This window comes from Oncorhynchus clarkii, chromosome 25 (genome assembly GCF_045791955.1).
Source record: "Oncorhynchus clarkii lewisi isolate Uvic-CL-2024 chromosome 25, UVic_Ocla_1.0, whole genome shotgun sequence".
Lineage (NCBI taxonomy): Eukaryota > Metazoa > Chordata > Actinopteri > Salmoniformes > Salmonidae > Oncorhynchus > Oncorhynchus clarkii.
The window spans coordinates 23,962,898-24,034,986 of NC_092171.1; the positions used below are offsets into that span (position 1 = coordinate 23,962,898).

At 42.7% G+C, this 72,089-nt stretch overlaps 3 protein-coding genes and 1 pseudogene across 3 annotated transcripts; 2 read left to right on the plus strand and 2 right to left on the minus strand.

Moving 5' to 3' along the window:
- The first annotated feature begins 375 nt into the window (after positions 1–375).
- Positions 376–2,696, plus strand: LOC139383732 (protein YIPF7-like). The gene is made up of 6 exons (XM_071128291.1): positions 376–458; positions 989–1,112; positions 1,357–1,493; positions 1,667–1,812; positions 1,963–2,144; positions 2,282–2,696. The coding sequence occupies exons 2-6, from the start codon at positions 991–993 to the stop codon at positions 2,442–2,444; spliced, it is 750 nt and encodes a 249-aa protein (XP_070984392.1). The 5' UTR covers positions 376–458; positions 989–990; the 3' UTR covers positions 2,445–2,696.
- Positions 2,697–9,910: 7,214 nt separating this feature from the next.
- Positions 9,911–15,519, plus strand: LOC139383995 (UTP25 small subunit processor component). The gene is made up of 12 exons (XM_071128626.1): positions 9,911–10,097; positions 10,257–10,296; positions 10,393–10,570; positions 10,730–10,978; positions 11,150–11,238; positions 11,371–11,796; positions 11,976–12,192; positions 12,384–12,586; positions 13,098–13,280; positions 13,418–13,527; positions 14,230–14,475; positions 14,602–15,519. The coding sequence occupies exons 1-12, from the start codon at positions 9,997–9,999 to the stop codon at positions 14,861–14,863; spliced, it is 2,304 nt and encodes a 767-aa protein (XP_070984727.1). The 5' UTR covers positions 9,911–9,996; the 3' UTR covers positions 14,864–15,519.
- A 1,508-nt stretch (positions 15,520–17,027) lies between these two features.
- Positions 17,028–22,530, minus strand: LOC139383767 (ornithine decarboxylase 1-like). The gene is made up of 10 exons (XM_071128333.1): positions 22,375–22,530; positions 20,965–21,114; positions 20,489–20,617; positions 20,187–20,360; positions 19,902–20,074; positions 19,573–19,789; positions 19,168–19,414; positions 18,940–19,055; positions 18,607–18,821; positions 17,028–18,479 (listed from the first exon to the last, which is right to left on the minus strand). The coding sequence occupies exons 3-10, from the start codon at positions 20,579–20,581 to the stop codon at positions 18,347–18,349; spliced, it is 1,368 nt and encodes a 455-aa protein (XP_070984434.1). The 5' UTR covers positions 20,582–20,617; positions 20,965–21,114; positions 22,375–22,530; the 3' UTR covers positions 17,028–18,346.
- Positions 22,531–45,555: 23,025 nt separating this feature from the next.
- LOC139383516 (nucleolar protein 10-like) lies at positions 45,556–57,688 on the minus strand (annotated as a pseudogene).
- Between the last annotated feature and the right edge of the window lie 14,401 nt (positions 57,689–72,089).

Below are 72,089 nucleotides of genomic sequence, written 5' to 3' on the forward strand. Positions count from 1 at the left end.
ACTCCTCCATCTTTGAGGACATGTATTGCCATTGTTAGAGCGGTCACTTAAGTATCTTGTCAATATAATATATAATCTTTGACTTGACCCATGTTGCGCCAGCAACATTCGGGTTACTCTGTTCGAAAATGTTTCAAAATGAGAGTTCTGTCAACTGTGGAAATTGTTAATTCTGTTCTGTAGCACCGAGTATCCAAAACCATTGCATTTCTGCGAATGGATGTAATGTGCATTATACCTATTACCAAACCTAGCTGAATGAAAAAGAAAAAAAGAGAGTAATTAAGAAATAAATTAAATAGAAAGTGGGCTACTTAGTCTGCTTCTCAGGGTTTGTCATTCCCCCAGTTTAAATATAGTAAACTATTTATAGTACATCCCCACATAGGCGTCAACTTTTCTTCCCAAACTCTCCCCTGAAGACACAATAAGAGGTCTTGCTGAGAATTTACCTCAAGGTTTGAAATCAGAATTTAGCGATAAGGCTCTGTGTGGGGTGTGATTGTACTTTAATGAAGTGAATAGACTCTGGTTGATTTCACAGGCATGCATATTTCTGTTGGATGTTTCTTATGCATGTCTATTTAGTATTGCTACTAGGCCACTGGTGCTGTGACTGTAAACAGACTTTCAATGGGCTAGTTCAGGCCTCCAGATCCAATCAAGTATGTGCTGATGAGACCTCATTCTATTGAGATAAGCAATCCCAGTTACAAAATATGATCTTGCCTTAGCAGTTAGAAGGAAATCTTAAGGATATCTGGCTTGCTTTTTCTGCTGTAGTGTGAGTATGCTGTTGACCAAAGGATAAAGCGCAATAGCTATTTGTATTATCATTTGTAGTTTATATAATGGTGATTTGGTTGACAACTAGTTTTGTGATATGTGAAACTCAAAATGAGCACCACTCCTCAAAAGGCTAGCCCCTCACTTCATTCTATTGTTACAGTCATGATCTTTATCTTAATCATTTCTGCCTACTCTATAGCAATGGGGGACTTTCAGCAATTTGAACAGGACTTCTACCAGTCAGGGTATTACATCGATGACCAGGGACAGGTGGCCTACGACTATGGCGATGGCTATGACCATAACCCAGAGTATGAGGATGAGTAAGTATATGGGGTAAACTCTGCATTCCTAAACTCTTCATTCAACTTTTGAACTGGGATTGGGAAGATTTGAATGTGTCAGTAAGTCTAACTCATAATATATCATTTTGTTCTCTGAAGGTCAATTACATTATGTCATGATAGAAAGGGAGATGTACAATGGGGGCACATCCCTCACATCTTCCCCTACTTTTTTGAAAGGAAAGTAGATACATTTATCCAGTAAGCCAGTTTTGTTTCTTAGTGGCATAGATGTGTCCATGCCTGGTGTGTTCACCCCCTCTACGGGCCAGGCCTTCCAGCCTTCAAAGCCTGCTGGGACATATCTATACACAGCTGGAACAGACGGATCATTTGAAGAGGAGCCTCCGTTGCTGGAGGGTAAGACCTGAGTCACTAGTACTGCTCTAAACTGCTGGTCTATTCAACACATTGTTTTATCTCCAGATGAAATCTTTAACAGAACTCAAATTAAATAAGTAACATATTTCTATGTGAAAGTGTATATGAGTCTTCATATACACTTTTTATTCCTCTGTTTTGTATTTGTGCAGAGCTTGGCATTAATTTTGAACACATATGGCAGAAGACGTTGACAGTGCTGAACCCTATGATGCCAGCAGATGGCAGCATCATGAATGAGACCGACCTGACGGGCCCTATTCTGTTCTGTATCGCTCTGGGTGCCACTTTACTTATGGTGAGGAACCTCCGGAGAAGCTCATGTCCGTGTGTGTGTGCTGCACGTTTTCACAGCCCAAGTCATCATGAGACACTATTCAAATAAAAAGCATTTGTAGCTATGTAAATGTGCAGGTACTGTACTGAAAGCATTTACTCTTTTATGTAGGCAGGCAAATCCCACTTTGGCTATGTCTATGGGATCAGTGCCATCGGCTGCATGGCGATGTACACCCTGTTGACCATGCTGAGTTCCCTGACTGTGTCCTATGGCTGTGTAGCCAGCGTTCTGGGCTACTGCCTCCTACCCATGGTGGCACTATCTGCATTCGCAGTCATCTTTTCCCTACAGTGAGTAGGCCTATCCAGTCCAGAAAAAAATAAAAAGGTTGCCTAAATAATATTGTGTAAAACAACTAAGTTTGGCTCATCTTGATTTATTTTCTGTCATGTCCTTTTTTAAAATCTGACTTTTGATTTCCGTCCAGAGGGATCATTGGAACTGTCCTGGCCTTGCTGGTGATTGTCTGGTGCAGTTTCTCAGCTTCCAAGATCTTCATCTCCACCCTGGCTATGGAGGGCCAGCAGCTGTTGGTAGCGTACCCCTGTGCCCTGCTTTATGGAGTCTTTGCCTTGCTAACAGTGTTCTAAAGGCCACTACTGTCGCTGACTGTCAACAGAGATCCCATTTCTGAGGCACTACGTATCCCATATGGGTATCAGTGCTGTATATGGGTGTGAAAATAACATTGAGTTATATAGAGTTGTATTCCTTTCTTTTTTGAAATGGGGACTTGGTTTTTTCATGGGGGTTACTTTACATTGTGAAAAATGTAATCTGGGTGTGTGATTGGTTGACATTTGTGCATTGGAATGTGCCAATAAATGTCATTTGAAACATTACATTGTGTCAAAAGGCAACACTGACATACATTTGAATTATGGAACCAACAAAGACCATGTTTAAAAACTAAATCAAGTTGAATAGCTTCTCTAAAAAAGTGTTTTTTACAGTAATCCAGTGTTTTTTTTAAAACAACATACTTTTGGTTATGTAGTGTATGTTTAACTCAATGTATGTGAACACCTACCTGCTAGCTGAACATCTAATTTCAAAATCATGGGCATTAATATGGAGTCGGTAGTCGATCGCCCATTTTCTGCTATAACAGCCTCCACTCTTCTGGGAAGGCTTTCCACTAGATGGAACATTTCTGCTGGGACTTTGTTGTGTGGTTGGGCACTGACATCGGGCGATTAGGCCTGGCTCGCAGTCAGCGTTCCAATTCATCCCAAAGGCGTTCAATGAGGTTGAGGTCAGGGTTTTGTGCAGGCCAGTCAAGTTTTTCCACACTGATCTCGAAAAAAACATTTCCATATGGACCTCGCTTTGTGCACAGGGACATTGCCATGCTGAAACAGGAAAGGGCCTTCCCCAAACTGTTACCACAAAGTTGAAAGCACAGAATCATCAAGAATGTCATTGTATGCTGTAGCGTTAAGATTTCCCTTCACTGGAACTAAGGGGCCTAGCCCGAACCATGAAAAACAGCCCCAGACCATTATTCCTCCTTCAACAAACTTTACAGTTGGCACTGCCATTTGGGCAGGTAGCGTTCTCCTGGCATCCGCCAAACCCAGATGTGTCCATCGGACTGCCAGATGGTGAAGCATGATTCATCACTCCAGAGAACTGCTCCAGAGTTCAATGGCGGCTTGCTTTACACCGGTCCAGCCGACAGTTGGCATTCCGCATGGTGATCTTAGGCTTGTTTGCAGCTGCTCAGCCATGGAAACCCATTTCACAAAGTTCCAATGAACAGTTCTTGTGCTGAAGTTGCTTCCAGACACAGTTTGGAAATCAGTAGTGAGTGTTGCAAACGAGGACAGGCGATTTTAACAAATGCTGATGCTCCATATACTCAACTAGTCTAAAGAAGGCCAGTTTTATTGCTTCTTTAATCAGACAACAGTTTTCAGCTGTGCTAACATAAATGCAGAACTTGGATTAGCTAAGAACATGCCATTGGAACATAGGAGTGATGGTTGCTGATAATGGGCCTCTGTGTGCCTATGTAGATATTCCATAAAAATATATGCAGTTTCCAGCTACAATAGTCATTTACAACATGAACAATGTCTACACTGTATTTGTGTTATTTTAATGGACAAAAAAATGGGATTTTCTTTCAAAAACAAGGACATTTCTAAGTGACCCCAAAAAATGTAACGGTAGTGTATATCCCCCCAATAGAATCCCCATACATTAACGATGACAGCTTCTCCATCCTAGAGGGAGAGATCAACCATTTCCAGGCCCAGGGACATGTACTAATCTGTGGCTACCTAAATGCCAGAACTGGACAAGAACCTGACACTCTCAGCACACAGGGGGACAAACACCTACCTGGAGGAGACAGTATACCCTTCCAAATATGCCCCCCTAGACAAAACTATGACAAAACAACCAACAAAAATGGGTCACAACTCCTGCAGCTCCTTCGCAAGCTGGGTTAGTATATTGTCAATGGTAGGCTTTGAGGAGACTCCTATGGTAGGTACTCCTACAGCTTAAATAAAATAAATAAAGGTAAATAAAGTCCCTTGGCTGTAGATTACTGACCTCAACCCAGACTCTCTCAGAGCGTTCACTGTCAGCCCACTAACACCCCGACCAGATCACAGCAAAATCACATTCTACCTGAACAGAGCAATACTCAATCATGAGGCATCAAAGCCAAAGGAACTGCACAATATTAAGAAATGCTACAGATGGAAGGAAAGTAGGGTAGAAACCTTCAAAAAATAAATTAGGCAACAGCAAATTCAAACCCTTTTAGACAACTTCCTGGACAAAACATTGCACTGTAATATAGTGAAGGCCTGGCCTCCCGGGTGGCGCAGTACTGGCCTCCCGGGTGGCACAGCACCAGCTGTGCCATCAGAGTCCCTGGGTTCGCGCCCAGGCTCTGTCGTAAACGGCCGCGACCGGGAGGTCCGTGGGGCGACGCACAATTGGCCTAGCGTCGTCCGGGTTAGGGAGGGCTTGGTCGGTAGGGATGTCCTTGTCTCATCGCGCACCAGCGACTCCTGTGGCGGGCCGGGCGCAGTGCGCGCTAACCAAGGCTGCCAGGTGCACGGTGGGTTCGCGCCCAGGCTCTGTCGTAACCGGCCGCGACCGGGAGGTCCGTGGGGCGACGCACAATTGGCCTAGCGTCGTCGGGGTTAGGGAAGGCGGCTGGCTTCCGGGTTGGATGCGCGCTGTGTTAAGAAGCAGTGCGGCTGGTTGGGTTGTGTATCGGAGGACGCATGACTTTCAACCTTCGTCTCTCCCGAGCCCGTACGGGAGTTGTAGCATTGAGACAAGATAGTAGCTACTACAACAATTGGATACCACGAAATTGGGGGAAAAAAATATTATTTATTTTTTTTAAATAGTGAAGGCCTAAACAGTTTATTCCACCTTTCAGCTTCCCTATCAAATCTAAACATGTCAAGATGACAACCTAAGAAAATGAAAAACAATGAAAAATGGTTTGATGAAGAATGCAAAAACCTAAGAAAGAAATTGAGAAACCTATCCAACCAATAACATAGAGACCCAGAAAATCTGAGTTTACACCTTCAGTATGGTGAATCACTAAAACAATACAGAAATAACCTATGGAATAAGAAGGAACAGCATGTCAGAAATCAGCTCAATGTAATTAAAGAATCCATAGAATCTAACCACTTCTGGGAAAATTGGAACATGCTAAACAAACAACACAAAGAGTAATCTATCCAAAATGGAGATGTATGGATAAACCACTTCTCCAATCTTTTTGAGAAGAACAAACAGAAAAAACATATACATGATCAAAAACACATTTTAGAATAAACTAGTAAAGACTACCAGAACCCACTGGATTCTCCAATTACATTGAATGAACTACAGGACAAAAAACAAAGCCTCCAACCCAAAAAGGCCTGTGGTGTTGATGGTATCCTAAATGAAATAATAAAATATACAGACCACAAATTCCAATTGGCTATACCTAAACTCTTTAACACTATCCTTAGCTCTGGCATCTTCCCCAATATTGGAACCAAGGACTGATCACTCCAATCCACAAAAGTGGAGACAAATTTGACCCCAATAACTACCGTGGATATGCGTCAACAGCAACCTTAGGAAAATCCTCTGCAATATCATTAACAGCAGACTCATACATTTCCTCAGTGAAAACAATGTACTGAGCAAATGTCAAATTGGCTTTTTACCAAATTACCGTACGACAGACCACGTATTCACCCTGCACACCCTAATTGACAAACAAACCAAAACAAAGGCAAAGTCTTCTCATGCTTTGTTGATTTCAAAATATATTTTGACTCAATTTGGCATGAGGGTCTGCTAAACAAATTGATGGAAATTGGTGTTGGATGAAAAACTTACGAAATTATAAAATAGATGTAACAAACAACATGCGTGTGGTTAAAATGGGCAAAAAACACACATTTCTTTCAACAGGGCCTTGGGGTGAGACAGGAATGCAGCTTAAGCCCCACCCTCAAATTGGCGAGGGCACTAGAACACGGGCGGCAGGTAGCCTAGTGGTTGGAGCGTTGAGCCAGTAACTGAAAGGTTGCTGGATCAAATTCCCGAGCTGACAAGGTAAAAATCTGTCGTTCTGCCCCTGAACAAGGCAGTTAAACCAATGTTCCCCAGTAGGCCGTCATTGTAAATAAGAATTTGTTCTTAACTGATTTGCCTAGTTATTAAATAAAGGTAAAATTTAAAAAACAGTCTGTAGCACCCAGCCTCACCCTACTAGAATCTGAAGTCTACTGTTTGCTGATGATCTGGCACTTCTGTCCCTGACCAAGGAGGGCCTACAGCACCTAGATCTTCTGCACAGATTATGTCACACCTGGGCCCTGACAGTAAATCTCAGTAAAACAAAAATAATTGTGTTCCAGAAAAGGTCCAGTTGCCAGGACCACAAATACAAATTCCGTCTAGACACTATTGCCCTAAAGCACACAAAAAAACTATACATACCTCTGCCTAAACATTAGCTCCACAGGTAACTTCCACAAAGCTGTGAATGTTCTGAGAGACAAGGCAAGAGGGCCCTTCTATGCCATCAAAAGGAACATAAAATTTGACATACCAATTAGGATCTGGCTAAAAATACTGGAATCAGTTATATAACCCATTGCCCTTTATGGTTGTGAGGTCTGGGGCCCACTCACCAACCAGGACTTCACTAAATGGGACAAACACCAAATTGAGACTCTGCATGCAGAATTCTGCTAAAATATCCTCCATGTACAACGCAAAACACCAAATAATGCATGCAGAGCAGAATTAGGCCTATACCCTCTAATTATGAAATTCCAAAAAGGAGACGTTAAATTCTACAACCATCTTAAATGAATCGATTCCCAAAACTTCCATAACAAAGCCCTCACCTACAGAGAGATAAACCTGGAGAAGAGTCCCTTAAGCAAGCTGGTCCTGGGGCTCTGTTCACAAACACAAACAGACCCCACAGAGCCCCAGGACAGCAACACAATTTGACCCAACCAAATCATGAGAAAACTAAAATAGAATTACTTGACACATTGGAAAGAATTAACAAAAAAAACTGAGCAAACTAGAATGCTATTTGGCCCTAAATAGAGAGTACACAGTGGCAGAATACCTGACCACTGTGACTGACCCAAAATGAAGGAAAGCTGTGACTATGTGCAGTGAGCATAGCCTTGCTATTGAGAAAGGTCTCCGTAGGCAGACCTGGCTCTCAAGAGAAGACAGGCGACTAAGCTGCACTTCCTAACTTCCTGCCAAGTGTATGACCATATTAGAGACACATATTTCCCTTAGATTACACAGACCCACCAAAAAATCTATTTTGATCAACTCCAATATCTGTTGGGTGAAATACCACAGTGTGCAATCACAGCAGCAAGATTTGTGACCTGTTGCCACAAGAAAAGGGCAAGCAGTGAAGAACAAACACCATTGTAAATACAACCCATATTTATGTTGACTTATTTTCATTTTTTTTTACCTTAACTATATGCACATCGTTACAACAAGAAGCAGTGGTTTAGCGATTTTAGCATGTAAATCTTGGTGGGGCAAAAAAAAGAAAGTGGTATATATGCCAGCAAAGCCACTACACAACACAACACTAAACAATACATGAATTGCAATATAATGGTGACAAACGGTGCCCACAAACTGTTAGGGTCTACATAAAGCTGTCCCAACAGCAAAATCCCAACAGCAGTCCCAACACCTTTCCACAGCTATGCCTGGCTATCAGAGAAGCCTTGTCTGGCAGTGAAACAGTTGATTCAGCCTCATTTACTGCCTTTAAAAGAACATATGGCTGACTAACAAATTTGGTTTCGACTTACATCTGAGATGTTCAAACTATGGCATAAGTGGACGACAAGCGGATAAGAGACAATCTGTCATTTCGATTAAGACAATGAGTGAGCTAGGATGGACGTAGTCAATTTACAGTGGCAAAAAAAAGCATGTGAACCCTTTGGAATTTCCTGGATTTTTGCATAAATTGTCCATAAAATTTGATCGGATCTTCGTCTAAGTCACAACATTTGACAAACACATTTTAAATTGATTTTTTATTTTGAACTTGTGTAATGTTTACTGTTCATTTTTTGTTTATTAACTATTTCACTTGTTCTGGCAATGTAAACATATGTTTTCCATGCCAATAAAGCCCCTTTGTAATGAACATGATGGGAGACAGAGAGCTGGTTTCAAGCGCAGGGTGCAGCAGGTGTTTATTGGTAAAGGACCACAGGAGGAGGCAGGTAGCTGGGTCCAGGGGCAGGCAGAAGGTCATACACAGGGGGTCCAAAAGGGCAACAGTAAAGGCAGAGAAAAGGCTAGTAACATCCTCCAGGAGATCAGGCAATTGGTTGATAACAGGAAATCCAATAGGCTAAAGTACAGTCAGGAAATAGGCAAAAGGCATCATACACAGGCGGATTAAATTACAATACAATCCAGTGCTCCAAATAGAAGTGTGTCACAAAACAAACAATACTTCACAATTATGGGGTGCAAAGAACTGAACTAACTAGTGTGTGATAATGACATACAGGTGTGTGAACAGGTGATCAGAATTCAGATGATTGGGATCAGGACCGTGAGCTGCGTTCAGGGGATCTACGTGTTTGAGAGTATGAGTTGGAAGCAAACGTTACACCCTTGAATTGAGTGGGGTCAAAGCCAGGGTTTGCCATATATTAGCAACAGCGACCCTGGAGCAAGGGTCCCCGAGCCGACAGATTTTTTACTTTGTCGACTCAGGATTGAACGACCTTTCAGTTCCTGCCCCAACACTCTAACCGTTTTGGCCACCTGCTGCCCGACTCTATTGTTCTTTTCCTCATTGACACGTAAAAGTCCAAAATGGTCTGAGTAAACAAACTGGACACTAAAATGGTTAACAATGAATTAAGTTCTTCCATGGTAACAGCTAAAACAAGCAAACCTTCAACTGATATCCCCATAATTAATTAATTGTTCAAATATGGCCTGTTCAACCCGCTTTCATCCAGAAGGCGAGGTCAGTACAGGTGCATAAAAGCTGGGATAGAGATATTGAAAAACAGCTTATATCTCAAGGTCATCAGATTGTTAAACAGCCACCACAAGCACAGAAAGGTGTCTGAATTCCTACAGACTTAATATCATTGGCCACTTTAATAAATGGAACGAGTCACTTTAATAATGCCACTTTAAGAATGCTTACATATCTCTCATTATTCATCTCATATGTATATACTGTATACTGTATCCTTCACTATCTATTCTTTACTATCTATTGCATCTTAGCCGCTCTGTCACTGCTCATGCATACATTTTATACTTATATATTCTCATCCCATTCCTTTACTAGATTGTGTGTATTAGGTTTTGTTGTGGAATTTGTTAGATATATTAGCTTTTGTTGTGGAATTTGTTAGATATTACCTGTTACATACTGCTGCACTGTCGGATCTAGAAGCATAAGCATTTCGCTACACTACCAATACAATTTGATTTGACTGCAGTGGATTGTCACTTTAATTTGAATACCGGAAGTGACGATTTTGATCTGCGAAAAAACCCAAACACACGTGTGTCCCGACCAAGCTAAAGTTATCTAGCTATCTAGTGACTGAACCGTCAACAATGGGGAAGAGAAAACAGAAGAATCAGATCTTTAATAATTTATCAAAAAAGCAGAAGAAACATCTGAAAGAATTTGGAGAGGAGCATCCATTCCATGATATGTACGCAACAATTGAAATTCACTGTGACTTGTATTCCTCAATTAGCTATACTATAGCTAACGTAACTAGCTAGCAAACAGCTAACCATGCTAATCACTTGACCCTGCATAGAATAAAGTACATGTTTATAAATCAGATGTTTTAAATTATTTATTCTAGAGTCACAGAAAAGGCAGAGAAAACACAAATATTGGATCTGGTAAGTCTAACGTTATTGTCTCGTCGACTAACTAGCTTATCTGACTTTCAATTGCTAGTTAGCGTTTTTTGTAAATGTGTTTTCTCTTTTCTACAGCCAGACAGCCCAGTACAGTCCTGTGCTGAAAGTGACGAGGACGACGAGCCAGAGCACAAGTCAGCATACCAGAAGTTGTTGTCTACTCTCAGCAGCCCTGCAGACCACGAAAGCGAAGATGAGAGTGTAGATGATGATGATGAAGATGAGGAAGAGGTAGAAGAGCATCTCAGTGAAGGCAAGTTAAAGTGTCAAAGTGCACACTGATTGAAGCATAGTTTTGCTTGCAGATATATTGAGTATTGGTTATGTCATGATTGTCTTTAGAACAGTCATGGATGGAGTGACATTACAAATCAGATCGGAATTTAGAATTTTCTATGCTCCTTGATTTTAGAAGGAAGTGATGGAGATGATGAGGAATGTCAAGACGCAGGAAATAATTTGACTGTGACACCAGAAGAGGCAGATGAGGGGGAAGCAGGACCAAATGAAGGGGGTGAGGATGCTATGGAGAATGAAACAGCAGGAGGAGTGGAGTTTGAGGACAAGGAACATGAGTCTCAGTTCTGTCTGGAGAACAACTTCTCTGGAGAAGGAGAACAGGAGGGTGCAGAGAGCACTGCTAAACAAGAGGATGAGGAAGGTAAGCAAACAATGGGAGAAATTTAGTCCTACTTCATTTAATCTTCCATCATTCTGGTTTTGTATCCACTATCCAGCTCTGGAATTATTCATAGCTCAGTGCCGCAACCAACCCCTGAAGGTGAGTTTGGAGTGAAAAGGCAATGCTTCAGTGTGTTTCCCATCTTTTTAGACTCCTTTAAGCTGCACCTTGACACAGAGATTAGTGAGGAGGACGTAAAACGGATCACTGCTCGCACTAAGGCCAAGGCTCAGGTCAAGGTACGCCCACATTTGTCTGAGCTTAATTACATTTTTATGTGTTCTTGTTTATTCAAGTTTTACGACCAACATTGTGTAACCTCTCGTCATGTCCACCTTCACCACCCCATTCCCCACACAAATCACACACAGTGGCCAAGCCTGGGCACCCTCCTCTGCTCCTCCCCTCTGGAGAAGTTTGGTCCCGCCGGCCAGGAGAAAGACAAAAGGCCTCTGGCGCTCCACAAAGCCCTGGAAACTAACTGGACGTCTCTGAACCAGACCTCCAACTCTAAGGGAGCCGTGGAGGAGGTCAGTCCACTGCAGCTGGAGCTGCTGTCTCTAATGGGTTCCTACAGGGACGTGTACTTCCCAGAGAGCTCACCACTCACCGAGGGCTGGCAGGTCCGCAGTGCCTACTGCCTCCACGCACTCAACCACGTGCTGAAGGCCAACTCTGGCGTTCTGGGTCATAATGCCCAGACAAGGGAGAACCAAGCCGCAGACAAGGCCGGAGGGAACAAGGCCGGAGTTGAGCCACAGGATGAGCCCCGGGACCAAGGCCTGACCCGACCCAAGGTAAAGGCACCTGTTTACTTGTGTACTTTGTCCTAAGTCCCTATCCAGAGTAGCACCAATGTGTGCTGATTAGTAGTCCAGCTCGGTTGAAGAGACTGAATGTTGTTTACACATCTGGTTAGTCTACCCCTTTCACCACCAAGATATTGTAATCAGTTCCCTCATGCATCTGTGTACAGGTTCTGATCCTGGTGCCGTTCCGAGATGGAGCGCTGCGGGTGGTCCAGACCCTCATCAACCTCCTGGAGACCAAGGGCAGGAAGATGGATGTCAGCAACAAGAAGAGGTTCAAGGATGAATTTGGAGAGGAACCAGTGAACACGCCACCCAACCTCTTCAGACCAGACGACTACACCGCCATTTTCTCTGGCAATATCGACGATCACTTCAGGATAGGTCAGCAAGCAAATAGGATGTGCATTACGCTGCAGGCAAACGCAATGAGAATGTTTGTTGTCGTGTTTATATTTCCCTAAAATACCTTTTTTTAGACATTCATTCACAATAGATTGCACTCCACATAGATTGCGCTCATTTCCTCTATCTCTGGCCATTATCGACCTTTGACCCCACCCTCTTCAAACCAGGAGTTTCCATCTTGAGGAGAAGCATTCGGCTCTATGCACCCTTCTACTCCTCTGACATCATCATAGCGTCTCCGCTGGGCCTGCGTACAGTGCTGGGGGTGGATGGCGAGGCCAAGCGGGACTACGACTTCTTGTCCTCCATCGAGATACTGGTGGTGGACCAGGCCGACGTCTTCCTCATGCAGAACTGGGAGCACCTACTGGTAGGGTTACCTGCTAGTGTGGTTAGATAGGGTTACCTACTGGCAGGGTTAGGCTGGATTGATCAATAGTAGCCTAGAGTTGGGCGCGGCAGGTAGCCTAGTGGTTAGAGCGTTGGACTTGTAACCGAAAGGTTGCAAGATCGAATCCCCGAGCTGACAAGGTAAACATTTGTCGTTCTGCCCCCGAACAAGGCAGTTAACCCACTGTTCCTAGGCCATCATTGAAAATAAGAATGTGTTCTTAACCGACTTGCTTAGTTAAATAAAGGTTAAAAAATTTTAAGAAGTCTCCTCCATATTTCGTCAAGTTCTGTTATACGGACAAAAAGCCAAAAATATCCACTTCTACTATTGTAAATAATGTGTATAATTCAGGGAAGTGTCACTATGGCATTATACAGGCTGCCCTTTTGGTATTTTAGTGAATTACCTTCCTGTGTAAAGGGACCTTCTACACCACAGAACATTGCACAGTGTTGCTTTAACCACAAGCAAATGTGCTTTCTTCCAGCATGTGATGAAGCATCTGAACCTGCAGCCCTTGGACCCCCATGGGGTGGACTTCTCCAGGGTGCGCATGTGGAACCTGAACAACTGGGCCAAGTACTATCGCCAGACACTGATGTTCAGCTCTATCCAGGACCCACAGATCAACAACATCATCTCTAAGCACTGCTTCAACTACCGCGGCCAGGTCAGTGTGCACTTAGCCTGTGTGGCCTCTTCAATCCACCGTCTGTACGATTTCAACTAATGAGTTATACGCCATGCCATTAGAAACATTGTTAATTGAGTATTATGAAAGTCATGTTTTCCACATTCTTTTTCCAGGTTGCCACCAAGAATATGCCTATAACAGGCTCTATCTGCCAGGTTCTGGTTCAGCTCCCTCATGTCTTCCAGATGATCAACTCTAACAGCTTCATGGACCAGGATGCAAGGTAAAGACACACAATGTACTCTTCAGCAGTATCCTATGATGGTATATAATCTGGGCAGGAAATTAGGGTTGGGCTGATTAAATTGTTGTTTAAATTGAATATTGTGATATTTTACTTTGACGATATATTGTGAAGTGCAAGACTATACTCTGTTTGAACTTCAGTTAGGCTTTATCAATATGTTGAAAATGAAATCTAAATGAATTAAGCCTTATTTTTTCACCCTACAAATTTTTTAAAAATGAGAATGCAACTATGATATTGTAAATAAGAACAAAAAAGCACCGTCTGGAATTATCTAGTCATTAACGGCGCAAACAGATTATATTGGATATCGCGATATTTGGAGTAGCATACTGTATTTTAGAGGTCTACCGAGCCCAACCCTACAGCAAATAAAGAAAAAGTAAAGTCTGATTTGCAACAGACAGCCCCGGTGTAAGACATAGCGAATACTAGAGGGCACTGCACTAATACATTCCAAGTCAAGATCAACCCTACTCTGCAAGTGGCAAATTTTAATACCACAAGATCAGATCGGACTACAGAGGGAAATTCATGGTTTATATATTATAGTGAAGTTTAATTGTAAACAATTGGAAGTCATTGACTACCTCCTATTGTGCTTAAATGTTATACTGACATCTTAAAATCAATCAATGAATAAACCTTTTCTTAATTTAACCCCATTTTCCCTGGCAGGTTCCAATTCTTTGTGGACAAGGTCCTGCCCCAGTACAGGGACTCAGTCATGTCCCACACGCTCATCTATGTTCCCTCATACTTCGACTACGTCCGACTGCGCAACTACATGAAGAAGGAGGAGATCAACTTTGCCAGTATATGCGAGTACTCGACCAAGTCAGAGGTGTCCCGTGCCAGGCACTTTTTCCAGAAGGGAGATAAACAGTTTATTCTCTTCACCGAACGCTTCCACTTCTACAAGAGGTAAAAGTGGTGCTCCGTTTTTAAATGTCAGGCAATTTTTGTTGTCTGTAAACAGGAAGTTGTCCAACTGTGTATAATAGTGTTGCATTGAACTTTCCCATTGAATAATTGTCAACCTCCTATCAGATACACCATCAAGGGAATCAAGAACCTGATCTTCTATGGGCTGCCCTCATACCCTCACTTCTACAGTGAGGTGTGCAACATGCTGCAGGCAGGGGGCCAAGGAGAGGAGGCTAGCTGGACTTGCACAGCCCTCTACTCACGCTATGACGCCCAGCGCCTCGCTGCCATCACTGGGGCCCAAAGGGCCGCTCAGATGCTGCAGTCCCAGAAGCCCGCACACCTGTTCGTCACGGGCGAGGAGAAGGGCCCTATGGGCCCCTAACACAGACGGAAAGTGACTGATATCTGTAGGTAGGAAGAGGGAACTTCCTTTCAACAGCCACTTTGGTTTTACGATCATGAAAATGTATTGACTTTAGTCAGACATGCTGTTGAAAAGAATATCAGCTTTCCCCCCCCCCCCCCGTTTTCTCCCCAATTCCGTGGTATCCAATTATTTAGTAGCTACTATCTTGTCTCATCGCTACAACTCCCGTACGGGCTCAGGAGAGACGAATGTTGAAAGTCATGCGTCCTCCGATACACAACCCAACCAAGCCGCACTGCTTCTTAACACAGCGCGCATCCAACCCGGAAGCCAGCCGTACCAATGTGTCGGAGGAAACACTGTGCACCTGGCAACCTTGGTTAGCGCGCACTGCGCCCGGCCCACCACAGGAGTCGCTGGTGCGCGATGAGACATGAATATCCCTATCGACCAACCCCTCCCTAACCCAGACGATGCTAGGCCAATTGTTCGTCGCCCCACGGACCTCCCGGTCGCAGCCGGTTACGACAGAGCCTGGACGCGAACCCAGAGTCTCTGGTGGCACCGTTGGCGCTGCAGTACAGCGCCCTTAACCACTGCGCCACCCCGAACAGTGATTTTTATGAATACACCCAAAGTTTCAAGTATGGTATTAAAGCGATGTTACTTGAGATTAAGTGTCTTCAACATTTTTTACTCAAACGAGTCTATGAAATTGTGAGTCTATTACCAGCATTCAAATGTTTTATTTGTCATGTTAGCATATTGCTTTTAAATACTTTAAGTGATACAGATGTGCACCTTTGCTTTGATAATTTAGTTATGTTAATTTTTCTATGATCAGTCAGGTTCTCAACTTAATGTTGAGAGTAAAATGCACAAGATATAATTTTAAAATGTGGTTGTGCATCAACAGTTTTTCACTTATTTCAGTCACTGGGTCACTCAATTAGCCATATCTGCAAACAATTTTTTTGATTGCTAGTTAGTCTAGCCAGTTATCTAAACTTTGTAATTATGACCGAATACCAACTGGGCACGCGTCCAGCGGCCCTGACCTCCAGTGGGCCCCCATTGATTTTGTTAGTCATGCTCACTCAGATCATATTAACATAGCACAAGTCACTGGAAAAATGTGTCGAAGTGCAAGAAATTTGCTTTAACACCAAGAAAAAAAAAATCTGCCCCATGGCAAAATTTGTAGAATTGGGGGGGAAAGTGTAGAATTGCAGGAAATGTACTTCAAAACATTCTCTGCTGGGGGCCAGTAAAATGTTTTGCCGGCTAGGTGCCCCAAAAGGCAAGGGTTGGCCCTGGCAATAATGTAACTTTTTGGGTTACCCGACCTTTAGTTCATCATTCTCATCAAGCAATTCTAAGAAGTATTACGGCAGATCTATTCTATTTGTGTGCTATTTATATGCTTCCCATTCTTAAGTAGCATTTTCTACTTTCGGTTTTGTACACCATCTTTAAACAGCTGAAAATATATTTCACAGCGGTATAGATGGTACAATAATTCTCTACACAATGACTGCTTGTTTTGTCACAAACTGAAATTAGGCAAATGCTGAGCCATTTCTTCAGCGCAATAAGAGTTTAGTATAACTACATGGATTGATTCCACAAACCAGTTGACTGACTATGTGTGGATATGGATACTACACCTGCGAGCAACTGCTGCCCCTCATAAGTTCAGAATTGTGTGTATATATATATATATCCACACACCGAACAAAAATATAACATGTACAGTGTTGGTCCCATGTTTAATGAGCTAAAATAAAAGATCCCAGAAATGTTCCATATGCACAAGAAGCTTATGTCTCCAATTATGTGCACACACGTTTGCATTTCTCCTTTGCTGAGATAATCCTGACAGGTGTGGCATATCAAGGTGATTAAACAGCATGATCATTACGCTGGTGACAAAAGGTTACTAAAATGTCTCAAGTTGAGGGAGTGTGCAATAGGAATGTCAACCAGAGCTGTTGCCAGAGGACTGAATGTAAATTTCTCTACCATAAGCTGCTTCCAACGCCATTTTAGAGAATTTGGCAGTACCTCCAACCGGCCTCACAACCGCAGACCCCATGTATGGCGTGGTGGGGGAGCGTTTTGCTGAAGTCAACGTTGTGAACAGAGTGCCAACAGGGTTATGGTATGGGCAGGCATAAGCTACAAACAATTGCATTTTATTAATGGCAATTTGAATGCACACATACCGTAACCAAGGCCCATTGTGCTATTCATCCGTCACCATAATGCACGGGCCCATGCAAGGATCTGTACACAATTCTTGGAAGCTGAACACGTCCCAGTTCTTCCACCATGGCCTGCATACTCAGACGTCACCCATTGAGAATGTTTGGTATGCTCTGGATCGACAGCATGTTGCAGTTCCGGCCAATATCCAACATCTTTGCACAGCCATTGAAGAATGGGACATTCCACAATCAACAGCCTGAGCAACTCCATGCGAAGGAGATATGCTACATGAGGTAAATGGTCACACCAGATACTGGTTTTCTAATCCACACACACCACTTTAAGGGAATGTGACCAACAGATGCACATCTGTATTCCCAGTCGTGAAATCCATAGATTAGGGCCTAATTAAATGCATTTCAATTGGCTGATTTACTTATTAGGAACTGAAATTGTTGCATTTATATTTTTGTTCAATATAGTTAGTGAATCACTACTGTAGTAATATCCTCAAGGTGTGTTATGCCTTTTCCCCCCAGGAAGGACCACAACGTTATTCAGCTCTGCACCTACATTTTATTTATAATAAAAAATTAATACAAAATTGAGTTTCCATAGGAAAGCAATACAAATGTGCAATCCCATCTCTTTCATATCCATTTAAAAAAAAGCATCTTAAACATTAATAATTATCATTAACTGGTGTACTACCCAGCAAAAAAAACCAAAAAACTTTAAATACAGAAAAGGAGAGGGAGGGACAGTCTGCATGTTGAGTCCCTACACTGAAAGTGGTCGGTGGGAAAGAGGATTCAGAGAAAATTAAATATCTGTAGCAACCAGCACTCAAACAGCCCTTTTCGAGTCATGAGATGTGGTAGTGGAGTCAACTGAAATGGCGCCTTCTAGGAGCTGGAGAGAAAAAACACCTACGACACCGCCATGTAACATTTACATTGTCATTTTACAAGTGCTCTCATTCAGAGCGACTTAACTCAGTGCAAATTAAGGCACCCTGTGGCCCCTACAATAAATGAACATTCAACCTTGGTATTATAGGCATCAGCCAATCAGACCCCCGTAACAATAGGACAGCTCGGGATTAGATCTGTCTTTCATACAGAAAAGAAAGATATGTGCACCAACATGCCCCTCATTCTCCAGTCAAGTAACCGGCCTTTCAACAGTATGAGTAAAAAAAAAACAGAATAGGAAATTAAAAACAGGCTACTGGGCCCATAGAGTGGCAGTGTGGTGGTGGGTATGTATGAGATTATGTTGGTGTTATGATTAGAGCACACGGGTCTGGCAAGGCTCAGTGGGCAGCTCCAGGCTGCTCTCATGGCCACAGCTGGATGTCACACAGGACAACTCCTCCAAAGGAACAGGCATCCCCTGGGCACAGATCTGCTGCATGCACTGCCTACACAGGACAAGAGCGATTTAGAATCAAGGTTGAGGATTGATGAAACACCACTGTATGGAAACATTCAGCCACAATCACATTCAATTGGTGTCCATATAATTCTACTACATTTCCAATAACTTACCAAGCTGTGCGGGACATAGTGTAATAGATGTCTGGCTTCTGGAAGCCGTTGAAGGTAGAGGACGCAGCCACGGTGTAGGCACCCATGTTCTCAAACAGCAGCCACTCTCCCACCTGCATGTCAGGCAAGTTGCACATCTCAGCGATGCGGTCCAGGCCATCGCAGGTTGGTCCCCAGATGCTGCAGTGGTACATACGTTCATCTGGTTTTGGCTTCTGTAGGAGGATGAAGAGAGCAAGGACTAAACAATGGAACTTATTTTACTGGTTTTATAAAATGCGATTATTGTGTGAGAGTTGTTGAAATGAAGTGCGTGAGTGTCAATCATCGTACCTTGTGCAGGATAGGCAGGGGGTGAGCATGGTCATATAGAATACAGTTGAAGGAGCCGTAGACCCCATCGTTCACATAGTACATCAGAGTCCGGTCACTAGTCCAATCATCATCCTCTGTAGGGGCAGAGAGGAATGAAACTTTGCTAACTAAGTTACGTGATGCAATGTTATTTTGCACATCAGGCAGTAGCCGCAAGTTTGAGGATTGAGTCGAGTTTGCTCTTACCGTCAGAGGCAGACTGCTCGTTCATGATAACCTTCTTGGCAATGATGTTAACAGCTAGGGTGTAGGCAGAGGCCACGTAGTAGCGGCCTGGTTCGGCTATGATCCGGATCCCAGAGTCGGCAGGAAAATACTTGTCCAGCGCTGGGTTGATAACGGCTGTGATCTCCTCAAACTTGAGCTTGGTGTCCTCGGACCCAGGGAAACCGCCTCCAATGTCCAGGAGGGTCATGTTGAATCCCACCTCGGACTGAAGAAACAAACCAACAGAGATGAGTTAGGCCTACCGCTGAGGGCCAACTGCGTCCCTTCACTGGAAACTAACCAAAACCAAACTTACCAGACTAAGGGTCCATTTATAAAATGTATCAATTCGGGTGGTAAGTTAAAGCAGAAAAGGCAACTCACCCCCATGTCGAAGACACAGCGTGCATCAGAGATGGCCTGGCTGTAGGTGTCTGGGTCAGTGCAGCCGCTGCCCACGTGGAAGCTGACCCCGATAACATCCAGGCCCAGCTCCTTAGCCCGCTCCAGGAGACCCCGACAGGCCTTCAGGGTGGCACCAAACTTCACACTCAGCCGGCACACTGCCTTGGAATCATCTGTGGCAATGCGCAGTACAAGTCTGGACAAGGAGAGATAAGTAAGAGGTGTACTTTTCTAGAGTAGCCAAATAAGTCCCTGACAATTCCAAGTGTTTTCAGCGTGGCTAAAGAATGGGGGTGGAGGTCTCTTACTTGGCATCGTCGTGGTACCGAGCAACCTTCATGAGCTCCACATCACTGTCGAAGGTCATCATCTGCACTCCGTGGGCAGAGGCATACTTGATCTGGGACACCTGCTTGCAGGGATTGGCGTAGATGATCCTGTTAGCATCCACACCCAGAGACTGAACGATCTGGATCTCAGTCTGATGGGACAAAGACAGACTGGGTCAGTACAGGAAACACATTCACAGGGCAGCAGGGTTTGGAGGGGATCAAGGTAATTTCAAGTCAGGAGCGGTTTAGAAAGAGACAAACCTTGCTTGCACAGTCAAAGCCAGCGTTCAAGGAGGCCAGGGTCGTGACAACAGCCCGGCTGTCGTTGCATTTGACAGCATAGAAGGGCGTGACACGAGGCATGGCACGCGCCCATCGCATGTGCTTCTTCAGCACGTCACCCAAGTCGCACACGTAGAAGGCATCCTTATCATCCTGGAGGGTCAAAGACATGGATGCAAGCAAATAAGAAATACATCTTACACTGACAAATGCCTCGTCATCAAATCACACTTCGCACACCAAATGCAGCAAAATCAGAGACAACAGGAGGTGGTTCTTACAGACATGGAAGTCTCGTTGATTTTCTGCTCAACAATGTCACGGGCACAGAAACCCTCCTCCAGGAAGGCAAAATCAGGAGCAGAAGTGTTCATGGTCGAAGAAAATATTTAAAGATTGTCACAAAAGAACTGTGGAAAAGGGAGATCAGAGTTAAAATCATAGCACAGACCCAAAAACACTTGTTTCCCAATGTTAGCTAGTTTATCAGTGGGCTAGTTGTTAAAGGAATAGCCTATCAATGTTGACTCAGTGACTTACACACTTTACAAGGACAATTCCCTGATAGTAAAATATTTGTACAAGATGGCACATTGTCATCTGGAACATGCCTAAATTAGTAGCATTACTCCCAGAGATACAGAACACCAACCACAACCAACCCCAGCTGCTAATAGGTCTGTACTGTAACATCTATTTTAGAAGATATTGTGACATGCATGTTGGAAAAAACAATGGATTGGAAAGCAACCCTTACTTGGACAAGAAAGAGATGCAATTTGGCAAAGTAGTTTAATCAGGTGCAGAGCAGCCAGGGTGGTTCACCAGTGAAGTTGAAGCCTTTCAGGTAAGACTCTAGGCCGGGGCCTGCAGAGCAGCCAGTGTGCGCTTTCCTAAAGCGATTATTCTGCAAACAGAAAGTTCAAATGTGTGAAAATGCAGCAGCATTAAAACAGGACAGTGTCTATGCTGTTAGGGTTTTCAATGGATATTTCCATAATTCACTCAACCAGCCCGTTAGCAGTTTAGATAATCATATAGTCTAGTATGACTGAGAATCAATTACTGTTGGCATCGCAAGTGTTATCAGTGAGTATTAATGGCCAATATACTTGCTTTTTTACACTATCGGACAATCTGAAGGATGTTTTTTTGTTTAACAACCACACCCTCGAGAAGGCCGACTACAGGGCAATCCTTTATCCGGGTCTCAAATGGATACAACGTCTCTCGACAAGTCTCTACTAACCAGCAAGTGAGAACCCGCCTTTATGACAAGGACACGGCTAAAGTATCCAAATAGCAGAGCGAGTGGCTAACTCGTTAAGTGGCATGAAAAGGAACCAATCAGGAAAGACTGACGCAAAACAAACGCTTCTTGGCTGAACCAATTAGTATTTTATCCGCTTGGCGCGCCATTATAATGGGCGCATTCGACATTGCAGACGACTTTAAAGGCGAGTCGAGACTGGCCGGTCTCCAAATCACCCTGCTTCATAAATAATCACTCCTCAATAGAACTTCTAGATATGTTAGTCTGTCACAATTTGCCCATGATACATCACGGTTTTGATGCTTTCGAACACGGCCCAAAATTCGTGATTCATTCATTCACGCCATGCCAACATGGCCACACGAGCTTCGTCAATGTCGCCTAATGTTACCGGTATACATTTCATAAAATACATGTTAGCAAACTAGTTAAATACATTGTGTGGGGACTGGGAGTTGTTCACGGATGTAACAAAAACGTTCACCGAGTTTCTTTGCCAATCTCATTCCCGCGGTCCAAACCAACCCCAGGTTCGCCAAAGTACACACGGCGTATCTTAACCTGCTCCAAACCCATCACTTCCATTAAACCAAAAACATATTAGAAGATAGAGATACGTAACGCTAACTAACGGTGCACGATGTGGCATATCATTTTCGCTCTGGGAGACCTGTACTGTTACACAGTTCAATGTAACGTTACAGGTCTCCATGAGCAAAGAGGCTAAATATGGCATAACCATAATATTACTTTAGCTAAACACAACTTCACACGATCTGACTAAGCCAACGTGGATATCGCAATGCATGGATGAATTCGATAGTCTACCTAGCTAACCTGTTTAAAATAAATTAATTTGTGAAAATGTAGAATCAATTATTGAATTAGGTTTACCTTAAAAAGCATTTACAAAGAGTGTGTCCATTAGACCAGAATCCTGGAAAATATGACTCGGTTTTTCCTCGTCAGCCGAGTCTGTCACGAAACTGTGTAGCGCTCTCTAACTGATTTACAACTGGAAAGTCGAAGCCAACGTTTCGATACGACCGTATTTATAGAGGTGCCGTCTCCAGGGCAACACGCCAGCTAAAACCGGCCTTTTGTAGACGTAGGAACCGGTTTAGTCTTGTCACCGGCTCCATGTGCTCTAGGAGGAAGTAGGACTCCGTAGCTCGAAAGCGTCTCTTCGTTCTTCTTCTTTGGTATCATGGCATTCGCACATTCGCACGCCACCTACTGTGTGGTAGTGTGTGGTCAATCACGTTACGTTTTTACTTTTGTAAAAGGAAAAAAGTTGCACCACCAACTAACCCTACACCTATATACAACTATTTAATATTTCAAAAATCATCACTCCATTCCAATACTTTGACCCTAACTGACCCTACACCAGGCCGAAGGCCTGGGAGGACAGAAGTCTTTCTTTAAACACATCTTGTATCTCTTCTGCAGTAACCCTTACAAGAAAATATAGCAGTTTTGAAACTGCAGTTAAAATGCAGTAACTGCAGTCGACTGTGGCATTTTGGACTCAGTAATTGCAGAATAAATTCAGTGTACTGCACTGAAGTCTGCAGTTACATTGCAAAATTACTGCAGTAAAAAAAAATACTGTTCTTTTGGAGGCAGCATTTGCAGCATACTGGAGTTATACTGCACTAATTAAGCAATGAGGCACGGGGGGTGAGGTATATGGCCAATATTTTTATTTTTTATTTTTTTATTTTATTTTTTTACCTTTATTTAACCAGGCAAGTCAGTTAAGAACAAATTCTTATTTTCAATGACGGCCTGGGAACAGTGGGTTAACTGCCTGTTCAGGGGCAGAACGACAGATTTGTACCTTGTCAGCTAAGGGCTGTTCTTTTGCACGCAGAGTGCCTGGACACAGTCCTGAGCCGTGGTATATTGGCCATATATCACAAACCCAGATGAGCATTATTTCTATTATAAACTGGTTACGAACTTAATTAGAGCAAGGTCTGATATACCATGACCTTCAGCAGTTATAAACTGGGTGGTTCAAGCCCTGAATGCTGATTGGCTAACAGACATGGTATATCAGACCGTAAACCACGGGTATGACAAAACATTTAGTTTTACTGCTCTAGTTAAGTTCGTGACCAGTTTATAATAGAAATACAGCTCCTCTGAGTTTGTGATATATGGCCAATATACCACGGCTAAGGGCTGTGTCCAGGCACTCAGTGTTGCGTCGAGAAGAATAACAGCCCTTAGCCGTGGTATATTGGCCGTATACCACACCCCCTCGTGCCTTATTGCTTAATTGTACTGCAGTGTACTGCACTCTGACTGCAATCTTTTTTAGTAAGGGAAAACCTTGTACACCCAAGAACTTATCTGCAGCTGCCGCCACATCTATTTTCTGTGATTTATGTTCCATTTCTGCGGTACAGTTGATAACCATGGCAATGAATGATAAGAAGCCAACCTTACTGAAGCACAAATTCGCATCACTCTTGTCCCATCATCCTTTACTCACTTCACTGCCTCAGCATATGACATCTTCTGTTTTACTCTGACCCTGGCAACCTCAACCTGTCTCTCTTGCACCGGGCTCTTCTGATCCCCAGCAAGATGGCCACCCCCACAATTGACACAAACAGTTTTTCCACCGATACTACACATTTCTTTGTCTTATGCCCTCCTGCACACTTCTCGCATCTTGGAATCTCCCTGCTACACTGCTGCAACATGACCATAAGCTTGACATCTGAAACACCTCAGTGGGTTCGGCATCTGAAACACCTTAGTGGGTTCGACACAAAAGCTCTCACTGGATCATTTACATATCATAACATGACTGTATCAGGTAAAGACTCTGCTTCAAAACTCAAAAGGACAGAAAGTGTCTTCTCAGTTTCACCACACTTGCCACTGGGTCTACATCACACCGAACGGGGGGCATCACAGACATAGGGAATCTTCAATTTCATTTGCTCCACCTCAACACTTCAACTCCACCACAGTAACCATTGTTTTCAAAGGCGCCGGGCTCCGGAGAGCAAAGCAAGTCACAGGTCTTGTCCCTAGTCACGTGAAGTGCCCGCTCCCTCTAGACAGAAGAAACACAGAAAATCATCACAAGTCCACTTCGAGCTAGCTTCACCGATTTCACAATACCCAATTTATTTTCTACCCAGGCTCAGAATACATATGGATCAGCCAAAAGGCAGTGATCCACTTTCTCCAAAAATGTTATTATTCTTCAACACACATCTTCCCACTGCATTCGGCCCTTCTACTTCTTCCTCACAGTCCATAACCACATCTATCCATTCACCACGCTCACGCAGCACCTTCATCCATTGTACTGCTTGCAGAACACGCACTGATGGCCTTTCTCCAATACCCACCTTATGTTCCTTAGCCCAATTTAGTAGTCTAGCTATCTCTAGCCTCTACATGCTCCCAAAACGTGCCAGTTGTCACCCAGATCTCTTCCTCATCATCCATATTTGCCACCCCATCTCTTCATTACCCGGCTCATGACTTGTAAATGTCTTTCATAATGACAACCAACTTATAGCCTACTTTGCAGTGCAGACCAACATGTTTAACATACATTTTCCAACTTAAAACAATTCTGAATTGAAAATAATAGTCTGCTATTGTGCCTTCAGCTCCACTGATTGAAGTGGATTTAAGAAGTGACATCAATAAGGGATCATAGCTTTCACCTGGATTCACCTGGTCAGTCTTATGGAAAAAGTGTTCCTTCCACTCAGTGTATTTCCTCTGGAATTTGTATTTTTCTGACCACCTTTATTTGTTCTCACACCTCTCTAATGGTCATTTTGCTCTTTCAAAGTTTGTTAAGACATGAGCTGGTTTCTGATACTGGTTGACTTACTACAAGAACAATTTAGGATTTTTCTCAAATAAAATAATATTTACAAAGCAAATTCACTGAAGCATAGCCTACTGTATATTTAAGCTGGTGAGGGTGCCCAGAGTACCAGCATCCTGAATGACCCGGTCTTGATCAATCCAATCATTCAGTGACTAACTTGGTACTGTTATCACAGACTTACATGACATGTAATAGTAGCCCAGGCTACAGAGAAATGCATCATCTGTCTGCTGTAGAACCTTATCTGTGTCTGGCAGTCCTCTCTGGATTTATCTCTAGAGGTCACTGAGACCCGAATAGGCTTACCCAGGCACTGCTATTGAGCAATAAGGGGAGAGCCGAAATGGACACCCAATATAGGTGCACTACTCTGTAATTGTAGAGTACAGATAGCCTCTCTACTGTATCAGACATGCTGATACAGTAGGCTACACATGTTGGCGGGGTCACGTGTTGACAGTGCCCTTGATGCTTAGTTGTCTGGCCCCGTTGGTGATCTGTGACCGTCTGATGCCCGCAGTGACAAAAGGTCCCACTGAAAACTACCTGTACAGGAAAAAACACAGGAATTCACGTGGTAACATGTGTTTTTGGAATGTTATCACATGTAGTTTCATGTTATCACGTTGCTTTACATGTAATCACACATTATCACATTTACTTAAAATAAGATAATTTACTAAGATCATGTGATCACATGAAAACGTGTTTTTGGAACACTTCGAGTGTTAAGCCTATCAGACCTATTAAACCCTACTAAACCCCACTCACCTCCTATTCCAAACCAGGTCTACAACCAGGACAGAGGGACATGAGTAACACTGTTCACTTTAGTGAAATACTGATTGTTTGACCCCGATCCCTCTTCAAAGTTTCTTCTTCGAGATTCCTTGAAAGAACAGATGGACCACTTTTCCAATCGGCTCAATGCTTGCTTTCTGAGACTTTGGGGTTGGGAGTAGGCTAGACGTTACCCCTCTGGGAAATCTAAGAATTTGGTCATTAGTTATCCAATAGCACATATGGAAACATTGGCAGTGGTGTAAAGAACTTAAGTAAAAATACTTTAAAGTACTACTTAAGTTGTTTTTTGGGGTATCTGTATTTTAATTTACTATTTATATTTTTGACAACTTTTACTTTACTACGTTCATAAAGAAAAGAATGTACTTTTTACTCCGTACATTTTGCCTTACACCCAAAAGTACTTGTTACATTTTTTATGATTAAGAGGACAGAAAATGGCCCAATTCACACACTTATAAAAATAACATCCATGGTCATCCCCACTGCCCCTGAGCTGGTGGACTCCCTAAACACAAAATGCTTAATTTGTAAATTATGTCTGAGTGTTGGAGTGTGCCCCTGGCTAGCCGTATTATTTTTAAAAACAAGACAATTGTGCTGTCTGGTTTGCTTAATTTACTTTCCCTTTTGATACTTAAGTATATTTTAGCAATTACATTTACTTTTGATACTTAAGTATATTTAAAACCAAATACTTTTAGACTTTTACTCGAGTAGTATTTTACTGGGTGACTTTCACTTTTACTTGAGTCATTTTCTTTTAAGGTATCGGTCACACCCTGATCTGTTTCACCGGTCTTTGTGATTGTCTCCACCTTCCTCCAGGCGTCGCCCATCTTCCCCATTATCCCGTGTATTTATACCTGTGTTCTCTGTTTGTCTGTTGCCAGTTCGTCTTGTTTGTCAAGTCAACCAGCGTTTTTGTTCTCAGCTCCTGCATTTCCCAGTCTCTTTTTCTCACCTTCCTGGGTTTGACCCTTGCCTCTCCTGACTCTGAACCCGCCTGCCTGACCACTCTGCTTGCCCCTGGGCCTGCCTGCCGACCTGTACTGTTGCCCCACCTCTTGTTTACTGACGACTGCCTGCCTTGACCTGTATATTGCCTGCCCGTTGGATTATTAAACCATTGTTAATTCGACGTGACTGCATCTGGGTCTTACCTTCATACCTGATAGTATCTTTACTTTTTCTCAAGCATGAGAGTTAGGTACTTTTTCCATTACACTTATAAGAGGCTGGTCATATGGGTTTCAGTTCAAAGCCTCTCATAGGAAATGTAACGCATCATGAAGACTGCGGTTTTGTGAAATGCATTCTCCAGACAAAAATGGACCACAATCAAATTGGCATCTTCTCTTTTCATGACCATGAGTTAGTTTCCATTCAGACTTCCACATTTACTGCCTGCTAGCATATTAAGTCATTCTTTAAACTAGGCCTCAAAACCAAGAGGCGCACTGTTTTTCTCAATGGAATACAAAAGTTGAAAAGACAAAGAAGGGGTGGGGGAATAGAAGGCAACACAATCTGCTATGCTCCAGTGGCGAGAAGCCCCGTCGCCGCCCCTACCCTCGCTTCTCATCTTGTTCTGGTGGATGGACGCCCACCTACCCTGAGAAGTACACATTCCTGAGAAGGAAGTAGGCCTCAGGTTGAGGACTAATTTATTTACCAGACATTTATCTGCTTGTTTAGAATGCCAGGTTCATGGGATATGGAGTGTACAGCCATAGTGACCCTGAGTTGAGGCAAAGGAATGCCCCACTCAAATTTGATGATGGTGTTGGAGTCGTGCGTGGCCACGCAGTCATGGGTGAACAGGGGCTATAGGATGGGAATTAGCTCGCACCCCTGAGGGGCCCTCATGTTGAGGATCAGCGTGGCAGATGTGTTGTTGCCTACCCTTACCACCTGGGGGCGGCCCGTCAGGAGGTCCAGGATCCAGTTGCAGAGGAAGGTTTTTATTCCCAGGATCCTTAGCTTAGTGATGAGATTGAAAGGCACTATGGTGTTGAACGCTGAGCTGTAGTCAACAAACAGCATTCTCACGTAGGTGTACCATTTGTTCAAGTGGGAAAGGGCAGTGTGGAGTGCAATGGAGATTGTGTCATCTGTGGATCTGTTGGGGTGGTATGCTAATTGTAGTGGGTCTAGGGTTTCTGGGATGATGTTGGTCATGACAACACCCTTTCAAAGCACTTCATGGCTACAGGCCTGAGTGCTATGGGGTGGTAGACATTTAAGCAGGTTACCTTGGCGTTCTTGGGCACAGGGACTATGTATGGCGGTCTGCTTGAAACATGTAGGCATTACAGACTCAGTCAGGGAGAGGTTGAACATGTCAGTGAAGACACTTGCCAGTTGTACTTAAGCGCATGCACTGACCATGTCCTGGTAATTTGTCTGAATGTTGACCTGTTAAAAAGGTCATACTCCCCTTGGCTACGGAGAGTGTGATCACACAGTCGTCTGGAACAGCTGGTGCTCTCATGCATGCTTCAGTGTCACTGTCTCCATGCTCGGCACAGTAAAGGGAAAGCTTAACACTACAGCATACAATGACATTCTAGACAATTCTGTGCTTCCAACTTTGTGGCAACAGTTTGGGGAAGGCCCTTTCCTGTTTCAGCCTGACATTGCCCCCGTTCACAAAGCAAGGTCCATACCGAAATGGTTTGTCGAAATCAGTGTGGAAAAACTTGACTGGCCTGCACAGTTATACTGAACTTTGACTGCAATCTTTTCCCTAAGGGAGGATTTAGCATTTGAATGTTAACTTGACCTTCCAATTACATGTGAATGCTGTTCCTATTTCACAATATGCATCCTCATCTCACCTTAACAGTACACCCAAACTACCTGTTAAAGAACACACACTGTTCTTGTGCCTTGAATAATTATCCTGGCTGGAGGTCTGCGTCGCATGTTTAGTGTTGTATTGGCCATGCCAAGAACACTCAGTGGCCAGTTAGTTAGGTTCAAAAAAATGGTTCGCTCTTACATACAGTGAGTCAGGTGGCTTGCTATATAAAGCAGGCAGACAGGCATCAAGGAATTCAGTTACTGTCCGATTGAACATTCGAATGGGCATAATGAGTGACATAAGAGACTTTGAGCATGGTATGATCATCGGTGCCAAGCACGCCAGTTCCAGTATCTCAGAAACGTCCGACCTCCTAGGTTTTCAATGCACAACAGTCTCTTGGGTTTACAGAGAATGGTGTGACAAACAATAAAAATCCAGTCAGTGGCAGTCCTGTGGGCAAAAACAGCTTGTTAATGAGAGGATGAAAGAGAATGGCAAGAATCGGGAAGGCTAACAGGCGGGCCACAAATAGGCAAATAACGGCGCAGTTCAACAGTGTGCAGAACGGCATCTCGGAACGCATAACTCGTAATTTTGTGTCACGGATGGGCTATTGCAGCAGACTACCACACCGGGTTCCACTCCTATCAGCTAAAAACAAGAAGTGGCTCCAGTGGGCACGCGATCACCAACACTGGACAATTGAGGAGTGGGAAAACATTGCCTGCTCGGACGAATCCTGGTGTCTGTTGCGTCATGCTGATGGCAGAGTCAGGATTTGGTGTAAGCAGAATGAGTTCATGGCTCCATGCTGCCTGGTACAGGCTGGTGGAGAATGTTTTTCCAGGCACACGTTAGGTCCCTTGATACCAACTGAGCAACATTTCCATGCCCCAGAGATTTCAGGCTGTTCTAGAGGAAAAGGGGGTCCGACCCAGTACTAGATGGGTGTACCTAATAAATTGTGTATATCTCCTGTGAGTCTGTGGTGTAAACAGTTTGCCTACGTGTCACACATACTGACACAAGGTCACAACGCTCTAAAGTTGACCCACATTTCCTTATTTTTTGTCTCTTTATCTATCCCTCTCTTCCCACTAAGTAGTAGAGCTCTGTTGAACAAAACAAGATTAGTCTGAGCTGGGACTGCTCTCACAACAACAATAATTGCATCCACACATGGACTGCAATGGAAAAGAGGCATGAACTCTTTCACAAGAGCCAGATCAAGACAACATGGATACAGCCATGGAGCGGCAGGTAGCACAGTAGTTAGAGCGTTGGGCCAGTAACCAAAAGGTTGCTGGATCAAATCCCAGAGCTGTTGTTCTGCCCCTGAGCAAGGCAGTTAACCAACTGTTCCCCGGTAAGCCATCATTGTAAATAAGAATTTGTTCTTAACCGACTTGCCTAGTTAAATAAAGGTACAATAAAATAATTGTTAGGCTACATTATGAAATGACTATACATTTACAAAGCAATTGCCTGATTTGATAAAATGATTAAGTCTGATCTCAGGCAGGTAAGATGAGATCTTATGAGGTGAGCCAATTAATGCAGTCTGACCTAATGACCATTTGGCAGTGATGAGGTGTGTTTGACTATTGCTGAGTGTGGACTGATACAGCAGTGTTCCCATCTTTGCACTCAATAACTCTCAGCCCCGTGTGTACATCATGCTCTAGTAACATATTAGCTATGACACTGCGTCACTAGTTAAAAGCCCCTTTGTAATAAACATCTTAGAATATGATAATTTGGCAGAAACCTTTACCCAATGTGGAATACCCTCAGTTGCAGTTTGGTTACATACTACTTGCTTTTATCATTCTCTCTTACACACAGATCTGGGAGAGTGGGTAGCTGATCTAGGTCGTTCCTATTGCTCTGGTGACTATATAATAAAATAAGGCATGAAAATAAACACAGCACATTTAAAGAGAGAGAGACAGATGATTTCACGCAACACAAAAGCTTGGACGTAAAACTGTTAGGGTTGGATTTTCCACCCGGCAATTTTCCTCTGCTCCTCTGCTCCAAGATTGCTTATGAAACCCGAGCAGGAATCATTGTGTACACACAATCACATGTACCGCATAAGTCAATGAATGACGCAGGGCGGCGGTACTTATCCAATAGTGTTGAGTCACCTTTTCTGCCTGGTCACCAGGATTTCACCCGGGGAAAGTGCATTTATCATGTTGTTTGCTGTTGTCTGCAATGTTAATAGGTGAAGAATAAAGTTGAATTAAAATTGAATTGAGATTCCTTGAAAGAGATTCTGTGAAATGATTGTACTAAAAAACACACTCAAAACACATCCAAGCATAAACACAGGCACACCCACATAGACACACACATCCACAAGGGTACACTGACCCAGACCACACATACACCCATCTATACCGAACAAAAATATAAAACATGTAGGTCCCATGTTTCATGAGCTGAAATAAAATATTCCAGCAATTTTTCATAGGCACAAAAAGCTTATTTCTCTCAAATGTTGTGCACAAATTTGTTTATATCCCTGTTAGTGAACGTTTCTCATTTGCCAAGATAATCCATCCACTTGACAGTTGTGGCATATCAAGAAGCTAATTAAACAGCATGATCATTACACAGGTGCACCTTGTGTTCGGGACAATAAAAGACTACTCTAAAATGTACAGTTTGTCATACAACACAATGCCACAGATGTCTCAAGTTGAGGCAGAGTACAATTGGCATGCTGACTTCAGGAATGTTCACCGTGGTTGCCAGAGAATTTAACGTTAATTTCTCTATCATAAGCTGCCTCCAACGTTGCTTAGGAGAATTTGGAAGTACGTCCAACCAGCCTCACAACAGCACACCACGTGTAACCATGCCAGCCCAGGACCTCCATATCTGGCTTCTTCACCTGCGGGATTGTCTGAGATAAAGCCACCGGGACAGCTGATGAAACTGAGCAATATTTCTGTCTGTAATAAAGCCCCTTTGTGAAGAAAAAAATAATTCTGATTGGCTGGTCCTGGCTCCCCAGTGGGTGGGCCCATGGCTGCGCCCCTGCCTAGTCATGTGAAATCCATAGATTAGGCCCCAATTTATTTATTTCAATTGACTGAGTAAATTGACTCAGTAAAATTGTTTCAATTGTTGCGTTTATATTGTTGTTCAGTATAGTACCAGGTCGGACCCTCCTTTGCCTCCAGAACAGCCTGAATTATTCGGGGCATGGCAACGCGGCTCAATTGTTATCAAGGGACCTAATGTGTGCCAGGAAAACATTCCCCACACCATTACACCACCGCCACTAGCCTATAACGTTGACACCAGGCAGGAAGGGGCCTTGACTTTAGCTGATAAGAGTGCAACCCGGTGCTGTCTACTGCAATAGCCCATCAATGACAAGGACTGACGAGTTGTGCGTTCCGAGATGCCGTTCTGCACACCACTGTTATACCGCGCTGTTATTTGCCTGTTTGTGGCCCGCCTGTTAGCTTGCACGATTCTTGCAATTTTTCCCACAGGACTGCTGCTGACGGGATGTTTTTTGTTTGTCGCAACCTTCTCAGTAAACCCTAGAAACTGTTGTGCATGAAAAGCCCAGAAGGGCAAACGTTTCTCAGATACTGGAACCGGCACGCCTGGCACCGACGATCATACCACGCTCAAAGTCACTTAGGTCAATTGTTTTGCCATTTTGATGTTCAATCAAACAGTAATTTAATTCCTTGATGCCTGTCTGCTTTATATAGCAAGCCATGGCCACCCGACTCACTGTTTGAAGGAGCAATACATTTGTGAATGGGGTGGTGTACCTAATAAACTGGCCAGAGTTTTATATACATTATATTTGTACTGTAGGGTTTAGAATTTGATCCCCCTAAAGGCAATACAACTCTTTATTACCACTCAACAATGAGTATGCCGCTGGACAAACACATCTGCTGTAGGAATTCAGCACAAATTCAATTTATTACAATCCTGCTTCAGCTCTCTTTTTGGCATGCACAGTGAGGGAAAACAGTGTTTGATCCCCTGCTGATTTTGTACGTTTGCCCACTGACAAAGAAATGTTCAGTCTATAATTTTAATGGTACGTTTATTTGAACAGTGAGAGACAGAATAACAACAACAAAATCTAGAAAAACGCATGTCAAAAATGTTATAATTTGATTTGCATTTTAATGAGGGAAATAAGTATTTGACCCCTCTGCAAAACATGACTTAGTACTTGGTGGCAAAACCCTTGTTGGCAATCACAGAGGTCAGACGTTTCTTGTAGTTGGCCACCAGTTTGCACACATCTCAGGAGGGATTTTGTCCCACTCCTCTTTGCAGATCTTCTCCAAGTCATTAAGGTTGAGGCTGACGTTTGGCAACTCGGACCTTCAGCTCCCTCCACATAATTTCTATGGGATTAAGGTCTGGAGACTGGCTAGGCCACTACAGGACCTTAATGTGTTTCTTCTTGAGCCACTCCTTTGTTGCCTTGGCCATGTGTTTTGGGTCATTGTCATGTTGGAATACCCATCTACGACCCATGTTCAATGCCCTGGCTGAGGGAAGGAGGTTCAGACCCAAGATTTGACGGAACATGGCCCCGTCCATCGTCCCTTTGATGCGGTGAAGTTGTCCTGTCCTCTTAGCAGAAAAACACCCCCAAAGCATAATGTTTCCACCTCCATGTTTGATGGTGGGGATGGTGTTTTTGGGGTCATAGGCAGGATTCCTCCTCCTCCAAACACGGGCATGTACAGTGGGGAGAACAATTATTTGATAACCTGCAAAATCGGCAGTGTTTCCTACTTACAAAGCATGTAGAGGTCTGTAATTTTTATCATAGGTACACTTCAACTGTGAGAGACGGAATCTAAAACAAAAATCCAATCACATTGTATGATTTTTAAGTAATTAATTTGCATTTTACTGCATGACATTAAGTATTTGATCACCTACCAACCAGTAAGAATTCCGGCTCTCACAGACCTGTTAGTTTTTCTTTAAGAAGCCCTCTTGTTCTCCACTCATTACCTGTATTAACTGCACCTGTTTGAACTCGTTACCTGTATAAAAGACACCTGTCCACACAATCAAACAGACTCCAACCTCTCCACAATGGCCAAGACCAGGGAGCTGTGTAAGGACAACAGGGTAAAATTGTAGACCTGCACAAGGCTGGGATGAGCTACAGGACAATAGGCAAGCAGCTTGGTGAGAAGGCAACTGTTGGCGCAATTATTAGAAAATGGAAGAAGTTCAAGATGACGGTCAATCACCCTCGGTCTGGGGATCCATGCAAGATCTCACCTTGTGTGTAGTTCTGGGCTGATTCCTCACCGTTCTCATGATCATTGCAACTCCACGAGGTGAGATCTTGCATGGAGCCCAAGGCCGAGGGAGATTGACAGTTATTTTGTGTTCCTTCCATTTGCGAATAATCACACCAACTGTTGTCACCTTCTCACCAAGCTGCTTGGCGATGGTCTTGTAGCTCATTCCAGCCTTGTGTAGGTCTACAATCTTGTCCCTGATATCCTTAGAGCTCTTTGGTCTTGGCCATGGTGGAGAGTTTGGAATCTGATTGATTGCTTCTGTGGACAGGTATCTTTTATACAGGTAACAAACTGAGATTAGGAGCACTCCCTTTAAGAGTGTGCTCCTAATCTCAGCTCGTTACCTGTATAAAAGACACCTGGGAGCCAGAAGTCTTTCTGATTGAGAAGGGGTCAAATACTTATTTCCCTCATTAAAATGCAAATCAATTTATAACATTTTTGACATGCGTTTTTTGTTGTTGTTATTCGGTCTCTCACTGTTCAAATAAACCTACCACTAAAATTATAGACTGATCATTTTGTCAGTGGTCAAACGTACAAAATCAGCAGGGGATCAAATACTTTTTTCCCTCACTGTACATTCTCTCCATGCGTGACTTCAGAGATCACATGCACACCTCATCTCTTTGGTATTTCCTTCGCATACACACATGCCATTAAGTTGACTATGCCCGAGCCCCTATTTCCCAACCATCCCATGATGAGCACGCATTGTCTTCAATTCAGGTGCTCCTGGCATGAGATGTTAGTGTGAAATAACCAAATATTTATTTTGTTAACCCCACCATCTTGCTCTAAACAATCTCTGAAGTTCCAGTGTTATTAATTTGTGGAGGAGTGTGTAGGGGTGTGTGGAAGTGTGTCAATGGGATGTTAGAACTATTCATTAATTGGGAAAGGGAACAAACAGGAATGGAGGATGTTCCACTAATTAGTTCCCCAGTCAAACAAAACGTGAGACGTGTTGTTGGGGGTTGGCGCAGCTACCAAAAGTAAACTTGAAGCGAGGAAAGGAGGCCATTTTAGGCTATTGGCATCTACAACCTCCCTCCCTCTTCCAGTAACCCTTCCTCACCCAGGGCTATGCACATGTACAGGCATCTGTTTGATTCACTATTCAGTGTGTGACCTAGTGTACAAAACATTAGGAACGCCTGCTCTTTCCATGACATAGCTTTCAGTCTATGATCCCTTATTGGATGTCAATAAGTGTCAATGAAGGGGAGGAGACAGGTTAAAGAAGGATTTTTAAGCCTTGAGACACGGATTGTGTACGTGTGCCATTCAGAGGGTTAATGGGCAACACAAAATATTTAACTGAACGGGGTATGGTAGTAGGTGCCAGGCACACCGGTTTGTGTCAAGAACTGAAACGCTGCTGGGTTTTTCAAGCTCAACAGTTTCCCGTGGGTATCAAAAATGGTCTACCTCCCAAAGGACATCCAGTCAACTTTACAACTGTGGGAAGCATTGGAGTCAACATGGGCCAGCATCCCTGTGGATCACTTTTGACACTTTATGGAGTCCATCCCCAAACAAATTGAGGGAGTTCTAAAGGGCAGGGTGCAACTCAATATTAGGAGGATGTTCCTAACGTTTGGTATACTCAGTGTATATGTGCCATTCAGAGGACGAACGGGCAAGACAAAAGTTTGAAACGGAGTATGGTAGTAAGTGTCAGATACACCAGTTTGAGTGTTTCAAGAACTGCAACGCTGCTGGGTTTTTCATGCTTAACAGTTTTCCATGTGTATCAAGAACGGTCCACCACCCAAAGGACAGCCAGCCAACTTGACACAACTGTTGGAAGCATTGGAATCAACATGGACCAGCATCCCTGTGGAACTCTTTCGACACCTTGTAGAGTCCATGCCCCAACAAACTGAGGATGTTCTGACGGCAAAGGGGGGTGCAACTCAATATTAGGAAGATGTTCCTAATGTTTTGTATACTCAGTGTATATACACACTAACTAAGTGTGTGTTGGGCTGAAAAACTTTAATGTTTCTGAAGTCCATCTGTGTGTGTAAGGCGGAATGTTTATCCCTATGATCATTGCCTGAACGCTTGTCCCAAGTCCCATTGGGGTCATGCCAGGACATGAGAACCATTAGGGGTGACGGTCAAAGCAGCTCACGACACTGCACTGACTATAGTTCAGAATGCCATCTGTGCTACCAAGGATACCAGCTAAAGTATATGTATCTAGACAGACTGTCACGAATACCAAGTGATAGATTTCACCTTCGGGGATCGATAAAGACTATTCACCAATCAACAACTCCTAGAAAGCAGCCTCACACACCAACATTCATTTTGAAAGCGCAGCAATGCACATTTGCTCAATAGTATGTACGCATACTCAAATTTACAGAGCTGCACCTGTAACTCAGTCGAAGGTAGAAAACAACTGTTTAAAAGAGTGGAGGGGAGCTCAATCTAATTTCACTTCTAGACACGTTTGTGGTCCATCCTTGTTTAACTCAAGTTTTATTTTGAGGATAATTCATGAATTTGCTTTGCTGCAAGGAGGCTATTCAGTCAATGGTTAAAACCAGATCACAGTGAAACAGTCAGGTTGGATTTTGTGACACTTGACTGGACATTCAACCTTTACTACCAATCCATGCCACCCAGCCCACTGTAGTGGGCCATGAGTTGCATAAGGAAGCCTTGTGCAGGCCTTTTCTGCCACCTCAGCATGTCTCCCTGCCCTGGTTGACGGTCACAATGCTTTCATCTCTGAGCCGTCCCTCCCTGGGCCTTTCAAGTCAGAGTCATCAAAGTTAGATTTGCGGTATGGCAGGGACAGAGCGGAAAAGGATATATTTTATGACTACTTAACGGTGCGTAGGGGTCGAGCAGTTTGGGTTCTCTACTGGCGACGTAGGAGAGATGCCCAGACGGCAGTGAGATCATTCTCTCCAGCCAAATGCCATGTTGGAAAGTTGGGAAAAATGCCCCACATCAGCACATTTCGCTCCACCCATCCTTCTGGAAGAGGAGGAGTTGAGACAAAAGAGGGATCGGAGAGTGAGAGATGAAGAGACAAAAGTGTTTCCCTCCAAAAAAGCTCACTCCCTCTCTTTATGAATTACTACATGTTCTACAGTCTTGGAAGACCTTATTGACATTGGGGAAAATTCAGACCATTATGCAGCATTTTAATTGCATGGCTTTACAACTTGCAGCGATACATTAGCCAAATTGGATGACAAGGCAAAGAGTAACATTTGTGCTCTCTAAAATGTTTGAATAATATTCCTCGACTTTTCCTGTTTCCTTAAATGCCTAGGCTATAGCCTATGTTAAATTTTATTAGTCACTATCGGTAGCGACCATAAGTAATAACTATGTATATTTTACTGACAATTTAGTTTATGTTCCCTTCTCTACATTTGTATCATTCCATTGTTTTATTTAGCCTAACTTTTGTTTTCTCTGTAAACGCTGTCACGTCCTTGTGGTTGTGGCTCAGGAAATAGTGTATACTGTTTAACAAAGGCCAAATACAAATTGAAGTAAAAATGCAGGCTTATTAAATCCTTATGGAGCACAAACCATTACTTTAAAACTTGGCCCACGTGCAAGACTTGGCACATCAGTGAGGGTAATTAAGGTATATTTGTCATACTATTCTCCATAATATAATTATTATATTGTAGGCTATACTACTTCCAACAATCTACATGTGGCAATTTTCTAAATGAATCAAACCACCTTTCTTTCGTTTGTGCGTAAAGGCTCTATTTTTCCATTAAGTGGGATTCATGATTATTCCCTAGACGCGTAAAATCTGACTCTTTTTTAAGAGTTCTGAAATGGAGACAAATATACATGTTCCATGGCTCTCCCTCTATATTCTGAAAGCATTCTCTAGTCTACATTCAAGTCTTGTCACAATCAAATGAAAAAGGTACACCATATTTAAAGGGATTGCTTCAGAGAAATGAACAGAAAAACAAATTTAATAAAAACTCCTTGCTAATAAAGACCACCCATTAGGTTTGTTTTCTGGGGTTAAATTACATTTATTTAGTGTGCGCAAGGGAACCATGGCCTAGGAAAGGCGTAAAATGTCCTACGTCTGAATTGGTCTCATTGGGATTTGTCCACACACCTATAAGCATAAGTAGGCTACACAGTTCAATCTTCAGCATTTCTAACATTCCCACACAATGTCACTGCTAATTACTTGGGCACGGGCTGAAGTTTACATAGTGCCAAGAAAGGAACACCCTTGTCATTTGAACCCTGGATTGCTCATTAAACCAATAAAATTCTCCATATGCTCAGAGGACCTATCTTTGAAAGCGCTGACAAAGAATGGTCAAGTGATGATGAAAAAACTACCCAGGGTCAAAAAGCAGTCAGAAGTAAAAATGTTATGTTTTTCCTAAAAATCACCCTCTCCCCCCTGGCCCCTGCTCTTCACTTTACACACCAACGTCAGAGCTCAGATGGTGACGTGTGTGAGGTCGCTTCTCAGGGAAGCCCATTCAAGCACACAGTGGAGGGGATTACTCTGTGAAAGCAGACCCACCTCGGCTTCTTTTGTCTGGACGGCTTTGGCCCGCTGAAGCAGTGCATGCTGGTAAAAATGCCCATTTTGGTTGCCTGAGGAAGTTACTGCTCGTCTTGCTGTGAATGAGTCAGTGTGGCAGTAGTTCAAGAGATATAACCTTTATTTAACTAGGCAAGTCAGTTAAGAACAAATTATTTTTTTAAATGACATGGGTTAACTGCGTTGTTCAGGGGCAGAACAACCTTGTCAGCTCGGTGATTCGATCCAGCAACCTTTCAGTTACTGGCCCAATGCTCTAACCACTAGGCTACCTGCCGCCCCAATAAATATCATGATTTGGTGATTCGATCAAATACTATTCCAATAAATTAATGATGGGATTGTGGTGAAACAATCTTTCACACATTATTTGGAAGCTCGTTTGAACGCATTCAAAGGAGACACATCCCAAGTTTTCAAACTGTCATCTTAAGTTAAATAAAGCATGAATTAGTTAAGCAGGTCAGTTAATTGGCAGATGGAGTATTCAAAATAACACAAAATACAATTCAAGTAAGCAGTATGCATACAACTGCCAAAAAAGGTCAGAGGTAACAGATTAATACAATGCTCTGAGCTGATTTTAGACAGCCTAAACAGAAATGCATCCTATTGGTTATTTATGCATTTTCCTTTCTTTGTAATATCTTGGAAAAAGAGTGATGTGCTACAGGAAGTGCCAACTTAGCTTGACCCACTTCCTGTGGCCTAGATCTGGCGTATCCATGGTGATGGTTTTGTTGAGCGAAAAAAAGGATCCTGCCAAAACAACAACAAGCGTGACCCACTGTCCAGACCTGAGAAAGAAAGACTAACCATTCCCACATCAATCAGTTAGCTGTCTGAGGATAAGTTATCAAAACGACAAACACAACCTCAGGCCTGAATGAAATACATTTCTCCAAAGTTCACTTTTTAATATCTCAGTTGACAGCTTGAATGCGCCTCTTACGTAAATATGATTGGTGGTGACACGCAGTCACCCTCTCACTTTATTTCCCTCTTTTCTTGCCAAACAATGAGAAAAAGCAGGCCGGGGCGATCAGCTATGTGACCCTCTGACAGCACACAACAGTGGTTAAGATACAAACGGCTAGGGAAGCTACTGCATCTCCATTGTTCAGATCTACATCATCTACCCACTGCCCATGCACCCCTAACCACCACCCCACACAACTGTGCCATGAAGAAAGAGTCCTCTGTTCTTCACCAACTGAAATGTGTCATTATTGTATGAAAACCACAAGCCTCAACTCCTCAAAGACACTCAATATCCCTCATTATTTCTGTATCTGACTGCACTCAATTTTTTCAGTTTTACTATACACATGACTATATGGTCAAGGCCTTCCTTTTGAATGATACCATTGAATCTTGAGATATGCTTGCATAACTTGGACGTTTGAGTAAATGCATTGACGTCAATAGGAGATTTGCAGACATTTAAGAGTTAGGAAGTTAATTTGTCATAGTATTTTGCATTACATGAGTTGAACGGTTATCCTTTGTTTCGCCTGTTACACATCTCACTCTGCAGCAACCAACAATGGAGACTAGAAGGCATAGCTTAAACTTTCTTTAGACATCTAATATTTGGATTACATTTGTATGTCATACTCCACTCACGATGAGCTGGGCAAAGTAAAATGAGTTTAACAACTCTTGGTGGGACTAGTGAGGGTAGAGGGTCAAGCACCAAACAGGCGGGAAGGAAGAGCAAGGGAGGCAGACGGTGCCTAAAGCCTCATGGTTTGAGGCCCCAGGCAGCAGTGTTTTAGGGAGGGGGTCAGGGTGAATTGCACAGCACCTCCTCCCATTTCAAAAAGGCCAGGGCAGGAGACAGGAGGGCCAGCCAAGTGTGAACCAGGGGGATGAGAGGTCAAACGGAGAAAGCTACTTCCAAGAATTGGGGCTCCATGGTCTCAGGACTTGTCTTCACCTTTTTTTCCCTCTTCCCTCCTTTTTTAATCTGTCTGGATTGGAGTGAAATACTGGCTGTTTAATATCTACAGAAAGTCATACCAAGGAATACTTATGTCATACCAAGGAAGTAAAATATATTTGTGAAGCCCTTTAGAGTTGTTGGACATGACAGTGTATGGACATGTATTTCCGGGTGCTAATCATTATAAATGGTATGTCAGTTAATAAAATACAACTTTCCCCATACAACTGAGACCTTGTGTCCAACTGTTGGACTTATTTGTGGATAGCTTTTTTCAACATAGAACTGCATCCCCAGAGATCATAAGAACATAGCACAGATAAGTTTAGTACACATTGTTTATGTGTCAAGCACGGAGCATAACACAGACATGTTCAGTCTGAGGAAAATTAGGATTGTGAAGTAAAAAAGAACACAGTGAATGTCAGGAGCTTCTCATGGACACACATCAAAAACACATTTTTACTTTGTCATTATGGGGTAGTGTGTGTGTAGATGGGTGAGAAGAAAACAATTTAATAAATGTTGAATTCAGGCTGAAACAAAATGTGGAATAAGTCAAGGAGTATGAATACTTTCTGAAGGCACACACAAAAGTGCACATATGTGGATGCACAAACTGCATACACCACACAATCACAACATTTTGCAATCAATAGATAATACACACTGTATCCTTTCATAGCAGCTCCACCAATATATCTTCATAACTGTGTTACAGGACAGGTCACAATCGATCAGCTCACTTTTGCATCACAACCGCTCGACTCCCAGACGGTAACAAAGTGTCATTCTGCCACAAATTAAGTTGGGAAATGGCTGTGAGCAGCTGCACAAAAGACATAATTCAAACAGATATTGAATCATTTGACTTCGGGATTCTTAATCTCAGTAGTGTCACAGAGTAGTTCCACTACCTCTACCTCAGTAGTGCCCCCTGCCTCTACTCCCACCTCTGCCTCTAAATCCCCCTCTACCTCTCTCACTCGACAGGTGTCCTACGGACCTCCTCAGCTTCTTCCTCTCCTCGTGGCGATCACGCTCTGCCTGCTGTCGCCGCTGTTGCTGCTCCGACTGAAGGAGATCATTGAGAAAGGACAGGAAGAGAGAGGAGAGGGAGGCAGAGAGAGAGAGAGATACTTCTCATTGGAGTATTATTAAGCGACCTCGTGCAAAAAAATAGCTTTTCTATTGTCAAACCTGTAATCAATGTTGACCTTGGCACTGCTTCCTCCAGCTCACGATGTAGTCCAGGGGATTTACCCAGCAGACCCTCATCCGTCTCTCTGCATGTGACGGAGCCTTACCCAAACCTAGCTTGGCCTTGCACCATCAGTGTCCCGTGCAAAACCAATGGTATTGTTTTTTAAAACGGCAATATCCATGCAACTTATTGATAATTGAAGCATGTTTCGAAGGGTGCTGAAACAAGATACAGTTCGACCTTTATCTGGGGTTATAACACAAAGCCTAAACAACAGTCAAAAATGATCATGATCAAAACACGGCATTTCCTGTGACATTGGTCCTCTTCTGCATGCACCATTACAGATTATACACAGTGCCTACACTGCAGTGTCAAGTTTAACTGGTACGTTCGTATTTTGTGTAAACATCTACGTTTGGGAGAACAGACTGATGGAGGTAAAATGTCAATGACAAGCTCTCTGTTACTGTTACTGCAGAAATACAGATTAGTCAGTAGTCAAATGGAAAGTTGACCTCACCAACCCACAGTCACCCACACACTCACGTTCCTCATGAATCATTCTGACTGGACTACAAGTGAGAAGAAAATGAAAAGGACTCTGGATAAAAGAGACTGCTCCATTTGAAAAGACAGGACTGTGAAGGCAGCATTTGTTGCACACAAATCACACATTGTCCCTTTCAGTGGCTTATTATGCAATGGTGTCACTTTCATGACTTACCTTCTTGAGGGTGAAGGGTGAGATGTTTGCTGCCGACAGCAGTGTCAGCCACATTTAATGTTCCATAATGTTCCTCCAGAGATGCTGTTAGACAGTAGACACATATGTCAACATAGGACACATAGGCAGGTCTATCACGAGCATGAACAGATGCATGCATGCACACACACAATATAAGGGTGTTGAAATGCAGTACCGAGAACGCCTGTTTCCTATACTACTTTCACATAGGACTCCCGGTATTCTGCCTGTAAATAAATTGGGCAATGTTTCTTTCAAACAGCCCTATTTTACTTATTTCTTGTCGGTATTCACCTTTTATATAGCCATTGCTTTTGCCGGGAAGGAGCAAGAGGCATTAAACTTTGACCCGGTTGTTGTAGTCAGTTTAAAGTCAGACCCTCCACTGCTTTTCTCCGGGCGGCCGGAGAAAGCAGAGCAAGGTGGGTGGAAAGGACAGAACAGGCAGAGCAGTGACTGTATGCTTGCATGATATGGACTATCTCCAATCATCTTTGCTGATAGTTGGTCTAATTTAGTATGTATGGTAAAGCTTCAACCACCTCTTCCAATTCAAAAGAGCCAAAATGCGTCAGAGGATAACCCGCCAGCCCGGTTTCGGTTGGGTCATTAGAATTAAAAACGATGCATTCTAAAATAAACCAGGCACATGCCTCGCATGCTTGCCTTTGGTGAGTTTAGGCCATAAGTTAGCAGTTTGCCTACTTGTATTTGGATACTCAAAACGTTGTCAGATATGTTCTGGTAGGCTAATTATATGAGCTGGCTAGACAAATAAATCCATGATTAATTAGTTAATGAAGGTCCTAAGAAACATAAGACTAACACAATACATTTAAAGAATTGAATAGCATATTTTGAGTTGAATTATGTTACTATGTTACAGCCCATGGCTACACAGACCATTGTCTGAATTGTGGGTGGGCCTGGCTCCCCAGTGGGTGTCCTTGGCTCCCCAGTGGGTATCCCTGTGCTCTCCCAGGCCAACCCATGGCTGCGCCAATGCCCAGTCATGTGAAATCCATAGATTGGGGCCTAATGAATTTCCTTCAATTGATGGATTTCCTTATAATGAACTAACTCAGTAAAATCATTGAAATTGTTGGATGTTGCATTCATATTTTTGTTCATTAGAGGATCAAAGGTCAAAGAGGGGTAGAGTGAATAAAGTAAAAATAAACAAAGGGCATTTATGCCAACAATAACTTGTTTTTGTAATTGCCCTGAAATCTTTGCAAATTGTAAGTGTTGAGAGTGGGGTGCACTACAACTACTGTGCTACTATTTACGATTTAGTCTTATTTCACTCTAAAATAATTGCTTCTTAATGAGTTTGAAGCATGAGAACCAAGTAGAGGGTGTTTTACATAATGGGAGGTAACCCTTGGGACACCCTTCCCTTACTATATTTGACCCGTGTCCTCATCTTTCCTGCTGCATGTGTCCACCTGTCAATACAGTGATGGATGTGACAGCCTCTCTCAGGCTGTGACCAAGGCAGGCCATACGTCTCTGTCTGCTGCAGAGAATACAGCACAGTCAGACACCTTAAGACACAGTCACGTGTTTCTGTGCTAATCATTGTAAGGGGGAAAAAAAATAACTGACTACTCTATATACCAAGGCCATGTGAGGGTTGGTTATTTGTGCTGATTGACAGTAACAATGTGAAAATGCTTGGCATTTGTAGTACTACTCCATGCTTGCTTTGGATTGTGTGCTGTGACGTTCCGTGGCATCTATTCAAAATGTTATGGTTCAGAGTTTGTTCTGAGACTAGAGCGTCGCAAGAAGCTCACTGGATAAAAGAAAAATGAAACTCTACTCACTTCTGCAACTTCTGCTTGCGGAAGCTGTGGAAGCTGTGGAAGCTGCGGAACTCCTCACCAACCTTAATCTGGAAGAATCGGGGCTTCTGACCCTGTTTCCTGCCCTGAGCCTGGTTCTGGGTAGAGTCCTGGTCCAGCAGGGTTGTGTTGCGGTCCCGTTACTCCTCATATATGAGGCTCCGCTGCTCCCTGACCTCGTCCACCCAGCTCTTATCGTCATCAGAACTTTGTATAAAATATTTTGGGCACTCAGTTTCCCGCACCAGTGAGCTCCAGACAGACACAGCTGTAGGCTATTCCGCAAGGGATAATAAGGAATCAGGTAGGCTTATCATATTACGTTTACACCGAATCAGAGCATGACATTTTTTCCCCCTTTCACGCCGAGTGGTTATTGAAAGAGAGCTGTAAAGATTTTTTAAATAGGCTATGTTGAGGAACTATTGTCATTCTCAATGGACTTAGTTAACTTGCTGTTTGAAGTGTAGAAAATATTACTTTTGAGAAGCGCCACAGTGCTAGTGAGTTAAGACAATCAGAAATACTATCAGATCCCCAAATGGGCATATTTAAAATGGTAGCCTAGGCCTACTTCTATGTATAATCAGGTGCACGTCCTTAATCAACATTGACAGATGTATATATATAAAAAAAGACGACAACTCCTAAATTGAACGAAATAAACCAAAACTTGTTCCTCACAAGTGTAGCCAAGGTTGTGCAGTCCGCAAACAACGTGTTCGCTCCGACAATAAGAACAGTAAAAGACTGTAATAATAATAAATATATTGAATGAAATAACCATAACCTAGCAAACATTGTAGATTAGAAATTGTGTGAATTAACAGTAAATGGTGATACTACTGGTGTTCCATCCCCGTAGCCTCCACAATTAATTAGTCCACTGAGACAGGAGTGAATCAGACAGGTGTCTTGTGTGCCATAAACAAAATATACACATATTTGTAACTGCTCGACAAAGAAAAATATTGGTCGACCAACAGCCTATCGACCAAACAATCGACGAGTCAACTAAATGGGGTCCGCCCTAGACCAGTAGCATGTGAAACCCGAGTGTGTGTGCAGGTGTATTTGCTCCTACCTTGCCCTTCTCCCTGGCAGACAGTTCCTCGTCATTGTCTCCCTCCTCCATCAGTTTGAGAGCCAGCTCTTTGTTCACCTTCGGTCTCAGCAAAACTGAACATTCATACAACACAACACACAATATATTAGCTATATACACTTCTTAAATAACATTGTCTGTATCACCATGTCCTTCAATTAATCAATAAAACGTACACTACATGAAAATTAGTATGTGAACATCTCATTCCAAAATCATGGCCATTATTATGGAGTTGGTCCCCCCTTTGCTGCTATACAGATCATTCAGAAAATATTCAGACACTGACTTTTTCCACATTTTGTTACGTTACAGCCTTATTCTAAAATGGATTCAATTGTTTTTTCCCCCTCATCAATCTACACACAACACTCCATAATGAACACGATGGTCACTCTGACAGAGATCTAGATTTCCTCTGTGGAGATGAGAGAACCTTCCAGAAGGATATTCATCTCTGCAGCACTCCACCAATCAGGCCTTTACGGTAGAGTGGCCAGACGGAAGCCACTCCTCAGAAAAAGGCACATGACAGCCTGCTTGGAGTCTCAGACCATGAGAAACAAGATTCTCTGGCCTGATGAAACCAAGATTGAACTCTTTGGCCTGAATGCCAAGCGTCACATCGAGAGGAAACCTGGCACCGTCCCTACTTGAAGCATGGTGGTGGCAACATCATGCTGTGGGGATTTTTTCAGTGGCAGCGACTGGGAAACTAGTCAGGATATAGGGAAAGATAGAGGTACAGAAGTTACAGAGAGACCCTTGATGAAGTCCTGAGCACTCTGTTGCAGGTTCTCAGACTGGGGTGAAGGTTCACCTTCCAACAGGACAACGACCCTAAGCACACAGCCAAGAAAACTCAGGAGTGGCTTCAGGACAAGTCTCTGAGTGTTCGAGTGTCCCAGCCAGAGCCTGGACTTGAACCAGATCGAACATCTTTGGAGAGACCTGAAAATAGCTGTTCAGCGACGCTCGCCATCAAACCTGACAGCGCTTGAGAGGATCTGCAGAGGAGAATGGAAGAAAGGCCCCAAATATAGGTGTGCCAAGCTTGTAGCGTATGAATACTTTCCGAATGCACTGTAACAGCCTCCACTCTTCTGGAACATTGCTGCGGGTACATGGTTCCATTCAGCCACAAGAGCATTAGTGAGGTTGAGCAATTAGGCCTGGCTTGCAGTCGGCGTTCCAATTCATCCCAAAGGTGTTTGACGGGGTTGAGGTCAGGGATCTGTGCAGACCAGTCAAGAAACAGGAAAGGGCCCTCCCAAATTGTTGCCCCAACGCGTGATTCATCACTCCAAAGAACGCGTTTCCACTACTCCATAGTCCAATGGCGGCGAGCTTTACTTCAACCGACGCTTGGCACTGCGCATTGGTGATCTTAGGCTTGTGTGCAGCTGCTTGGTCATAGAAATGCATTTCATGAAGCTCCCAGCGAACAGTTCTTGTGCTGACGTTGCTTCCAGAGGCAGTTTGGAACTCTGTAGTGAGTGTTGCAACCGAGGACAGACGATTTAGACGCGCTTCAGCACTTGGCGGTCTCGATCTGTGAGCTTGTATGGCCTACCACTTCGCGGCTGAGCCGTTGTTCCTAGACGTTTACACTTCACAATAACAGCACTTACAGTTGACTGGGGTAGCTCTAGCAGGGCAGAAATTTGACAAACTGATTTGTTGGAAAGGGGCATCCTATGACGGTGCTACGTTGAAAGTCACTGAGCTCTTCAGTACGGGCCATTCTATTGCCAATATTTGTCTATGGAGATTGCATTGCTGTGAGCTCAATTTTACACAACTATCAGCAACGGGTGTGGTTGAAATAGATAAATCCAAGGGGTGTCCATATACTTTTGGTGATGTCATGTATTTTAGAAAGCCCTTTTTACATCCTTGTCTGTCTGAACGTATTATATTTTTAACAGTCACAGAGTAGGATATCCCACCTTGATTTGTACTCTGCGTCCTGGACTCCTATCTTTTGGCTAATCTTGTCCTTGCGATACTCATCGTAGGCAAATGGATTGGCTATGGTCTTCACCTGGACAAGTCACACAAAACGTATTTAGACACACAACTCTAACATCGGCAATCAACTAAGAATATGCAGTTATACACACACAAATAGGAAGACAAACACACACACCCCCTACCTTATGGTACAGTCTGATGTCCATGAAGAAGCGGTGCATGTAGGCCCGCAGTAGATCCCACGAGGTGAGACAGACCTATAGTTGAACACAGGGCAGGTAACATTACAAATTGTATGTACATTAAACATACATATTTCCTGAACAGCTACATTATACATTTGTAAAATGATTGAGGATTTATTCATTTTATATATACCTCTGTATTCCACCTCCCTGGGGCAGGCTACATTTCAAGTGAAATTCATAAAAATATTTGTACTCTTTCAAACTGGCTGACATGCCAAGGACATAGTAATAGTAGTAGTAATTAGTAATTAACTGTGAAGCAGCCTGTTTGAATGTGCTGGAAGAAAATGACATGACTGTAGACAACTGTTTTCTACAGTTTTTTGCCTTGAGGCTGTGCGACATCAAGGCTGGTTTCTGCTCCTTTCTGCTAACATAGCTATTTGGCAAGAAACCTTTTGAGAGAGTTTAGATAAAGTTGTGTAACATCAGTCTCCAGACATCATTCCTTCAGCACTGAATGAACTTGTTAGTGACTGGCATGAGGCTTTTTGGTCCCTGTAAGATCACTTTAGTTCAGGAATGTGTGGTAGTTGTGGTACACAAGGACTGTGTGTGTTTGTGTGTGTGGTAACCAGATAGAGTAAGATTTCTGGGGAAAGAAGGTTTCTATCTGCCCCGCAGCAGGTCTGTTACATAACAAGAACACATTTCACAGCTGCAGTGAACTGAACTCCCCTCCCCCCTAGTCCCTCTCCTCCACCCCTATCTCTCCTTCCCTCCCCAATAACCGCCTTTCTCCTCCATGTCATTTGATCTCTTTAGTGCTGACCCAAGCATTCCTCTGTTTTTTCAACCCCCTCTGTTCTTCGCCCCTTCATCTTTCCCTATCCCATCTCTTCATTTCTCTCTCCATTCTGCCAGTGTTTCTCTTTTAGGCGGGACGGGAAAGCCTGGAGTGTATTCATTACGCCGATTCTGTTGCAAAACATTTCTTAAACAGAAGCAAACGGAACAGTGGGGGTGACCTACCTTAATTTTAACAAAATAAACTTTTTTTGTTGCAAAAATGTGTACACCCCTGACCTAGCAGTGTTGCCCCAACCTGCCTAAATACAAATACAACATGGCCTCCACTGAATGAAAAGTGTAGTGTACACAGCCCTGGAAGGTTCCTAGCCCCAAACCTCTACGTAATAGGCACTTGTATTTCTGTAGATTTGAGAGGAACAAATAGATAATATGCCAATAGCTCTACCTCCACCTCCCTCTCACCCAGGTTCTCCAGGTCCTTGCGGGTGACAAACTTGTAATCATCGTAGATGGTACTCTCAGGGCTCTCCTTCAGCTCCTCTGTCAGGTTGTCCAGAAAAGAGCACCAGCGAGGAGCAGGCCCCAGTGCCTACACAGGGACAACATGTAGGGGAGGAAGGAGAGACAAGAATAAGGGATGAAGTGAAGGAGGGACAAGGAATGAAGATTCATGGAACATTTGAAGAACTCTAATTCAATACATATCTACTGTTCTTGAGGGCTGGTAAGGGAGGTAGGTGTTGGCAACGTTCCTATGGGTAGGTGTAGTTTCTTACACCTATCCAATCCTCTAAGGGCTCTGAGGATGAATCAACAAGAATTGCCTGCGTTACCAGATTGGAATCACCCCTTTACTTAAGATAATTGAATGCTACTGAGTTCAATCCGAACTGACTTCTGTTTGTCTATAAAGTCAGAGCTCAAAGTCTACGGAATGTCCACTTTGCTGGATTGAATCCCTGAGCTGACAAGGTAAAAATCTGTCGTTCTGCCCCTGAGCAAGGCAGTTAACACACTGTTCCCCGGGCGCTGAAGAAGTGGATGCCGGTTATGGCAGCCCCCCACACCTCTGATTCAGAGGGGTTGGGTTAAATGCGGAAGACACATTTCAGTTGAATCCATTCAGTTGTACAACTGACTAGGTATCCCCCCTTTCCCTCAGTGTAATCACGGACGAGCCAATGGCTAATGTTAACTTCCAAACGTTTCCCTACTGTTCTATAGGCAGCTAGAGAGGCATGCGTTGAAGGCCTTTGCACACCACTCGAGTTAAAAACCTAGGGAGAAATAAACTCTCAGGAACTGGAATCATAAACCAAACAAGTTGACAACTGTGTTGGTTACCATTGATGTTCATAGCACACAACTTTGTGTGATATGAGGTTACCAGAGTGAAAAATGTAGCTATTTATTCAGGGCAGTTTGAGCACTGCTATGTGAATGTTTAATATCGGCCGCTGAAGTATTCTAAAACACCAATAGCAAAAAATATAACGCGTTTGCTGTTAACAGATAAACACAATATTTCCTAAGTTCAGTATTAGCTCTCTTTAGGCCCAAACAAACGCTAGTTAAGACCTTGTTGTTCTGTAGCTCAACACCACAGTGATCTAATCAGTGGTTGATGAATGGGACAGTACTTAGAAACGAATCATGTGACAGGGTCGACATCTTTCAAAGCAGACTACTTTACAGTACACACACACATCTTCCTAAACAGAGACTACTTTACAGTGTACACACACATTTCCTAGAAGAACTGAAAAGCTGGTATAGGGGTAGGCACAAGACGACCTGCTGCTGAAGAACATTCACAACCCAACAAGGGCACTTTCTAGGTGAAACCAGGTGGGCAGCTTTCTACGAATAGCGCCCTTGGTGTAGCTTTTTTGTGGACCATGAAAACCAGCCAAACCAAACTAAACAAATGAATGTCTCAAACACTAAAGCCCTCAAATAGAGATCGTCCTTTTGTGCCTTCTCTATACTGCCCTGGTCTGTTTGGTTTCAATTCCCACCCTGGAGTAAATCTATCTCATGGGAAGATTTGACTTTCAAACCTAACCGGCAGCACACTGAGATATGCAAAACTAGCCTGAGGGAGTGTGAGGATTGTTGAACTCACAGGGATGGAGAACGTATTCATCTTGGGGTCTTCATTGGCAGTAAAGAGCATACCTGTGACGTTAAAAGAAGAAAAAAGCGTGAGATAAGCTAACGATATAGACAGATCATTTTCAGATACTGAAGTTAGCAAAGTAATAAACTAAGAAAGTGGAACTGTACAAATGCGTCTGCTGGTTTTGTTCGACTGCAGTTAAAAACTCTAACTGCATGTACACGCAGAAAGCAAAGCCCACATAAGCATAGGATGACAGTAGTACATTTGCAGGCAGTAGACTAGACAGGGACAAGTTGACAACAGCAAAATAACCAAAAAGTCTTGCTGGGTTTTAAAATGTATGTTACCATTACTGACAAAAGCCTAGCTTGCTCATATCTTCACCAGACCACAAATCATTCATATAAATGGTTCTGGGGATTTGCTAAAGATGTGAAATTACAGGTGATTATATCCTGAATGTATAAAGCAGACAATGGGCCTTTTTGTACAGCTCCATTCTTAGCAAAGTAATAAACTAAATCTAGTATGTGAAAAATAAATGTAAGATATGCTTTAACAAATTCAAGAGCCCTGCGTGAGGGCCCCCGCCAACCCAGAGGACTGACTGAGCTCTCTCTCTGAGGATGACGAGTCATGTTTTTAAAAGGGCCAACACTTGCAAGGCCAGACGGTATTCCAGGGTGTGTACTCAGGGCATGCGCAGACCATCTGGCAGGTGTCTTCAAGGACATTTTCAACCTCTCATTGTTCCCGTCTGTAATCCCAACATGTTTCAAGCAGACTTCCATCATTCCTGTCCTCAAGATCTCTAAGACTTCCTGCCACAATGACTACCGCTATGTAGCACTCACATCTGTAATCATTAAGTGCTTTGAAAGGCTGGCCATGGCACACATCAACTTCATCCTTCTCAGCATCAGCAAGACCAAGGAGCTTATTGTGGACTTCATGAAACAAGGGCGGGTACACACCCCCATCTACAAGGCCGCAGTGGAGCCAGTCAAGAGCTTCAAGATCTTCTGTATCCACATCGCTGACTTATCAGGGTCCTCTCACACCAGCACAGTCCCTCAGGAGGCTGAAACGATTTGGCATGGCCCCTCAGATCTTGAGGAACTTTCACAGCTGCTGCATCGAGAGCATCCTGATTGGTCATATCACCGTCTGGTATGGCAGCTGCACCGCCCTCAACCCGAAGGCCAACACTGCTGCTAAAACTATTATTGATTACTACCATTACGCTGCTGTTTACTGATTGCCATTAGTATCTATTTATCCTACTACTGGTTACTATTACTGAGTGTACAAGATATTAGGAACAGCTTTCTAATATTGAGTTGCACCCCCCTTTTGCCACCAGAACAGCCTCAATTCTTTGGGGCATGGACTCTACAAGGTGACGAAAGCGTTCCACAGGGATGCTGGCCCATGTTGACTCCAAGCTTCCCACAATTGTGCCAAGTCGGCTGGATGTCCTTTGGGTTGTGGACCATTCTTGATACACACGGGAAAATGTTGAGCGTGAAAAACTCAGCAGCGTTGGATTTCTTGACACACTCAAACCGGTGCGCCGGGCACCTACTACCATACCCCATTCAAAGGCACGTAAATCTTTTGTCTTGCTCATTCACCCTCAATGGCACACATACACAATCCATGTTTCAATTGTCACAAGGCTTAAAAATCCTTCTTTAACCCGTCTCCTCCCCTTCATCTACACTGATTGAAGTGGATTTAACAAGTGACATCAAAAAGAGTCATAGCTTTCACCTGGTCAGTCATGAAAAGAGCAGGAGTTCCTAATGTTTTGTACACTCAGTATCAGTCACACACTGAATAGTGAATCGAACAGATGTCTGTACATGTGCATAGCCCTGGGGGAGGGAGGGTTACTGGAAAGAAGAGGGAGGTAGGTAGGTAGGACAGTATAGTGGGAGGAGATGGCCTAAATGCCAATAGTCTAAAATGGCCTCCTTTCCTCTCCTTCATGGCCAGTTATGAGTGAGAGAACACATGGGAAGCTATAGGTGCCTCAAGTAGAGTAGTACCTGGCAGAGCACTCCGGACGCTTCAAGTTTACTTTTGGTAGCCGCGCCAACCCCCAACAACACATCTCACGTTTTGTGTGACTGGGGGACTAATTAGTGGAACATCCTCCATTCCAATTTGTTCCCTTTCCCAATTAATGAATAGTTCTAACATCCCATTGACACACTTCCACACCCCCCTACACACTCCTCCCCAAATGAATAACACTGGAACTTCAGAGATTGTTTAGAGCAAGAGGGTGGGGTTAACAAAATAAATATTTGGCAATTTCCCACTAACATCGCATGCCAGGAGAACCTGAATCGGAGACAATGCGTGCTCATCATGGGATGGTTGGGAGAGAGGCACGGGCGTAGACAAAACTTAAATGGCATGCGTGTCTAACAGAAATACCAAAGAGATGAGGTGTGATCTCTGTGATGAAGTCACACATGGAGAGAATGTACATGCCAAAAAGAACTGAAGCAGGATTGATCAATTGAATTGGGGCTGAATAAAGGATCAAACTTTACCTGGATTCACCTAGTCAGTCTATGTCATGGAAAGAGCAGATGTTCCTAATGTTTTGTATGCACAAGTGGTAATATATACTATAAATATTTATATATTCATGCTACCAGTCACTTTCCAGCCCTATTTACATGTATATCACACCTACACTCTCACACACACCCACCACTTATGCTGCTGCCATACTGTTGACTATTTATCCTGCTACCAGTCACTTTCTCCTAATACCCGCCTATATGTACATCTCTACCTCAAATACTCCAGTATCCTTCCACATTTGTTATTGTCACTGACCTGTATATAGTTTCCCATCAAATGTTTTGTGTTTTCTTTATTATATATACACACACATTTTATTAGTTATACTATTTTGATATTGATTATTCACTGCTGGGTAGAGCATGCAAGTTAAGCCTTTCACTATACTTGTGACAATAAAACATGAACTTGATTTAGCGTCTTAAACAGTTTAACTCAAGTGCTCAGTAAAGATTGATGTAATTAGACATAATTGCTGGTAGAGAAGCTGTCAGTAGACAGTGTGGCAGTCTTACTTAAAAAGCACAGTCCAAGCCCTCATTACAGTAGCACAGGATTAAGCAACTAAATTCAGCCGTAGGGCGATATTTGTTGGAGAGAATGGTTGGGGGTACGGAAAATAATTAGTACACTGCAAATTGACCATAACTAAGCCCAAAAAGGGATTGTTCTTTTCAAATACAATCATTTCAAAACTTGATCACATTGAGATACAATCACATGTATTTTTTGGGGACACACACACACACACACACCTGGAAACAGATTTCCAATTTATTTCAGAATTCATGGTGATTTTACAGTTTTTTGTGATATAAAACAAAATCACTTGTGGGCCGTTTCTGTTGCCGACCCTGCAGGAGTGTTAAGGACTTGTTGAGGTCAATGGGCACCATCTAGTGGTAGTTGAGCATACTGGTAAATGACTACCCAAGAAAATAACAAGAGTGTCTGTTGACCACCCTCAGAGATAAACTTGGTACAGAAGCAATGTTTAGTGTATCTGGTGATCTCACCAGAATCAGGGTAGATGCACAAATCATTGATGTTAGTCTGGGGCTCAATGGAGGAGAACACTTTCCCCTAGGGTGAAACAGACCAGAGGTATGGTTAGAATATCAATTATTCCACTGTGATAGTTGATGAAGTACAGACCACTAATTAACTGGGTGTCCAATGACAAACACATTTTTTCTATGAAAAAAAAAAAGCTATTTCCCCAATTTTACCACAACATTTATTGTAAATACTTAAAAGCTGGAATATAACACTTTTTGGGCAACCTGACCAAGTTCACATAGAAATGTGAGTTATAGATCCTTCTAAGAAAGTCTAAGAAGCGGTAGATCTGTTTTATGTGTGCCATTTTAAGTGTATTTTTGTGTCTTTTAGTTTCAGTTTCAAACATCGGAAAATAAAAAAATTTTGGTTATGGAAAATATATTTCATAGCAGTTTAGACTGTACAATGATTCTCTACACTATACATTTCTTGTTTTGTCACAAACTGAAATAAGGCAACCATTAGAATTTTAGCAACCAGGAAATGCCTGAGCGATTTCTGCATATTGCACCTTTAATTCAAAGTGAGTTTGGAATAGCACATTTGGCAATATTTTCTAAACCAGCAAAAATCATCTTTGCTGTTTTTGGAACATCCAAACAATAAAAACACTTAGGTTATCAAAATGTCCAATCTGTCAAAATGGTACCAAATGTCTAGTTTAAAAAAACAATCACATATTTTTTTCAACATTCACAAACATTTACCTTGTCTTTGTTCCAGATCTTGATGATCTTGGAGACTGCGGTCAGAACCAGGTCTAGGTGGTCCTGAAAGTTGACAGACTTGATAGGAAGGCTGTAGTAATGGTCTTTTACCAGCAGGGGGTGACTGGCACGCAGGTCGTAGAGGAGGACCTACAGTACCAGGCAGACCGATCTTCAATAGGGAAACTTGTGGGGAGGACTACAGTTAGGCAATAAGTCAAATTCAACATCTATTCCAGACTTTTCCGCAATATCCCAGCTATTACGACACCTTCATTGTAAAAGTTCATACCTGACCAGTGCTGGTTCCCACAGCCATGGTGAGAGAGCCGTTAAACTTGAGTGCACTGACCGACGGCAAGCCCTCCACTCTAAAGAAACACATTCACATCATGGATTAGAACAATGGTGTTTTTCTAGATTCATCTAACTGTTCATGTTCTAGTGGTGTACTTACTTTGTTCCCTCTGTGACACTGCTCAGGGCACAGTCTAGCATCCCCACCCGACTTCGTACACGAGGGTCCCAGCATTCCACTTTCCCCTAACCACCGACAACACAAGGAACACAGTTAGACACACACACTCAAAATGTTCAATCCATTCACTCTTTGCGGCACATAGGCTCCACCCACCTCCGCTGTTCCTGAGGCACACTTGATGGACAGGGTTGATGTCACACACATTGTGCTCCCTGTCAGTCATAAAAAGGGCAAAACGAGACATGATCACACTACATGCATACTGACGAGTCTTGTAATGACTGTTTACAGTATTGTATTTTAATGTACAGCTGCATTCACAAATAAAGTATTGTACATGTATACTTACTTACACAGCATCTGTGTGAAGGGAGTTGAGGAGCCTGCCTCGCTCCAGATTGAGTCTGAATATCTCTTGAGCTGAGAGAGACGAAAAAGGTCTGTCTTACTGTAGTGTCAACAGTAACACAACTCCAACTTGAAGCCAAGTCTAATGACACATAGGATATCAAGACAGTGAATGATCCAGCTTATTTTGGCTTTTAACACTTACCTTGCCCCAAACAAAGTACAGGTCGCAGGAGGGGTAGTGGTAAGCAAAGTCCCTACCAAACTTGGGAATACGCATCTGTAGTAGTGTCCATGCTGCGAGTGGAACTCCACGTACAAGTTACAGTGGAGAAACACCAGCTACACACACACAATATATCAGGTCACACTTATTTATTGAAAAAATACACGTTTAGGTAACCCCCACTGCAGGAAACAACCAAGGAAATCTGTCTTACCTTCAAGTAGTCGTTGGACAGAATATCAAAGGCCACAACTGCGAAGGAAAAAAAAACACTTTGAGAACTAACTACAAGAAAAAAATGACATATACCGGCAAAGACTTTTGCACAATGCAAAAGCTGTATTTATTGGTGTCCATCACAGCGTGGCAATTGTTGGGTGTGTTACTGAGAATGTGTGCCTGACTGCACCCTAGTTAAATATTAAAATGTGAGACACCATCACTGAGATAGCTGGATCCTCTTCTTATCGACCAGCCACTCACTTCACAACAAAAGGAGGGACGGATACTTGCAGGGATTCATTCCCATAGCACATCGGAGTTCCAGAGGACCATAGAAGCAAAATAGTTTTAAAAAATGCAACTAGTGGGTCTATCACTTACCGTCTGAATCCAGACAGCGCTCAAACTTCAAGGACAACTGATACGCGTCATAGCATCGGATTCTGGGTTTGTATGTGCCTGAAAGGATGTTAAAAGAAGTTGACAAATCCATACATAAGAGTAATTACTTATAATACTGTCTACTCTAGTGATATATGCCAAATTTAATCTGAACGTGACAGCAACCCAAATGCTCACCTGCTGCTAGAATGAACTGCCCATCCCTTGGCACTTTGATAGAGGTGCACACTGTGGGCATTTCAAAGTCCCGGATGAGCTTGATCTTGTGTTGGATGTCTGAGAAAAAGCAGTTAGGGAGGTGAGGCGTAAAATAATAGTCTGGCCACTTTGATAGCACACAAACACTTGTAAGCCATTAGTTAGTAAAGGAATACTCACCAACATCTTTATTTTGCAATGCCAATGTCTTCCCGATCTGAGAGGCACTGGGAAACAAATATTGAGACGTGTGCTATCGCATACTGTGGTTATTAGAAGTTACTGCATACTTTGTGACCTCAAACACAATTTTACAGCAATATATAAACCTCTATGCTTGATGACATGGATGCAGCGTTAACCAGCTGCCTGACTGGCTAGTTGCTTAGCATGCCTTTGCTTGAAGAGCGCAATAACTAATGAAAAAAGGATTTAGCTACGCAATTTAATTTGTTATCAATTGGTGATCAAATAATATTAGCAGTAGCTAACTGGCTTACTTTTTTTTTATTGTAAGTTAGCTTGCTAAACTAACAAGAAAAGTAGCTTGCTAACATTAGCTATTCATGCAACCGTGTCTTACCTCTGGAAGAGACTTTCCGTGGCTTAAGTTATACATCTTCACACTGGATATCTGCATTGTCGAGGCTGTCAAAGACACTTTCCACTCATAACACCAATGTACAATATTTGTACATTCTGAATATTAGTAAATATTCATGCCCCACGTTACTACAAACAACAGGACGCGTTGGTCTGTACTTTTAGGTCAGTGTGGAAACGTGGACGCCACGACACAAAACAACAGATGGTGTTCCCATTGATTTCTGTAAAGAAAGTCTGTAGGTTTTGTTTTTGGATGTTATATCAAATTAAGAATATTGATAGAGCAAACGAACACACTTAAGCATGGTAATACAATTCTCCTGATAATCATTTTACATTCTAGTCATTTAGCAGACAAACTTACAGGAACAATTAGGGTTAACTTCCTTGATCAAGGGCACAACAACAGACTTTTCATCTAGTCGGCTCGGGGGTTCGAACCAGCGAAATAATTAAACTGTACTGTAATGGTCACTCACACGTTCACTTACAAGCAGCCAGATCTCATAGACTAGACGTAACATAGTAAATGTAAATCCTGGACACTTAAATTAGTATGAAATGTTATGTTTGGTATGGTTACATAAGACAGATGGTTACTTTTTTTTTCACCTTTATTTCACCTTTATTTCACCTTTATTTAACCAGGTAGGCTAGTTGAGAACCAACAATACAGTGCTAAGAAAAATATTTAAAAAATAAAAGCGCAACAGTAAAATAACAATAATGAGGCTATTGTGGGTACCGGAACTGAGTCAATGCGTGGGGGTAGTCGAGGTAGTTTGTACATGTAGGTAGGGGTAAAGTGACAATGCATAGATAGTAAACAGCGAGAAGCAGCAGTGTAAAAACAAAGGGGGTTGGGTCAATGCAAATAGTCCGGGTGGCCATTTGATTAATTGTTAAGCAGTCTTATGGCTTGGGGTAGAAGCTGTTACGAAGGATCTTAAGGATCCGCCCCTTTTTAAAAAAAACTTTCCTAAAATGACATACCCAAATCTAACTGCCTGTAACCCAGGCCCAGAAGCAAGGATATGCATATTCTTGGTACCATTTGAAAGGAAACACTTTGAAGTTTGTGGAAATGTGAAAGGAATGTAGGAGAATATAACACAAAAGATCGGGTAAAAGATAATACAAAGAAAAAAACAACCGTTATTTTGTAATTTGTTTGTACCATCTTTGAAATGTAACAGAAAGGCCATAATGTATTATTAGGTTTTGGCCACTAGATGGCAGCAGTGTATGTGCAAAGTTTTAGACTGATCCAATGAACCATTGCATTTCTGTTCAAAATGTTAAATCAAGACTGCCCAAATGTGCCTGATTTGTTTATTAATAACTTTTCATGTTCAAAATTGTGCACTCTCCTCAAACAACAGCATGGTATTCATTCACTGTAATAGCTACTGTAAATGTGACAGTGCAGTTAGATTAACAAGAATTTAAGCTTTCTGCCAATATCAGATATGTCTATGTCCTGGGAAATGTTCTTGTTACTTACAACCTCATGCTACTCGCATTAGCCCACGTTAGCTCAAACGTCCCGTGGAAGGGACACCGATCCCGAAGAAGTTGGAGTCTTTTGGATCTAGACTTGGTGCTCCGGTACCGCTTGCTGTGCGGTAGCAGTGAGAACAGCCTATAACTTGGGTGACTGGAGTCTTAGGCAATTTTTGGGTCCTTCCTGTGACACCGCCTAGTATATAGGTCCTGGATGGCAGGAAGCTTGGCCCCAGTGATGTACTGGGCTGTACGCTCTACCCTCTGTAGTTCCTTACGGTCAGATGCCGAGCAGTTACCATACCAGGCAGTGAGGCAACCAGTCAGGATGCTCTCGATGGTGCATCTGTAGAACTTATTGAGGATCTGGGGACTAATGCCAAATCTTTTCAGTCTCCTGAGGGGGAAAAGGCGTTGTCGTGCCTTCTTCACGACTTTCTTGGTGTGTTTGGACCATGAAAGTTTGTTGGTGATGTGATCTCGACCCGCTCCACTACAGCCCTGTCGATGTGAATGGGGGCGTGTTCGGCCCTCCTTTTCCTGTAGTCCACAATCATCTCCACGATCATGACTATGTACAACCTTGTGTTACAGTACAGTATGTTGATTAGGTGAATGTGTTAAGGGTTGTCTACAGCTGGACAGCCATTCTCACCAATGTACCATAGCAGGAAAGTCCTCATTGAAGTCCACTACACAACACAAGGTTAGGTAATACCATGAGGGTCTAGCCTCCAAAGAATATTACAAACTAAAACAGCAAGATTTTGCTGTTTTCTTTCTTCACAATTTACAAATCACAATAAAGACTACCATGATGACAGTCACTTTATCTAAGTGTGTAGCTCACAACATGATATATAAACAGTCATCAACCAGAGGAAGATAACATACAATTGAAGTCGGAAGTTTACATACACCTTAGCCAAATACATTTAAACTCAGTTTTTCACAATACCTGACATTTAATCCTAGTAAAAAATCCCTGTTTTAGGTCAGTTAGGATCACCACTTTATTTTAAGAATGTGAAATGTCAGAATAATTGTAGAAAGAATGATTTATTTCAGCTTTTATTTCCTTCATCACATTCCCAGTGGGTCAGAAGTTTACATACACCCAATTAGTATTTGGTAGCATTGCTTTTAAATTGTTTAACTTGGGTCAAACATTTTGGGTAGCCTTTCACAAGCTCCCCACAATAAATTGGGTGAATTTTGGCCCATTCCTCCTGAACAGAGCTGGTGTAACTGAGTCAGGTTTGTAGGCCTCCTTGCTCGCACACACTTTTTCAGTTCTGCTCACAAATTTTCTATAGGATTGAGGTCAGGGCTTTGTGATGGACACTCCAATATCTTGAGTTTGTTGTCCTTTAGACATTTTAGCACAACTTTGGAAGCATGGTTGGGGTCATTGTCCATTTGGAAGACCCATTTGCAGCCAAGCTTTAACTTCCTGACTGATGTCTCGAGATGTTGTTTCAATATATCCACATAATTTTTCTACCTCATGATGCCATCTATTTTGTGAAGTGCACCAGTCCCTCCTGCAGCAAAGCACTCCCACAACATGATGTTGCCACTCTCGTGCTTCACGGTTGGGATGGTGTTCTTACTTCGGCTTGCAAGGCTCCCCCTTTTTCCTCCAAACATAACGATGGTCATTATGGCCAAAATGTTCTATTTTTGTTTCATCAGACCAGAGGACATTTTTCCAAAAAGTAAGATCTTTGTCCCCATGTGCAGTTGAAATCCGTAGTCTGGCTTTTTAATGGCGGTTTTGGAGCAGTGGCTTCTTCCTTGCTGAGCAGCCTTTCAGGTTATGTCGATATAGGACTCATTTTACTTTTGTACCTTTTTCCTCCATCTTCACAAAGTCCTCTGCTGTTGTTCTGTGATTGAGTTGCACTTTTCGCACCAAAGTACACATAAGAGACGTGTCTCCTTCCTGAGGGGTATGACGGCTGCATGGTCCCATGGTGTTTATACTTGCATATTATTGTTTGTACAGATGAACGTGGTACCTTCAGGTGTTCGGAAATTGCTCCCAAGGATGAACCAGACTTGTGGAGGTCAAACATTTTTTTTCTGAGGTCTAGGCTGATTTCTTTTGATTTTCCCATGATGTCAAGCAAAGAGGCACTGAGTTTGAAGGTAGGCCTTGAAATACATCCACAGGTACACCTCCAACTGACTCAAATGATGTCAATTAGCCTATCAGAAGCTTCTAAAGCCATGACATCATTTTATGGAATTTTCCAAGCTGTTTAAAGGCACAGTCAACTTAGCGTATGTAAACTTCTGACCCACTGGAATTGTAATACAGTGAATTATAAGTTAAATAATCTGTCTGTAAACAAAAAAATAATAATTACTTGTGTCATGCACAAAGTAGATGTCCTAACCGACTTGCCAAAACTATAGTTTGTTAACAAGAAATTTGTGGAGTGGTTGAAAAACAAGTTTTAATGACTCCAACCTAAGTGTATGTAAACTTCCGACTTCAACTGTAAGTGTATGTATACTTCAGACTTCAACTGTACATGCGCACATTTTCCAAACCAAATTTCCAAACATTTACTCTAGGGTCTCACGTGTGATAACAGCATCCTAGAAAGACACTTGACCAGCTGGTGTGAGGAAGTAGTCCTTGAGGTTGCTGCGCTTGTCTATAGCAACTCTGGTTGCCCTGTATGTTGAGCTGTTTCTTGGGTCCAGGAAGCTGATGTCCCCTTGTACCAGCTGTCTCCACTCTCCAGTACGCAGGTCCCCAGTGGGTGTGAAGCTTTCAAAAAACGTGAGGTGGATGTATTGTGTTGATGACTGTGTTGTCAGTGTCTGTAGTGCAAAAGTAATTGTGGAGAGCCACATAGGCCTTCACAATGGTCTCAGCTTTCTCTGGGGCAACCTCAAGGGCTCATCCCAGGATCCTCCATCTTGCAGAAAGGATCCCAAAGCAGTACTCTGAAATTCTTCTGACTATTGAGTGGTGGCAGTTGTAGATCTTGTTGGAGTCATCAAAGCCAGAAGAACCTTTGAATAAAATAAGCGTTTCCAGGCTCCTGAATTGCACAGCGGTCTAAGGCGCTGCATCTCAGTGCTAGAGGCGTCACTACAGACCCTGGTTTGATCCCGGGCTGTATCACAAGCGGCCGTGATCGGGAGTCCCATAGGGCGGTGCACAATTGACCCAGCGACGTCCAGGTTAGGGGAGGGTTTGGCCGGGGTAGGCCGTCATTGTAAAATAAGAATTTGTTCTTAACTGACTTGCCTAGTTAAATAAAGGTAAAAAACAGGAACATGAAGGCAAACAACTGTAGCCCCGGGTTTCCCAAACTCGGACACCAAGGGGTGCACATTTTGTTTTTTCCCCTAGCACTACAAAGCTGATTCAAATAAACAACTAATCATCAAGCTTTGATCATTTGAATCAGCTGTGAAGTGTTAGGGCAACAACCAAAACGTGTACCTCTTAGGGTCCTGAGGACCAAGTTTGGGAAACGCTGGTGTAGCCTATGTTTTGGACATACAGTAGGCCCTTATTCTCTTACTGGTATGTCAGATCCCTTTTATGTGAAGCATATAATTACAGCGTCTATATTGGTATAATTTTCACATCATACAGTGCCTTGCAAAAGTATTCGGCCCCCTTGAACTTTGCGACCTTTTGCCACATTTCAGGCTTCAAACATAAAGATATAAAACTGTATTTTTTTGTGAAGAATCAACAACAAGTGGGACACAATCATGAAGTGGAACGACATTTATTGGATATTTCAAACTTTTTTAACAAATCAAAAACTGAAAAATTGGGCGTGCAAAATTATTCAGCCCCCTTAAGTTAATACTTTGTAGCGCCACCTTTTGCTGCGATTACAGCAGTAAGGCGCTTGCGGTCTCTATCAGTTTTGCACATCGAGAGACTGACACTTTTTCCCATTCCTCCTTGTAAAACAGCTCGAGCTCAGTGAGGTTGGATGGAAAGCATTTGTGAACAGCAGTTTTCAGTTCTTTCCACAGATTCTCGATTGGATTCAGGTCTGGACTTTGACTTGGCCATTCTAACACCTGGATATGTTTATTTTTGAACCATTCCATTGTAGATTTTGCTTTATGTTTTGGATCATTGTCTTGTTGGAAGACAAATCTCCGTCCCAGTCTCAGGTCTTTTGCAGACTCCATCAGGTTTTCTTCCAGAATGGTCCTGTATTTGGCTCCATCCATCTTCCCATCAATTTTAACCATCTTCCCTGTCCATGCTGAAGAAAAGCAGGCCCAAACCATGATGCTGCCACCACCATGTTTGACAGTGGGGATGGTGTGTTCAGCTGTGTTGCTTTTACGCCAAACATAACGTTTTGCATTGTTGCCAAAAGTTCAATTTTGGTTTCATCTGACCAGAGCACCTTCTTCCACATGTTTGGTGTGTCTCCCAGGTGGCTTGTGGCAAACTTTAAACAACACTTTTTATGGATATCTTTAAGAAATGGCTTTCTTCTTGCCACTCTTCCATAAAGGCCAGATTTGTGCAATATACGACTGATTGTTGTCCTATGGACAGAGTCTCCCACCTCAGCTGTAGATCTCTGCAGTTCATCCAGAGTGATCATGGGCCTCTTGGCTGCATCTCTGATCAGTCTTCTCCTTGTATGAGCTGAAAGTTTAGAGGGACGGCCAGGTCTTGGTAGATTTGCAGTGGTCTGATACTCCTTCCATTTCAATATTATCGCTTGCACAGTGCTCCTTGGGATGTTTAAAGCTTGGGAAATCTTTTTGTATCCAAATCCGGCTTTAAACTTCTTCACAACAGTATCTCGGACCTGCCTGGTGTGTTCCTTGTTCTTCATGATGCTCTCTGCGCTTTTAACGGACCTCTGAGACTATCACAGTGCAGGTGCATTTATACGGAGACTTGATTACACACAGGTGGATTGTATTTATCATCATTAGTCATTTAGGTCAACATTGGATCATTCAGAGATCCTCACTGAACTTCTGGAGAGAGTTTGCTGCACTGAAAGTAAAGGGGCTGAATAATTTTGCACGCTCAATTTTTCAGTTTTTGATTTGTTAAAAAAGTTTGAAATATCCAATAAATGTCGTTCCACTTCATGATTGTGTCCCACTTGTTGTTGATTCTTCACAAAGAAATACAGTTTTATATCTTTATGTTTGAAGCCTGAAATGTGGCAAAAGGTCGCAAAGTTCAAGGGGGCCGAATACTTTCGCAAGGCACTGTATGTGTAATCAAATGTATTTAGTATATCTTACATGGATATGGTCGCATCAGGTTTACCATCAGCGGGAATTGTTGGGTCCCCCGACAAGCACTCTGGCCTTGGTAGCAGCAGCTGGCCTGCAATGAGTTGGGACCCGAAGTTGCTCCTGACTACGATCCCACTTCGATCATGATGTAACGCAACGAAAAGAGTCAGCTACCCCCCAAAACCAAGTCCACCTATGAACATGCACACACGTAGATCTACGCACGTAAACCGTGTAGCCGCCTTAACCCCTAACCCTAAGTTCTAGCACAGCTAATGTTAGCCATCTAGCTAACCTTAGCCACCTAGCCACCTTTTGCATATTTGTAACATATAATATGATTTTTCATTTGTAACATACTGTATATAGGCCTAAGGCCGAGACAATAAAAAGACAGAGTGGCAGAATAAATTCAACCACACATTTGTTTCATTATAAAACCGGGAGATCAACATCTGTCTGGTGAAGTCCACAAAACATATTGCACGTAACAAACAGTTACACAACCTAAAGCATGCTCAAGCTAGGTAAGTCCAAATCCCTATCTCCATCGATGGCTAATTTAGGAAAGGGATAATTTTATCTATCTAGCTAGCCACTGGAGGAAAACAACACAACGAGATGCAACAATTCAAGTTTTTTTCTGTCAATAATGACGTTTCGCTTGTGATGTGGTTAGTCTGAAACCAAATCCAAACTGGCTTCCCATGTATTTTTGTTGGTCATTTTTGGGGGAAAGTCTGGATTCCCTTGTCAGCCATAAATACACGCCACTGCATACAGAATAATACGAAATGCTCTGAGACCAGTTTGTTAAAATAAGTCAGTGCATAGATATGGGAAACTTGAGAGGATGCCTCTGAATAAGCAATGAGTCACTGGCTGTATGTAAATGTTTGCGCATTTACCTGTTCGTTCTCAATGATGTAACAATGCTCATTTTAGCAGAAGGCTGTCCTGTCTTCGCCCAGAGGTTCGGCGCGGGAAGCTGTGAAATTCTCTCTTCCCAAGCCACCAATGTCTGATCACTGTGAGCGTACAGTAGCTCGGAATAGGGGATGGGCAGTAGTAGCCTTAGATGTCAAATGTGTTGATAGTCTGATGTAGACCACTTATTGACATGTCAATTATTCGTTTTTGTCAAACTATTAAAGTGCTCTTCATTACGGCAATGGACCCAATGATAACAATATAGGGAAGAAATCAGATTTTTCTTTTCACGTAAAATCCACTTGAGCTAGCCTGTTAGATTAAGGTGTATGGTTCCTCATTATTTTATTAATGGCCATGACGACAAAACCATGTCCAGTAGCCACATGATCTAAATTACTTAATAAATTGCAGTATTCTATGCTGTGTTATAAAGCTGCATTGTCCTATATAGCCTATTTTATATGGAATGGGGTCCACATAATAAATTACTATTTCATTTTCTATGTTTTTGGAGATTAGGGGACGCCACATGGAAGGCAGAGAGAGGTGGCACCAGGGCGCACAAGTTATGACAGACTTCTGGTTGATATCTGTTCCTCTGGACAGGACCAGCTCACAGTCTCTGGAGAAACTCAAGCACTCTGTAGCCAAAACCAAACTTGCCACCAGCTTCAAGTTCTCCATCCCAGAATTGAAGGTTAGGATTTGTGTCTCATAGCTACCAAGAGGCTCAAATAGACAAACAAAGTCACTTGGCTTGGAGTGTACCTCCTTCATTGACCTCCCAAGCATGACATAACATTAGCATTTTCTATGTACAGTAGCAAATCACATCTGACAACACAGCAGCTCTATGGTAATAAATGACAACACTGCGATCCACTAGAAATTAAAGTTTACCGAGACCACAGTTGGACAAGTATTTCCACCTCACAGTCAATATTCCACGCAATACATCTGCGATGGCTGATGGTGTTCAGGTCAGCAGTGGTCAGACTCAAGAGTATTATATATTTACAGGACAAAGGTGTTCAGTTGCCTTCTATGGTGAAGTGGTGGGCTCAGATTTCACTCTTCAAGTGGTGGTTTAGAGTCTTTCAGAAGGTTTTCCATGAGACCCATTTCACTCAACTTGATCGATAAGGTCTACTAGCTTGTCCTACGTTTCAATTGTGGGAAAAAGCTAACTGAAACCTGCTCCTTGTTTTGAGGCTAAGTGGAATGTTACAATGTAATCAATCACCTGTTATATGTTTACACTTCAAGTGTTACAATTGTAACGTTTCCACTTCTAATCTCCCAGGTTGGTACATTAGACGTCCTCCTGGGTGTGTCAGATGACCTCTCTAGACTGGACACTCACTCAAACTGAGAGGTAAAAGCCATTTTTAGTGTCATTTTGTGCTTGTGTGTTTCCTCACTATGTTATAGGCTAGTAGTAATTTACTCTACTAACTCAATACCTCTTTAAGTTCTTCTTTCATGATTAATTTATGCTAGGAGGATGCTGACATTTTGTTTCCTGCTTTTCCATTGGCTTGAATTTGATTTTGGCCACCAGATGGCAGCAATGGTGTGTGCAACGTTTCCGACTAATCCAGTGAAGAATTACATTACTACACAATATGTTGTATCAAGTCTGTCAGGAGTTTGCCCAAATGTGTCGAATTGGTCAATTGATACATTTTCACCTTCCAACAGGACAATGACCCTAAGCTCACAGCCAAGACAATGCATGAGTGGCTTCGGGACAAATCTCTCAATGTCATTGAGTGGCCCAGCCAGAGCCCGGACTTGAACCCGATCGAACATCTCTGGAGAGACCTGAAAATAGCTGTGCAGCGACACTCCCCAACCAACCTGACAGAGATTGACATTATCTGCAGAGAAGAATAGGAGAAACTCCCCAAATACAGGTGTGCCAAGCTTGTAGCATTATAACAAAGAAGACTCGAGTCTGTAATTGCTTGCAAAGGTGCTTCAACAGAGTACTGAGCAAAGTGTCTGAACACTTATATAAATGTGATATTTCATAATTAGATTTTTTTTATTTTATTTGCAGAAATTTCTTAAAACCTGTTTTTGCTCTATTGTGGAGTATTGTGTGTAGATTGATGAGGGAAAAAACAATTTAATCAATTTTAGAATAAGGCTGTAACGTAACAAAATGTGGAAAAAGTCAAGGGTTTCTGACTTAAGAAAGTTCTGACAGCTGACATTCTACAGCTAAGAGACTAGCAATAGTATGCTCACTGTTCTCCCCTCATCTCCCCACCACATCTACCCTCATCAGAGGGGAGATCTTTTTGTCTTTGACAAAAAATTGTCAAAATTGTCAGCCACCCTAGTCATAGACTGTTCTCTCTGCTACTGCACGGCAAATGGTGCCGGAGTGCCAAGTCTTGGTCCAAAAGGCTTCTAAACAGCTTCTACCCCCAAGCCATAAGACTTCTGAACATCTAATCAAATGGCTATCCATACTATTTGCATTGCCTCCCTGGCTACCCAGACTATATGCATGGTCACTTTAATAACTCTACCTACATGTACATATTACCTCAATTAACTTGACACTGGTGCCCCCGCACATTGACTCTGTACTGGTATCCCCTGTATATAGCCCCGTTATTATTTTACTGCCACTCTTGAATTACTTGTTATCTTTATATAATACTTTTGTTGCATTGTTGGTTAAGGGCCTGTAAGTAAGCATTTCACTGTAAGGTCTACACCTATTGTTTTCGACGCGTGTGACAAATAACATTTTATTTTATTTAATCATAAAGTCTCCCAGTCACCCTCGAAAGCCTACTTCAAGGCCTTGCTGGGTATCTTGGCTTGTTTTGGGGATTTTGTCTTCATTGTTTGCAGGATTGTAATGGTGATGCAGAGTTTAGTTGGTTTGATGGATGTGTTTTGGATTCTTAATTTAGTCTTTACTCTCATGCACATGTATACTGATCAAAAATATAAACGCAACATGCAACAATTTCAAAGAGTTACAGTTCTTATGAAGAAATCAGTCAATTTTATTAAATTAATTCGGCCCTAATCTATGGATTTCACATGACTGGGAATACGGATATGCATCTGTTGGTCACAGATACCTTAAAAGAAATGGGCCTTACAATGGACCTCAGCATCTCATCAAGGTATCTCTGTGCATTGAAATTGCCATCGATAAAATGCAATTGTGTTCGTTGTCTGTAGCTTAAGCCTGCCCATAAAATAACCCCACCAACATCTTGGGGCACTCTGTTTACAGCATTGACATCAATAAACCGCTCGCCCACACAACGCCATGCACGCTGTCTGCCATCTGCCCGGTACAGTTGGAACCGGGATTCATCTGTGAAGAGCACATTTCTCCAGCGTGCCAGTGGCATTCGAAGAGGAGCATTTGCCCACTGAAGTTTAGTTACGACACCAAACTGCAGTCAGGTCAAAACCCAGGTGAGGTTGACGAGCACGCAGATGAGCTTCCATGATACGGTTTTTGACAGTTTGTGCAGAAATTATTCAGTTGTGCAAACCCACAGTTTCATCAGCTGTCTGGGTGGCTGGTCTCAGATGATCCCGCAGGTGAAGAAGCCAGATGTGGAGGTCCTGGGCTGGCGTGATTACATGCGGTCTGCAGGTTGTGAGGCCGGATGGATGTACAGTACTGCCAAATTCTCTAAAACAACGTTGTAGGCGGCTTTTGGTAGAGAAATTAACATTAAAATCTCTGGCAACAGCTCTGGTGGACATTCCTGATGTCAGCATGCCAATTGCACACTCCCTCAAAACTTGGCATTGTGTTGTGTGACAAAACTGCACATTTTGGAGTGGCCTTTTATTGTCATCAGCACAAGGTATAATTAATGATCATGCTCTTTAATCAGCTCTTGATATTCCACACCTGTCAGGTGGATGGATTATCTTGTCAAAGGAGATGGGATGTAAACAAACAGGGATGTAAACAAATTTGTGCACATTTTTGTTTTTGGTGCGTATGGAACATTTCTAGGATTTTTTATTTCAGCTCATGAAACATGAGACCAACATTTTACATGTTGCGTGTATATTTTTGTTAAGTGTTAGTAGATTGTCCCTGCTATCACTGCGGAACACTGTTGAGATATTATGCTCTCTGTCTCCCTCTGTCTGCCAGGTGGCCCTTGAAATGACAGGATTGAGCGCTGTGTTTCCGCAGGGCTACTACTCCTACATCTGTGTCCAGATCAGTGTCTCGCCTCTGGATCCTAGCTAGTAAGTAGCCAATGAGGAGTGGGCCCCAATCCCAAATTAACCTAGTTCCCTGTTAACTTCAAAAGCCTAAATAAGTATTAACAATATGGTGGGCCTCTACCTTGCCACCAGAGGGTTAAGATTGAGAGATTATCATATTGTTAATACATATCTAGTCCTTTCAGTTGGATGAAGGGAAGTCAAAAAGGCTCTAGGGTTAGGAAGGAGGGATTGGTTTGGGATTGGGTTGTCAATGCATCCTGAACTCCCCATGGACGAGAATAAACCCTGTAAAAATACCAAAACCCTTTAAATAAGTGGTTGATCTTAGCAAAGATTTTTTTAAAGATTTATATATTATTAATATCAAGATAGCCAGGAATTCAAATTTCAGATACACTTTTTCAGCTTTGATGATCTTCAATGACTACAAGCAAGCAACCTTTTTCAGATGTTGAGAATCCATTTCTAGATATGATCTACAGACCAAAGAAAATATATGTACTGCTGATCCTTGATTTGGCCCTACTTGGCCTACATGGTATTATGTGACCATATGAATGTATACAAAATCTATTGCAGGTCGGGACCAATGATATGCAACAGAAAATACATCCATGTTGTGCCTACAGAATTCACCCTCAAAGTGTGGACTAAACTTCCAAGTCAACAGCAACAGTTCTATTTCTTGCGCCCAATCCGAAATCCACCCAGTTCTGGACTCGATCTAAGAGGATTGGTATGAAGCTAAATCCTCATGACACCAACTAGGGATGTGATTCTGAGGTATTGCTGATACATGACTGTGGATCTGTGATGTCGTAATATTGATATTTTTGCCTCACAAAAACCATAACAGAAATGTCACATGTTTTTACACTTGTGACTGTAATAGAAGTTTTTGTATGGTAAATGTGATGTTGTCACGCCCTGACCGTAGAGAGCCTTTTAATGTCTCTATTTGGTTTGGTCAGGGTGTGATTTGGGGTTGGCATTCTATGTTTCGTTTTCTATGATTTGGTGTTTTTATGTTTTGGCCGGGTATGGTTCTCAATCAGGGACAGCTGTCTATCGTTTTCTCTGATTGGGAACCATACTTAGGTAGCCCTTTTTCCCTCCTTTCTTTGTGGGAAGTATACTTTGGTTAGGGCACATAGCCTTTAGCTTCATGGTTTGTTTTGTAGTGTTTATTGTTTTGTTCAGCGTCTTTTTTTCTAAATAAAGGAATATGTATGCTCACCACCCTGCACCTTAGTCCTCCTTATTCAACAGCCGTGACAGATGTCCTTGTGTTATCTATAATTGTTCATGCTGAACATGTACAGGTAACTGACAAAATAATGGAAACGCGAGTAGGCCTAAATGAGGGACACAAATTATATTGAAAGCAGGTGCCTCCACACAGCTATGGTTCCAGTTGATTAAGCAGCTAAAATCCCATCATGCTTAGGGTTATGAATAAAAATTCTGGGCAGGCCATTTTTTGCCATTATTTTGGCTACCATGGCTACCATAGGATGACAATGCCCCCATCCACAGGGCACAAATGGTAACTGAATGGTTTGATGAGCATGATGCCATGGCCATCTCAGTCACCAGATATCGACTCAATTTAACACTTATGGGAGATTCTGGAGCAGCGCCATCACCAACACACCATCAACCAAACACCATTTGTGGAAGAATTGTGTCACATCCCTCCAATAGAGTTTCAGACACTTGTAGAATCTATGCCAAGGAGCGTTGAATCTGTTGTGGCTCGCGGTGGCCCGATGCCCTATTAAGACACTTTATGTTGGTATATAGGAAAATGTCCTTTGTCAGTTGTGGAAAGATGAGATCGGTTTAGCACCTGAGCACGAGATATCACCGTACATTTAATCTGACCCACTGGACTGGAATCTTACAGTATGTCAGAGCGTCTCAAATTGTGCAATTGTATCTGTTAGCAGAGAGCGTCCTAACTCAGTTTTCTGGAGACGTGTGTAATTGCGAAGCTGTCCCGTTATCAAAAGGGCAACAGCAGATATTGATGTAATTTAGGTGTTATGCTTTGACATTACCTCTGACAATAACTTCGTATTCATTTCCCTGACTACGTTTTTTTTATTTTCCTATGTGTTGTCAAGACATATGTATTGTAGTGTGCCATGCGCTCACCAACAAGTTCTGCATCAATTCCCACTCACACAGCGACGATTCTAGCATGTACATCTTGGTGGGGCAAAAAATACTAATAATAATATGCATGCCAGCAAAGCCACTACACAACACTGAACAATACATTAATTGCACCATAACGGTGACAAACGGTGCCCACAAACTGTTAGGGACTACATAAAGCTGTCCCAACAGCAGTCCCAACACATTACCACTGCTACACCTGGCTATCAGCGGAGCCTCTTGCAGCGAAACAGTTCATTCAGCCTCATTTTCTGTCTTAAAAAAAACATAGCTGGTATGTGTAACGAATGTCGTCGAGAGAAGGAGAAGAGGACCAAGGTGCA

What these genes read in the sequence shown, in the direction of transcription:
- LOC139383732 (XM_071128291.1), top strand. Translation starts at nt 991, where the DNA reads ATGGGGGACTTTCAGCAATTTGAACAGGACTTCTACCAGTCAGGGTAT. An exon ending in GGAGCCTCCGTTGCTGGAGG is followed by an intron (nt 1,494 to 1,666) that starts GTAAGACCTGAG and finishes GTATTTGTGCAG; the next exon opens with AGCTTGGCATTAATTTTGAA. An exon ending in GCAGTCATCTTTTCCCTACA is followed by an intron (nt 2,145 to 2,281) that starts GTGAGTAGGCCT and finishes ATTTCCGTCCAG; the next exon opens with AGGGATCATTGGAACTGTCC.
- LOC139383995 (XM_071128626.1), top strand. Translation starts at nt 9,997, where the DNA reads ATGGGGAAGAGAAAACAGAAGAATCAGATCTTTAATAATTTATCAAAA. An exon ending in AGAAGAGCATCTCAGTGAAG is followed by an intron (nt 10,571 to 10,729) that starts GCAAGTTAAAGT and finishes CCTTGATTTTAG; the next exon opens with AAGGAAGTGATGGAGATGAT. An exon ending in CGCTTCCACTTCTACAAGAG is followed by an intron (nt 14,476 to 14,601) that starts GTAAAAGTGGTG and finishes ACCTCCTATCAG; the next exon opens with ATACACCATCAAGGGAATCA.
- LOC139383767 (XM_071128333.1), bottom strand. Translation starts at nt 20,581, where the DNA reads ATGAACACTTCTGCTCCTGATTTTGCCTTCCTGGAGGAGGGTTTCTGT. An exon ending in GCTTTGACTGTGCAAGCAAG is followed by an intron (nt 20,075 to 20,186) that starts GTTTGTCTCTTT and finishes TTGTCCCATCAG; the next exon opens with ACTGAGATCCAGATCGTTCA. An exon ending in ACTATGTCCCGCACAGCTTG is followed by an intron (nt 18,480 to 18,606) that starts GTAAGTTATTGG and finishes TGTCCTGTGTAG; the next exon opens with GCAGTGCATGCAGCAGATCT.